The following is a 72,089-nucleotide window of genomic DNA, read 5'->3' as shown; positions in this document are numbered from 1 at the left end:
TAAAAGGAAAATAGAAGTGAATAATAACCCTAGGAAGCTTTCTTTTCCTGATTGAATTCGTGCCGTCACTATTCACACGTCTTCTCCCTCATGTGGGTTGCTAACCGCCGATCACTAGCGTTGATCCACCCCTCTCCAGTCACAAGTGAGAAGTTGCCCTTGTCCCAGCCTCCTCACGCTGTCGTTCGATGCTCGCGACCTAATTCCAACTAACTCTCTTCCTCTTCTGATCTCGCTAACACTGTCACCTCTTTCCCGATCGTTGGTCATTGGGTAACAACGTTAACAACCACGAGGGCCAGACTCCTTCGGCACAGCTCCCACGACCATCGGCGTGGGGCGCAGCAGTGACAGGAGCAATGACTAGCCCTTCCCGCGGCTTGTTTGCGCCACTGTTACTTCACCGCCTCACCAAGCTCTAGCACCACTTGACTGTCGTCGTCTCCTCGGCCCACCCACAGTGGACCACCGCCCTAACTCCAATCACGACTAGAGGTGGATAACATTCAGTGAGTGTTTTGGGTGGATATCTTGGTTCGACCACCCATCAATGTCGGTCATCCCTGATGCCAGCCACTCTCGACACTGGCGGCCGACTTTCCTATGATGGGGGTTCTCACACCGACTATAGTAGGAGGGTGTAGCTCCGTTGAAGGTTGATTAGAACTTGGTTTTCTTGTTTCCGACTAAAGGAGCTCTGACCACTACTGTTCGCCGGTAATTCAGAGCTCTAGCCATCTTCTCGTGCTGTGCATCTCTTTTAGCAGTGAGCCACCATTAACCACCATGGATTTGGTGAGTATGTGGAATAATTATGTTAATTCAATTAGTGAATTGTGGTAGATTGGTATGATTTGTATTGTATATTGTAGAGTTTTGATTCAATTTGAAGCAGACTCTTAGACATGAGGATACTTAGCATGACTTATGTTTAAGGTAAGTACATCTTCCTTGGCCTCTATAGTTCATTGAACTTAGCGCATAAATTATCTGATAGATTAGGTTGTTTTATCTTGACTCCACTTGTATTTTATCTATATTTGATACTTTCATGCTTGATCTTTGTGATGATCTCTTTATTGTCTATACAATTTCACTATTTGATATTCCTATTCTGTAGGGTACACATGTGTATAGTATACACAATAAAAATTTGCATTAAGATTGTTTATATGCAGTAGCTTACACATGTGTATGATATGTACTATAGGAATTATCATACTGATTATGCATATGTTCGTGTGCACATGTGTATAGATGTTGCTACATATTGTATATGTCATTGGTAAATATTTGTTGGATCTATTCATATATATAGATATATGTGATAGATGAATCATGTTTTCTGAATATACCTATATTGTGTATGCACATGTGTCTAGTGTGTATTATTAGAAGTATCATGTTGATTATACCTTTGTTGTATGTGCACACACCTCTGACATGCTTTATTGGAAGTATTATGCTTATTATACTCATGATGTATGTGCATACTGTTGGTGCGGTTAGCACTAACGATTTAACCCAGGTTTTGATGAATGACAAATCAGGTTAAATTAGTCTGTTGTTGTCTAACACTCTGATCGAGTGTGCAGGAGAAGTCCAGACAGGTCGACGGGCTGACCGGATGTCTGGCACGAAGCCCAGCTAGGTCGATGGGCTGACCGGATAGCTGGCGAGAAGTCCAAGCGGGTCGACGGGCTGACCGGACGCTTGGCGAGAAGTCCAGCTAGGTCGATGGGCTGACCGGATAGCTGGCGAGAAGTCCAGATGGGTCGAAGGGCTGACCGGACGTCTGGCCGGTGAGTAAAGGTAAGTCACTGGAAGGGAGTGACTGTGAGGACGCGTTCCCGGGAAGGGAACATTAGGCGTCGATCCGGCTTAGATCCATTTCGGATATCTAAGTCGAGATCGTGACTAGATTCCGGTCTCGGAAAGACGGAATCTAAGTCATACTTTTTCATGTCAAACTCATGAACTGTGCTAACACTTTGTTTTGCAGGAAATTTATTATACTTGCCTCGGACTAACCTTGTCTTGCAGGAGAAGGACCTGTTCTGGAGAAAGGTGGTCCGGGCGCCCGGAGGTCCGGGCGCCCGGAAGGGATCCGGGCGCCCGGGAGGCAAGTTTTATCCCGATTGCGCGTCGCCACGTGGAGCTCACTGGTTGGACCTGCCACGTCTCACCAGGGCGCCTGGAAGGGATCCGGGGCGCCCTGAGCTTCATATAAAAGAAGGGGCAAGGGTAGAGCTTCGATAAGAACTTAGAATCCAAGATCTGCTGCTCTGTGCTCTTGCGACGCCACGAAAAGCTCTCCGACTCAGTGCTGGTTTTGTTTTAATTCTATTGTCGGTATTTTCTTTATCTGTCAATTCTTGTACTTAACTCTGTAATATTCGAATTGATAGTGATTGCCCAACGAAAGTACTCAAGGAGTACGTGCCTTCGAGTAGGAGTCGTCACAGGCTCCGAACGAAGTAAAATCAATTGTGTTCATTTACTTTTCTGCTGCGTACTTTTATACTCGAGTTTTCGAATCGATATTCACCCCCCCCTCTATCGAACGATCACAGTCCTACAAGTGGTATCAGAGCAGGTACCACTCTGATTTGGTGCAACCACCAATCAACCACCTTTCGTTTTTTCCCTCCAAAACGGTTTTTGAAAAATACATCGCCATCTTTTCACCATTATTTAGTATTTAAAAAATATTACATTTTCAAAATTTTGAAATAATATTTTTTCAAATAGTTATTAATATTTTAATAATATTTTATTATTTTTTCCGAAAATAGTGAAATATTTTTTTTTTCAGCACTCCTAATCCAAGACCAAGTCTTGGGATTTTTTTCTGTTTCTCTGTGTGCAAGAATAATGACTCTTCAAGAAGGACGGAACCCCTGCGAACCACCACCATACGATCATGAAGACTTCAACTACTGGAAGCGCTTAATGGAATGCTTCTTAGGAAGCGTAGACATCGATTATATGCTAATTTTAAGGAAACCTTCTCAAAACTCGGAACTGAACAAAAAGGTAAGTAACATTATTTGTAATGTTTTACCTAACAATATTTTATGCAGATTAGAAAAGTACAAGAATGCATATGAGCTGTGGACCCAGTTGATCAAGCTTCACGAGACGCCGATGGAGCTAGAAGATCAAGTTAAAGTCACATATGGACTCGAGTCAAATCCAATGGAGAAGCCTACTGAATTAGGGGTTGTGCTCAAGGTTAGTAATATTTACCAAAATACCCCTGCTAATAATAGGTTAAATAATCAGCTTGATGATAAGTATGAAATTAGTCCAAGTATGGTGCATGATAATCTAGATTTAATTGATTTAAATTCAAAATCACAAAATAATCTAGACTCTGATCAAGTCAATCAAGACTCTGATCAATTTGGCCTCAACATTGTCTTGGTCAAACAGAACAATGACCAAATCAATTCAAATAATTTAATTAATTCAGAAAATTTGAAATTAGGTGAGCATTTAGACATAAATAAGTCAAACATTAAAATAAATTTGAATTTAAATGCTAAGAATGGGAAAATAGATAAAATCAATAAATACCTTGATAAAATATTTAATAATCAAGATAAAATCAGTTTAGAAAATGCTATCCAGAACCAAGATAATTTAATTAATAAAAAATTAAACTTTAAAGATAAAACTAATCTAATAAATTCAATTAACCATATCAATTTAAAAGGCAAAGAAAATATAAGGATAAAATCAAACACTTTGATAAAATCAAAACGGAATTTAACAAACTTAAAATTAAATGTTAAAGATAACATATTAAACAAAAATAATCTAGAAATTCCAAAATTAACAATTAATAAAAAGCTAAAAGATAAACCGTTAAGAAAATATAATTCAAACAGTTTAGTTAATTCAAATTTAAAAATAAATAAAAACTTAAACTTTAAAAATAAGCTATTAAAGAAAGATAATTCAATTAACCCAATAAAATTGAAATTGAAAGAAAATTCAAATATTAAATACACTCTCTTAAAGAAAGACAATTTGACCAATTTAATTAATTCAAAATTAAAAACTTAAATTTAAAATTAAACATTAAAACTTAACTAAAACCAACTCTAATTATACAAAAATCTTAAATTAAAGGCCAATACTTCAGGGGAGGCTACAGAATAGCTGGCACCTCCAAAATTAATCTACCCGACAAGGGTAAAATAAGAGTAGACTACCTGGCAAGGTAGTTAGGAATAGAATAAATAGAGACAAAACTTTAACTTGACAAGTAGTACTGGTGAAGTTTTGGATGATAGTATGTTGGGGAAGCTTGAGCATCACATGTCTAGAAAGATATGGCTTCGATCTGGTGCATTTGGCCAAGTGAAACTGACTGAAGCTACCCCTTACGGATCCTAACTAGGTAGACCAAGGTTTAGTATTAAGCTCCATGGATAGGACTATTCGGAAAACCTCGAAGGGTTGGTTACTTCTAATGATGTCCAGGTGACTCACCAAGCTTAGAAGTTTATTCGAAGAATGCCTATTTGTTGAGACCAAAGCAAAACATGAACCTAACACAAGTTAAACCAAACTCTGTAATTAAATCTAATTCATCTCACAAAATTATAGGATTCTCTGATTGATAATCTAGATTGGGTGAGATGAATAAGAGTTAAATTAATTAATTTTCAAATTAAAATTAAATTTCGAATTTCAAATTAAAATTAAATTTCAAATTTCAAATTAAAATTAAATTTCAAATTTCAAATTAAAATTAAATTTTGAATTTCAAATTTAAATTAAATTTCAAATTTCAAATTTCAAATTTCAAATTAAAATTAAATTTCGAATTAAAACAAAATTATTTTAAAATTAAATTAACATTAAAAATTATTTTAAAAATTAAATTAACTTTTAAAAAAATTTATTTTAAAAATTAAATTAACTTTAAAAAAAAATTATTTTAAAACTAAATTAAATTTAAAAATTATTTTAAAATTTTAACTTTAAAAATTATTTTAAACTTAAAAATTTTATATTTAACTTAAAAATTTTAACTTTTCATATTTAACTTAAAAATTTAACTTTAAAAATTTTATTCTAAACTTAAAAATTATTTTAAAATTCTTTAAAAACTATTTTAAAATTCTTTAAAAATTATTTTAAAATTCTTTAAAAACTATTTTAAAAATTCTTTAAAAACTATTTTAAAATTCTTTAAAAATTATTTTAAAATTCTTTAAAAACTATTTTAAAAATTCTTTAAAAACTATTTTAAAATTTTTTAAAAACTATCTTAAAAATTCTTTAAAAATTATTTAAAAAATTCTTTAAAAACTATTTTAAAAATTCATTAAAAACTATTTAAAAATTCGTTAAAAACTATTTTAAAAATTCTTTAAAAGATATTTTAAAAATTCTTTAAAAAAAAAAACTATGTGAAAAATATTTTAAAAAATTATTTTAAAAAAAACTTTAAAAAATCATTTTAAAAATTCTTTTATAAATTCTTTTAAAAATTATTTTAAAAACATTTTTTTAAAAAAAAATCATTTTAAAAATTCTTTTAAAAATTCTTTTAAAAACTTTTAAAAATCATTTTAAAAATTATTTTAAAAATTAGTTTAAAAACTTTGAAAAAATTATTTTAAAATTTATTTTAAAATTTTTTTAAAAAAATCCTTTTAAAATTTTTAAAAATCATTTAAAAAAATTTATTTTAAATATTATTTTTCACTTTAATATAATTTTGTTAACTTTTAAAAATAATAATAATAATAATAAATTATAGATTATTTTCACTTTAAAAATTAGTATTTAGACTTTAAACTTATTTTTAATCTTAAACATTATTTTAATCTTAAAATTATTTTTAAACTTAATTTAACTTAATTGAAAATTAAAACTTAATATTGAAATTACAATTAAAAATTTTAACTTAAACTTTAAATTAATCCTAAACATAAATTAATCACTGATATTAACTTAAATCTAACCTTATTTGAGAACTAAGCTTGATTTGATTAGAACCTAAGTTTAACCTTAATAAAAATATTAAAATTACTCTAAGTCATTTTTTTATATATTAATTATTTTTTAAAACATAATTAAAGTTTGACTTAAATTGAACCTTACTTAACCTTTTTTAATAACGAGTTTAACTTCAAATTACCACCAACTTTAAACTAAGTTAATCTAACTTAAAAGGAAGTAAATGAAAAGTTAAATTATAACTAACACCTTCATCAATTAATACAAAATTTAGATTATAGCAAAATTTAATCAGTAAATTATTAATATTAATCAATTATTGAATTAATAACAACTTATCTTACTTAACATTACACTAAAGGTTAATTTATTTCAACTGAATCTAACATTAATTACGGTTAGTCAAATTTAATTGAACAATTTTATAAAGATAATTATACAATCGCCTAAAACACTTAGGTACGAAAATATGTTACGGTTGTAAAATTTTATATTAAGGGGGAGTAATAAATAAGGAGGATTAATAAATTAAAGGAGTATCAAATTCAGGGGGAGGTTTATTTTTTAATTATCTCCTTAAGTGTTATTTTTTAATCTTCTCTTTAAAATCTCTCTAGAAAATTCTACCTCATTTTAAAAAAAATAAAAAATAAAAAATTCTAGTTTGAATATTTTTAGCAAATATTTTCAACATTTTATGTTAGGGGGAGGAATTAATTAAAATTTTCCCTTTATTTTAAAATTTGTGTTTAAAAAATATTTTCTTAAAATTTTTTTTAAACCTATTTTTGAAAACTAACTCTTATAAAACTAAGTTGTTTTTAAAAAATTGGGTTTTACCTTTTATTGAAAATTGATTTTGAAAATTAGATTTAACTTAGTTTTGAAAATTGAATTTAAAAATCTAGTTCTTAAAATTTGATTTTACTTAATTTTGACAATTTGATTTGAAAGTTAAATTTTACAAAAATTAGTTTTAAAAATTGCTTTGTTATTGAAAATTGTGGAAATTAGATTTTTAAACTTTGACTTTAAAAACTATACTTGAAAAATTAGCTATCTTTCAAAATTACAAAGTTATAAATCAGCTATCTTTCAAGACTTATTTTTTTAAAAGATTTAAAGAAAAATAATCTATGTTTTAAACTCCCCCAGATTAACTTGACATTATTTCAAAGACTCTTAACATTCCTAGCAGACTCTGTATTTATGCTTACTTAATCGATGCTTACTTTTGATGAATGTCAAAGGGGGAGGGTTAGGTGGTTAAGTTAGATAAACCAAACTGAAAATACAAACTAACTTTAAAACCACATAAATGCATATGTTTTGCATATGTTTTCACTAACTTAACCAGGTTGTCATTCCATCAAAAAGGGGGAGATTGTTGGTGCGGTTAGCACTAACGATTTAACCCAGGTTTTGATGAATGACAAATCAGGTTAAGTTAGTCTGTTGTTGTCTAACACTCTGATCGAGTGTGCAGGAGAAGTCCAGACAGGTCGACGGGCTGACCGGATGTCTGGCACGAAGCCCAGCTAGGTCGACGGGCTGACCGGATAGCAGACGAGAAGTCCAAGCGGGTCGACGGGCTGACCGGACGCTTGGCGAGAAGTCCAGCTAGGTCGATGGGCTGACCGGATAGCTGGCGAGAAGTCCAGATGGGTCGAAGGGCTGACCGGACGTCTGGCAGGTGAGTAAAGGTAAGTCACTGGAAGGGAGTGACTGTGAGGACGCGTTCCCGGGAAGGGAACATTAGGCGTCGATCCGGCTTAGATCCATTTCGGATATCTAAGTCGAGATCGTGACTAGATTCCGGTCTCAGAAAGACGGAATCTATGTCATACTTTTTCATGTCAAACTCATGAACTGTGCTAACACTTTGTTTTGCAGGAAATTTATTATACTTATCTCGGACTAACCTTGTCTTGCAGGAGAAGGACCTGTTCTGGAGAAAGGTGGTCTGGGCGCCCGGATGAGGTCCGGGCGCCCGAAAGGGATCCGGGCGCCCGGGAGGCAAGTTTTATCCCGATTGCACGTCGCCACTTGGAGCTCACTGGTTGGACCTGCCACGTCTCACCAGGGCGCCTGGAAGGGATCCGGGGCGCCTTGAGCTTCATATAAAAGAAGGGGCAAGGGTAGAGCTTCGATATGAACTAAGAATCCAAGATCTGCTGCTCTGTGCTCTTGCGACGCCACGAAAAGCTCTCCGACTCAGTGCTGGTTTTGTTTTAATTCTATTGTCGGTATTTTTTTTATCTGTCAATTCTTGTACTTAACTCTGTAATATTCGAATTGATAGTGATTGCCCAACGAAAGTACTCACGGAGTACGGGCCTTCGAGTAGGAGTCGTCACAGGCTCCGAACGAAGTAAAATCAATTGTGTTCATTTACTTTTCCGCTGCGTACTTTTATACTCGAGTTTTCGAATCGATATTCACCCCCCCTCTATCGAACGATCACGGTCCTACACATACATGTTGAGTGAATATTATTGGAGGTGTTATGTTGATTATACCTATGTTGAGTGTCCACATGTATTTGGTATGTATTATTGGATATCTTGTTGATTATATCTTTGTTATGTGTGCACATGAGTCTAGTGTGTATTATTAGAGATATCTTTTCAATTATACTTTTGTTGTGTGTGTACATGTGTCTAGTATATTTAGTTAGAAGTATCATAATGATTATACCTATGTTGTGAGTGTACATATGTTTGTCGTATGTGTTAGGGTCGATTTGTAGCTAGAGGGGAGGTGAATAGCTCATCGTGCTTGTCGTTGCTTGCTTCTTGGTGATGATATGCAGCAGAATGTACAAGAAACAAAAATACAACGCTAACACAAAGATTTACTTGGTATCCACATCAAGAAGAGGTAACTAATCCAAGGTGTTGGAGCAATCCCAATGGTCCGTCGGACCATGTGTTTTAGTATTTGGGCAAATGATTTAAGTTAGGTTCACTGTTACACTTACGCAAGTGCACGAATTCGTCGTCAGTAATAAAAATATCGATCCCATAGGGACTGGTTATATAAGCACTAGCAATCGCTCACTTATGGTTAGCTAGACTACCAACGGTCTTGATCAGGCTAAGGGAAAAGAAAGGTCGAGGGCGAGAGTCAAGAGTCGCAAGGTCGAAATATTACTTGGTGATGAGGAGTTCTAGGGAGTTGGTTTCATCGTGGTAGTATTGATGTGTCTCGATTTATCTTATTCTCGTTGTCCTTATTCTTGCTATTGTCGGAAGCTAAGTGGGTATTCTCAAGAGCCAGAATAGGGGAATGTCTTAAGAAGTCCTGTCACGGTTTACCCCTGTCCCTAGGGCACCTCGGCAAATCTTGATGACATAACTCTAACTGGTAAATTAAGAATGATGAGTAGAACTAAGCCTGGTCTCTCGCTCCCTTGGGGAGAATTTGCCTTCCTCTCAAGGAGCTATCCTATATGTCCATGAACGGGTCACCCCTGTTACTAGAGCTCAAGACACATTTTCTATATAGTTCAACCAAAAAAATATGTAAACGATTACTTTTCTGAGAAGGATGGAGGCAGCTGGAATCCTTCTAGGTCGCGAGAGCGAGGGAATTCGAGGTCGCTAAAAGCCGCTGGAGGTGCCGGAGGTTGATCGCCAGTGAATCACAGGACTGTGAATATGGCATCAGGATGGCATCACAAGCTGGAGAGAGGCCAAAAGGAGATCAAACGCATTTGGAATGGAAAAGGAAAAGTGGGGACAGAATGGCAGAAGAGGAGGAGGCGCTGGATGTTGAGAGAGAGGCTAAGACTTGTGTGGAGGCGGCGCTGGAGGGAGGCGGCGCTGGTTGTCAAGAGGGCCGGGCCTTTTTGCGGAGGTGGTGCTGGAGGGAGGTCGCGGGAGGGGCCCGGCTTCGGAGGGATGTCACAGGCGAGGGAGACAACTGCGGAAGCGGTGCTGGAGAAGGAAACATGAGGCTAGGGTTTTTTTCGGCTTCGGCCTGAGCGACGCTGAAGTTCGAGAGAGGTTTTTGGGGTTGGGCACGTGCATGTGCTTTGCACATGAGGGAGTTTTATACTTTTAGTGTGGTCCGGGTCTCTAATGGGAGTAAGATACATCGGTTTCACACCAGCCATTTACCACTCAGGGAGGTTTACCATTCAAAACTGCAACTCTTTCTCCAAGATGTCGGCGCAGGCTGCGAAAGTTACGGTCCTTGAAAGATCTGAAGTCGCTCCTCCGCCGGGGTCGGTGCCGGAATCCTCTCTCCCTTTCACCATCTTTGACATTGTATTACTCTACGCTGAACCACCAGTTCAGCGCCTTTTCTTCTACCCTTTCCCCCACTCCCTTGGCCACTTCCTCGACTCCCTCCTCCCCACTCTCAAATCCGCCCTCTCCCTCACTCTTCGGGACTTTTACCCACTGTCCGGCAAGATCCGCCTCCACCCGGGTAGCCACGACAAGTACGAGCTACACTACGTCGAGGGCGACTCTGTTACCTTCACCGTCGTCGAGCACGATGGGGACTTCGATGACCTCTCCGGACGCCCCGGTTGCGAGTACGCCAGGTTACTTCACTTGATCCCCCAACTAGCTGACCTAGACGATGGCCGGAGGCCGGTGACGGCCGTGCAGGTGACTTTGTTTCCCAACAGAGGCGTGGCTGTGGCCGTGTCCGTCCACCACTCGGCGTGCGACGGCTCCAGCTCCACCAGATTCATCTCCTCCTGGGCTTCTAGAACCGCGGCAGGGTCAGGCAAGGCGGCGCTGGCTCCGGCGCCGGCGCTGCCCTTCTTCGACCGGACCATGATTCCGAATCCGAGCGATTTGTACTCCAGGTTCTGCAGCAACTTTGCCGTCGATGCGAAGTCGACCGAGTCAATAATGATGAATGTGGCTCCGACTGGCTCGATCCTCGGCAACTTTACCATTAACGCAGACCAGCTCCGGAGACTAAAAGGAGATGGCCTCCTCCAAGTCCAATTTCTCCTTCCACTGCTCCACCACCGCGGTGACCTACGCGTACGCATGGGTTTGCCTCGTTAGATTGCGAGGATACCCCGAGGAAAAGCATCTCTACTTGGCGTTCCCCGGAGACTGCCGGCATCGGTTGCAGCCGCCTCTCCCGGCGGAATACTTCGGCAACTGTATCGCCTGCTACTTCGTCGAGGCGAAGGCTGGCGACCTTGCGGGGGAAGACGGGTTTACGATGGCAGCACGACTCGTCGGTGAAACCATCGAAAGGCTCAAACATGATCCGCTAGAGGGCATGGATAACTGGCCGGAAAAGTACCGGGAAATGTGGATGCAACAGCCTTTTAGCGTCGCGGGGTCGCCGTCGTTCAAAGTTTACGACGTTGACTTCGGGTGGGGAAGGCCGGTGAAGGTGGACGTCCCGTCGATCGCATGGTTAGGAGCCATGTCTGTGTCAGAGAGCAGGTATGCGGACGGTGGAGTAGAGATTGGTTTGGCGTTACCGAAGCAAGAGTTGGATGAGTTTGAGGCTCAATTCTCACTCGGGCTTACACTTTGACTATAAAGTCAACGATCCATGGTGTCGGCCGTTACTCTTCGCCCCTAAACTTCGATATTTGCTAGTGTTTTGTCATATATCAGTTTGGAGTTGTATTTCGTTAAATATTTCCCTACGATTTGGTTAGCTTTTCTGTCCGTCGTTTCCTAAGCAGGATAGTTTTTCATTGGTATTTTCCATGGCGCTAACATCTTGTTTAGCTCAGCTAGTCGTTTAATATGCTGTCGTGTTTATCATGCCGTCTAAATATTATAGCTATTGATAAAAAAAAAAGTGATTTAACTTTCAGCAATTTTCCAAACAGTTGTTTTTGCATTTTTCTCAAATAGTATAGGCACTTTGGTATTGTCCAAATCGCGTTTGATTTTCATTTTACTCTTTTAAAGGAAATTTTTTTTTTCCAAACCTCGTGTTTATTGTAATAAAGAAGGGTTCAAGAGGGGTTATTAGGCGCCATAAGCAACTATAACGCGAGGTTAAAAAAAATACATTAAATTCTGTCAACTAGGCTTCTATATATTCTGTAAATGCGTAGGCGACGATAACATTTCAGATTGTCCTTACCAATATTATAGCTCGGGAAATCTTCATTATATTTGTCTAATATTATTTTTTTAGAAAAATCGATGATAATAACAGTGTGTTAGTGCAGGGAGTACTTGTTGGATATTAGAATCGTAATGGACTAATATCGATTTTGTGAAAAAATCGAAATGCCATCAATAGATAGAAGTTATAATTGACTTCAAAATTGAAATTTACGTTTCGCGTAGATATATTTAGACTATTAATTTACTCAAAATCGATTAAAGATGAATGAGAAATTAATTGTTTAAAATCGGTCCAAATAAACATTAATTACTCATTAATGATATATAAGGAAATGAATGGGAGAATAGTCTCACATCGGAAATTTTCGATGTGCATTCTTTGCTTATTAATGATGCTGTGTTAATGGAGTTAACTCAGAAAAAGACTAGGTGCTCTCTTCTCAGGGGCGAGCAGGTGCTCGCACCTGTGAGCCCGCCACCCACCACGTGCGCAATGGGCGCTTTGTAGGCGCATCGTCGCGAGGAGCATTGAGGAGCTTAAATTTATACTCCAGATGACATTGCAGTGCCTACGTGACACTCGGGTGACGTATCAGACTCGTATCTGACATGGCAATGCCTATGTGGCATCCACGTGGGCAAGAAGAGATGACTGGAATGTTGATTGGGGCAAACGGATGGCTACCGTTGATCAAAGAGGTGTGATGGATCGCCGGTGATGCGATCTGGAGCGTTGGATCGCGAATAGTCACGATCTGATCACTTGGGATGAGACTTGATCTGAAGCGTTAGATCGAATGGATCAGTAGATTCAGATCCAATGGCTGATGACAATAGGCGAGATCTGAGGGTCACAACTCTTTAGATCTGATGGATGAGATTAAAGTGGGATATGTGAAGGGTTATAACTCTTCAGAATAGACGATCCAGATCGATCCAGCCCAAAGAACACATCCACTCACCCAAAAGGTATTCAACCTCTTCATTTGGTATAAATAGAACTCCAGATACTGGAAAATTTATTCGAATCATCGAATTCATTTATTCTACTCTATCTTGAGCATTCATCTCATCTTGTGCATAAAGAGTCCAAACAGCCTACGAGAAGGTTCGTTGGTCTCGGAATTCGGAGTGCCTACTCTCTCTTGAGCATTCATCTCATATTGTGCATAAAGAGTCCAAACATCCTACGAGAAGGTTCGCTGGTCTCGAAATTCGGAGTGCTACGATTCCGAGACGTTCGTCATTGTATCTTGGGAACGAATTGCTGCTATCCGTTAGCACCGTAGCGGAGCAATATCGTTTACGGAGATAGTGTCGAACACTAGCCTCGACGATCAATATCAGTTTGCGCACTCCAGGAGATACCAGACCCAACAGTCGTAAACGATATTCTGCAAACTGATATGGCTACTTCCAACGACGTTCCGATGGTCGTTCCGACCGCCATTCCGCCAACATCAATTCCGCACGAAGAAAAGCCGGAGAAATTCACCGGAGCCGACTTCAAAAGATGACAGCAGAAGATGCTGTTTTATCTAACGACGCTAAACCTTGTACGGTTTTTGCAGGAAAACCCGCCAGCCGCTTCGGAAGGTAGTAAGGCTGCCTGCGATGCATGGTCACATGGAGATTTCCTATGCCGCAACTATATTCTCAACGCCTTGGACAACACGCTGTATAACGTGTATTGTTCATTGGAGACGGCGAAATCTTTATGGGAATCACTTGAGAAGAAATACAAGACCAAAAATACCGGATTGAAGAAATTCATCGTCGGTCGGTTTCTAGATTTCAAGATGATGGACTCTAAAAGCGTCTCAGCTCAAGTCCAAGACATGCAATTAATACTGCATGATCTGGACGCCGAAGGCATGAAGCTGAATGAGTCATTCGCAGTAGCTGCAATAATTGAGAAGCTCCCTCCGTCATGGAAGAACTTCAAGAATTACCTCAAACACAAGCAAAAGGAGATGGGACTGGAAGACCTGATCTTGAGGCTACGAATAGAGGAGGATAATCGAAAATTATCCGACTCTAGAGGAACCAAGCGGATTATTGACGAAATGTCCAACCTGGTCGAGCCAAACGTCAAAAAGCTAAAGCAGTTCAAGAAGAAGGCTCAAGTAAAGAAGTTCAAGGGCTCTTGCTACAACTGTGGAAAGTCAGGACACATGTCCAAGGACTGCAGACGCCCGAAGAAGCCGACCAAGGGGCCAAAAGATGCTGCAAACCACGTCACAACCTCTCTTGAGGACTTGGATCTCACTGCGGTCGTGTTTGAATCCAATACAGTGGAGGATAACCCGAAGCAGTGGTGGATCGATACTGGAGCAACTCGTCATATCTGTTCAGATAAAGTGATGTTCTCCAAGTATACTCCGATAAATGGAAGGAAGCTCTATATGGGCAATTCCACGACATCTCCGATCGTCGGACTTGGAAAAGTTGTTCTGAAGATGACGTCTGGAAAGGAGCTAACTCTGATTGATGTGCTCCATGTTCCCGACATCAGAAAGAACCTAGTTTCTGGATCGACACTTGTTAAGGCCGGGTTTAGACTAGTGTTTCAGTCCAACAACTTTATCCTTACGAAGAATGGTGTCTTCGTAGGAAAGGGGTACTTAGAACAAAGTCTATTCAAAATGGTTGTAATGACTGTACTCCAAAAATTTGATGGTAATAAAGTAATTGCTTCTAGCTATGTGGTTGAGTGTTTTAATTTGTGGCATGATCGACTCGGACATGTGCATAATAATACTCTGAAATGTCTCATCAAACTAAATTTATTACCGAACGTCAATCTTGACGAAACACACAAATGTGAAGTGTGTGTGGAAGATAAAATGACAAAACTACCTTTCCATTCGGTGGAAAGGTCAACAACTCCTCTAGAATTAATACATAGTGATCTATGTGATTTGAAATTTGTGCAAACTAGAAGAGGTAAAAAGTATTTCATTACTTTTATTGATGACTGCACGAGGTTCTGTTATGTCTTTCTTTTAAGAAGTAAAGACGAAGCCTTAGAGGCGTTCAGAACCTATAAAACAGAAGTTGAAAATCAACTTGACAAACGAATTAAAATAATTCATAGCGATAGAGGTGGAGAATATGGTGCACCGTTTGATGAATTTTGTTCAGATTCTAGCATTATCCATCAAACAACGGCGCCTTACTCACCTCAATCGAATGGTGTTGCTGAACGTAAAAATCAGACACTAAAAGAGATGATGAATGCCTTGTTGATAAATTTAGGCTTACCTCAAAACTTGTGGGGGAAGCAATATTATCGGCAAATCACATTCTCAATAAGATCCCTCATAAGAAAAGTGATAAAACTCCATACGAACTATGGAAAGGCCGCGAGCCATCATACAAATACCTGAAAGTGTGGGGTGCTTGGCAAAGGTCGAAGTACCTAAACCAAAGCAAGTAAAGATCGAACCTAAAATGTTCGATGCGGTATTTGTCGGATATGCCCATAATAGTAGTGCATATTGTTTCCTAGTTCACAAATCAAACATTCCTGATATTCATGTGAGAACAACCATAGAATCTTGGAATGCGATATTCTTTGAAAACGAATTCCCAAATAAGAAGGGAAACGTTGAAAATGATAACAACGGAAGTTCAAACAAAAATAACGTTACCGAACTTAGCTGTTATAAAAGGACTATTGACGATCAAAGCGAAGGGCCACGTCGTAGCAAACGGGCTAGAGCTGAGAAATCTTTCGGGCCAGATTTCATGACTTTCATGTCGGAAATGGACCCAAGAATATTAAGTGAAGCTCTCTCTAGTCCCATGCTCCAATGTAGAAAGAAGCTGCCAATAGTGAAATCGAATCCATCATGAATAATCATACTTGGGAATTAGTAGACCTTCCTTCTGGTAATAAATCATTAGGTTGTAAGTGGATACTAAAACGCAAGTATAAAGCTGATGGATCAATTGACAAGTATAAGGCCAGACTTGTAGCCAAGGGGTACAAGCAAGAGGAAGGTCTTGATTATTTCGATACCTACTCACCGGTGACAAGGATTACGTCCATACGAGTGCTAATAGTCATTGCAACACTATATGACCTTGAAATACATCAAATGGATGTTAAGACTGCGTTCTTAAATGGTGAGTTGGAAGAAGAAATTTATATGGAGCAACCCGAGGGATTCGTGGCTTCAGGAAATGAGAAAAATGTGTGTCGACTTGTTAAGTCGTTGTACGGACTTAAGCAAGCGCCTAAACAATGGCACGAAAAATTTGACAAAGTAATGTTGTCAAACGAATTCAGAATAAATGAATGTGACAAATGCATTTATGTCAAAGACACACCTAAAGGTTATGTAATCATCTGTCTATACGTAGACGACACGCTGATAATGGGCAGTAATCATGATATAATCATGACTATAAAGAAAATGTTGACAAAAAATTTTGATATGAAAGATATGGGTCAAGTAGATGTTATATTGGGAATTAAAATTCTCAGGACATCAGAAGGGATAGTTCTGACACAATCCCATTATGTAGAGTCAGTATTGAAAAGATTCAATGCGTACGATCTCTCTACAGTAAAAACACCTATGGATCTAAGTCAACACTTAGTGAAAAACCATGGTGAGACCTTATCGCAGTTGGAATATTCTCGGATAATAGGCAGTTTGATGTATCTTACAAACTGCACACGCCCGGATATTGCCTGTGCGGTCAACAAGCTGAGTCATTTTACGAGGAATCCAAACGACACCCATTGGAAAGCATTGATGCGAGTTCTTAGATATTTGAAATATACTATAAACTATGGATTACATTATGAAAAATATCCCGCTGTGCTGGAGGGATATTGTGATGCTAATTGGATATCAGATACAAAAGACTCCAAATCCACTAGTGGATATGTTTTCACGATCGGTGGGGGAGAAGTATCTTGGAAATCCACTAAGTAGACATGCATTGCTCGGTCAACTATGGAATCCGAGTTTATAGCACTAGACAAAGCAGCTGAGGAAGCTGAATGGCTGAGGAATTTCTTGGAAGATATTCCGAGCTGGACGAAACCTGTGCCTGCCGTACTGATCTACTGTGATAGTCAATCGGCGATTGGAAGGGCACAGACTAATTTGTACAATGGGAAGTCACGACATATACGTCGTAGACGTAATACCATTATGCAGTTGATCTCGAATGGAGTGATTGCAGTCGACTATGTTAAGTCCAAAGATAATTTGGCAGATCCTCTTACGAAAGGGTTGAGTCGAGATCAAGTGTACTGCTCATGAGATTAAAAATCTACAACTAAAAATGACTGTAGCGGTAATCCAACCTTGTTGACTGGAGATCCCAAGATCTTGGTTCAAAGGGACAATGAAGTTACAGAAGTTGTGTTACAGCACATGAGATATTTTATCTCTATCCCAATCCTATGATGAATTTGTGCTGTCCTACCTCATGTAGTGAGGTTAAGCTTATGCTTTTAGTGACTTCTATACCTTATAAGGTAGAGTATGGTAGGATACTCCTGATAGAAGTGTCACCTATATGAGTGTGAAGATAGGTCGCTTCAATGAAACACTCATGAATCCAAGATGGTGTCCATGGCCGAAACGAAACCAACCATGAGAACCTAAAGTAGGTGAGATAGGTCTCTGTGTGGATGTTGTTGTCTTAGTATACACCAACAGCTGAGCAATTCAAGACATCACGTTCACTGCGTAGCCTAGTATACTCGATAGCATTCCACTACGGAAGGTTCAAAGCCACAAGCGACCTCTCCCGATGCAGTGACTTATCGATTGGACTCTTGTAAAGTGTTAGCATGCATACACGCATTGCATTAATTTCCATTCATGTGGGGGATTGTTGGATATTGGAGCCTTAATGGACCAATATCGATTTTATGGAAAAAGTGGAATGCCATCAATAGATAGAAGTCATAATTGACTTCAAAATTGAAATCTACGTTTCGCGTAGATAGATTTAGATTATTAATTTGCTCAAAACCGATTAAAAGTGAATGAGAAATTAATTGTTTAAAGTCGGCCCAAATAAACATTAATTACTCATTAATGATATATAAGGAAATGCATGGGAGAATAGTCCCACATCGAAAATTTTTGATGTGCATTCTTTGCTTATTAATGATGCTGTGTTAATGGAGTTAACTCAGAAAAAGACCAAGTACTCTCTTCTCAGGGGCGAGCAGGTGCTCGCACCTGTGAGCCCGCCACCCGCCACGTACGCAATCGGCGCTTTGTAGGCGCACTTTGCACTGTGCACGTACGCATTGAGGAGCTTAAATTTATGCTCCAGATGACATTGCAGTGCCTACGTGACACTCGGGTGATGTATCAGCAGGTGACGTATCAGACTCGTGTCTGACATGGTAATGCCTATGTGGCATCCACGTGGGCAAGAAGAGATGACTGGACTGTTGATTGGGGCAAATGGATGGCTACCGTTGATCAAAGAGGTGTGATGGATCGTCGGTGATGCGATCTGGAGCATTGGATCGCGAATAGTCACGATCTGACCACTTGGGATGAGACTTGATCTGAAGCGTTAGATCGAATGGATCAGTAGATTCAGATCCGATGGCTGATGACAATAGACGAGATCTGAGAGTCACAACTCTTAAGATCTGATGGATGAGATTAAAGTGGGATATATGAAGGGTTATAACTCTTCAGAATGGACGATCCAGATCGATCCAGCCCAAAGAACACATCCACTCACCCAAAAGGTATTCAACCTCTTCATTTGGTATAAATAGAACTCCAGATACTGGAAAATTTATTCGAATCATCGAATTCATCTATTCTACTCTCTCTTGAGCATTCATCTCATCTTGTGCATAAAGAGTCCAAACAGCCTACGAGAAGGTTCGCTGGTCTCGGAATTCGGATTGCTACGATTCCGAGACGTTCGTCGTTGTATCTTGAGAACAAATTGCTGCTATCCGTTAGCACCGTAGCGGAGCAATATCGTTTACAGAGATAGTGTCGAACACTAGCCTCGACGATCAATATCAGTTTGCGCACTCCGGGAGATACCGGACCCAACAGCACCAAGTAATAGCAATCAACCTTTAGGATTTTGATGTTTGACAATATAATAAGGTATAGTCAAATTGACCAAGGGTTAGTAACGCCCGACCTTCTATCCTTACCTCATATAGGACCGACGTTACCCTTTTATACTATATGTTAAATTTTTTCATTCTTACATAATATATACTGCTCAGTCCATAGGTCTACTCTAACTCGTTTCGACTGATAGAACATGACCTGAAGTCAAGCAGAGCTGCACGGTCGTGTGAATCCACATGAACGTGTCCCTTTGACCAAGAGAAAGGGGGTGCACGGTTGTGTGAATTGGCACGGCCGTGTCCCCTTGGCCGGAATGAAGAGGGGCACGACCGTGTAAATCCATTTTTCTTTGCCCCCTTCCTTCGGGAAGGGTTATCCGTGTTGATTAGTCCTAGGAAGATCGTATCGATTCCATTGTACAAAAATTTTGTACAAGTGTCGAACCTTTCCTAAATAACCTATTGTGTTCTTTAGAAGTTAAATTAGTAATCGCAAACGGAACTTAACATTATTGATTCCAAATTTAACTTATCTGTTCTTAATGGTTTAGACTTGGATCGTAAGTGGAACTTAACACTATTGATCCAAATCCACCTACGTTATAAATTCAATTAAATATTAATTTCTAAAATTAGCTTTCAGGTTAAACACGACGAGGCACAAGACCTTCTTGGATATGGGAGCAACCACCACTTCCTAGACAAAGCCTTTTAAGGAAAGTCAATATTTAATTTCCTTATATAACTCTAGGTTTAACCAAAAAGAAAAATCGAATCACAAATTCGAAAAACAAAAACACAAATTTGAATAGCAAATCTGAAAAACTAGAATCTAATGCCTCTTGTGTTTGGAATTCTAACAAAGAAAAATAACTAGCATGATGCGGAAAAAAATTACTAGTTATACCTTTTCTTTGCAAGCTAATGACCTCAAGATCTTCTGCCGTATTCCTTGTCTCGCCTTGGACGTCGTGTGGGCGACAATCCTCCAAGATGAACACCACCCAAAAGAGCTTCTCCTCCTTCTAGTATTCGGCCACCACCACCAAGGAGCAAAAGAGAGCAAAGGGAGAAGAGGGGAGAGAGGGTCGGCCACCAAAGAGATCACCAACAAGAGAATAAGAATTGTGTTATCTCATGAGGCCTCCTCTCCCCTTCTTTTATATTACTTACCCAAGCCAAATAAGGAAAGACTTTTTATAAAAATTAAAATCTTCCTCTTGTTTTTCCTTTTTCCTTTTTATTTTTCCTTTTGTTTCCTCTTGATTGAATCAATCACCAAATCAATGATTTGATTTAATCTTTGATTGGTCGGCCCCTTGCTTGGGCACCAAGCAAGGGTGACCGGCCACATCATCAAGGAGAGAAAAATAATTTTTTTATAAAATTTTATAAAAGAAGAAATCCTCTTATAAAATTTTACAAGCTCTTTTTCCTATTATGGATGTTAAAAAAGGAAAGTCTTTAAAAATTAAAATCATGTTTTAAAATTTAAAACTTCTCTTCTAAAAATTTCCTTTTTTAACATGGTTACAAAAATAGAAAATTTAATTTTAAAACTTCTCTTCCTTTTTTCTAAAACCATGAGGATGGTTTGAAAAGGAAAGTTTTAAAACTTTTAAAATTCTCTATTAAACCATGTGACCTAATTCAAATAAGGAAAGTTTTATAATTTAAAAACTCTCTTTTAAAACTTGTAGTTTTCTACAAAGAGAAGATTTTTAAAAATTCAAAACATCCCTCCTATTTGAATTAATCGTGGCCGACCCCTACTTGCTTGGTCACCAAGCAAAAGGGTCAGCCCCCATAGAGGAGGATGTGGTCGACCCTTGCTTGGTCACCAAGCATTGGACCGGCCCCCTTCTTGGACACCAAGATGAGCTTATATTTGGATGGACTTGAGGCTTTAATGAGGCTATGATAGGGACCTAGAGGAGAAATTGGTTTTGGCCTTCCGATGAGCTTGAGTATCCCGTGTTCGCCTCGAACATACAACTCAAGTTCATCAACAATAACTTATTCCACTAGAGAGTTATTGTTGCACTACCGCACCAATCCCAAATTACATTTATGAGCTCCTTCTTATCATGAGTGTGTTAGTCTCCCTGTGTCTAAAATAACAAATGTCCACTAATTAAGTAAGTTACTGACAGCTCACTTAATTAATATCTAGCTCCAAGAGTAGTACCACTCAACGTCATTGTCATGTCGGACTAAGTTCACCTGCAGGGTTTACATGACAATCCTTATGAGTTCCTCTTGGGGACATTCTCAACCTAGATAACTAGGACACAGACTCCTTCTATAATCAACAACACACATTATAAGTAATATCATTTCCCAACTTATCGGACCTATTGATTTATCGAGCTAAATCTCACCCTTTGATAAGTTAAAGAAATAAATATACTAAATATATATGCTTGTTATTATATTAGGATTAAGAGCACACACTTCCATAATAACTAAGGTCCAGTTCTTTTATTAAGTCAGTATAAAAAGAACTTACCTAAAATGGTCCTACTCAATACACTTAGTGTGTACTAGTGTAATTTATTAGTCAAGATAAACTAATACCTAATTACACTACGACTATATCAATGGTTTGTTCCTTTCCATCTTAGTCGTGAGTAACTGTTTATAATTTATAAAGAACTGATAACATAATCTTCTGTGAGTGACACCACACACCATGTTATCTACAATATAAATTAATTGAACACTACACTTAACAAATAAAATATAGACATTTGACCAATATGATTCTTTTATTTCAATAATAAATGTTTACAAAAGCTAGGCTTTTAGTAACACTCTAACAATCTACCACTTATACTAAAAAACTAAGCTGCTATATCTGCTGCCATATCTGCTGCCATACATCTAATTCTCATCCCCTCCACATGCCGATCAAAAGCTTTCGCCGGAAGGGCCTTAGTGAAAGGATCTGCCAAGTTATCTGCTGATGCAATCTTGGCGACGACAACTTCTCCTCGCTTGACGATGTCTCGTATCTAGTGGTACTTGCGCTCTATATGTTTACTCGCCTTATGGGCTCGTGGTTCCTTCGAGTTTGCAACTGCACCGCTATTATCACAATAAATTGTGATGATTTTGGGTAAATCAGGAATCACATCTAAGTCCATTAGAAAGTTTCTGAGCCATACAGCTTCTTTGGCTGTCTCAGAGCCTGTCACATACTCAGCTTCCATGGTTGAGTCTGAAACACATTTCTGCTTGACACTCCTTCATGCAATGGCTCCACCTCCTAAAGTAAACACATAGCTTGATGTAGACTTACTATTGTCCCTATCTGATTGGAAATCCGAATCCGTGTAACCCACAGGGAGCAATCGTCTGCTTGGTAAACTAGCATATAATCTCTAGTCCTTCTCAAGTACTTCAATATATGCTTTACAGCAATCCAATGTCCTTGTCCAGGGTTACTCTGATATCTGCTAACCATGCCTATGGCAAAACAGATATCAGGTCTCGTACACAGCATTGCATACATTAGGCTTCCCACAACCGAAGCATAAGGAACTGCCTTCATGTCATCTATCTTCTTTGATGTCTTCGGAGACATCTCTTTAGATAAGGCTACTCCAAGCCTAAAAGGTAAGAAACCCTTTTTGGAGTTCTGCATGCTAAAACGAGCAAGGATTGTATCTATATATGAATCTTGAGATAGACACAACATCCTTTTCTTGCGATCCCTTATGACTTTGATCCCAAGGATGTGTGCACATTCTCTTAATTCCTTCATATCGAATTATTTGGACAATCATACCCTTACGTCCGATAACGCTTTGACATTGTTGTCAAATAACAAAATATCATCTACGTATAATACAAGAAATACCACCACGTTTCTGTTACACTTCTTGTATACACAAGACTCATCCAGACACTGAATAAATCCATATGACTAGATTACCGGATATTCTAAGATCTTGAAGCTTTCTTTAGTCCATAAATGGACCGATTCAGCTTGCACACTAGATGCTCTTTGCCTTTTTCAATGAATCCCTCTGGTTGCTTCATATGGATGTTTTCTTCAAGACTTCCGTTAAGGAAAGCTGTCTTGACATCCATTTGCCAAATCTCTTAATCCATATGAGCAGCAATGGATAAGAGTATCTGGATAGACTTTAGCATAGCTACCGGCGAAAAAGTCTCTTCATAATCGACTCCCTCTTTCTGAGTATACCCTTTCACAACAAGCCTTGCTTTGAAGGTTTCTACCTTCCCGTCTATCCCTCTTTTCCTTTTATAGATCCACTTGCATCCAACGACTTTTACACCATCAGGTGGTTCTACAAGCTCCCAGACCTTATTAGAATACATAGACTCTATTTCAGAATTCATTGCCTTTTGCCAAGATACTGCATCTATATCTTGGAGTGCTTCGTCATATGTCCGGGGATCAGGTTCATGTTTATCCGGGATCAAGTCCGAAGACTCTCCCAAAAACATGAATCTCTCAGGTTGCCTCACAACCCTCCCACTTCAACGAGACACTGTTTGTGATTGTGTATCATGTGTAACACGTGTTGCAGTCTCTTGTGGTACTTCATCTTGTACTGTTGGTACTGTGCCCTCTCTCATTTCTTCTAGAACAATTTTACTTTTGGGCTTATGGTCCATTATATAGCCTTCTTCTAAAAATTGGGCATTGGTACTAACAATGACCTTCTGGTCTTTAGGACTACAAAATAAACAACCTTTCATTCCTCTAGGATAACCCACAAACACGCGAACTTCTGTACGAGATTCTAACTTATCATCATCTGCTTTCAGCACATGTGCTAGACTACCCCAAATCCAAATATGTTTTAGACTGACCTTTCGCCTATTCCACAATTCTGTGGGAGTAGAAGGTACTGATTTAGAAGGTATTAAGTTCAGAATGTGCGCTGCTGTTTCCAAAGCGTATCCCCAAAATGAATTTGGTAATTCTGAATAATTCATCATCGATCTAACTATCTCCATAAGAGTCATATTCCTTCGTTCTGTCACACCATTCTGTTGGGGTGTACCAGGTGCAGACAACTGGGATTGAATCCCGACCTCTTATAAGTAATTCATAAACTCTCCCAAGAGGTATTCGCCACCACGATCAGACCGTAGTGTTTTGATACTTTTACCAAGACGTTTCTCCACATCAGCCTTATACTCTTTGACCTTATCAAAGCACTCAGACTTGCGACTCATCAAGTAAATGTATCCGTATCTCGAATAATGGTTTATAAAAGAGACAAAGTATTCGAAACCACCTCTCTCCTGGATAGGCATAGGACCACACAAATCAGAATGAACCAGTTCTAACACATCTTTGGCTCTATACCCCTTGGCTTTCAAAGGTCTCTTGGTCATTTTACCTTCCAAGCAAGATTCACAGGTTGAAAAATTTTCCAACTCTAATGTACCTAAGAGTCCATCGGCTATAAGTCTTTGAATCCTACTTAAGTTAATATGACCAAACCTTATATGCTAAAGATATGTTTGGTTCATCTCCGAAGGTTCTTTTCTCTTATTAGAGTTAGAAGATGTGTTATTAATTTTCATTTGTTACTTTATGGGAGAAATTAGATTTAATGTATATAAATTACCAACCAATGCACCTGAACAGATAATAACTCTATTTCTCTTTATAACTACATTATTATTGAAAGAAACAGAATATCCATCCAAATACAGTTTAGAAATTGAAATTAAATTCTTTCTAAAACTGGGTACATAAAGACAATTTCTTAAAACCAAACTTGTATTCCTATCAAAAGATAAGTAGACGTCTCCCACTGCAACAGTCGCCACCTTAGTAGCATTGCTCATGTAGACAATTATCTCTCCTTCAAATAGTCATTGGGTTTCCTGGAACCCCTGCAAAGAGTTGCAGACATGATCAGTGGCTCCCGTATCTACACACCAGGTGCTGGTAGATAACACCGCTAAACATGTTTCAGCTACTAGAGAATGAGATATACCTTTATTATTCTGATTCCTACTAGGACAGTCTGCCTTCCAATGTCCTGACTGCTTGCAAATGAAGCACTTGCCCTTCGGCTTCTTCATTCCAACTTTTTGTCTTGTACCCTGAGGTTTATTCACTTTCTTTGTTGAAAAGACCTGTTTCTTCTTCTTCTTGCCTTTCAACTTAGAAGTAGAATCATTTTCAGCATAGTGAATCTGAGAATTGTGACAAAATATACCTTCTGCTGCCTATAGCTCTGTCAGAAGTTCCGCCAATGTATACTCCCTTTTATTCATGTTGTAGTTCAGGCGGAATTGCTAAAAACTTCTGGGTAGCATTTGGAGAATTATATCGACCTGAGTTTCCCCATTGATTTATCCTCCAAGAACTTGTATTTCGTTCAGATAAGCCATCATTTTGAGGATATGATCCCTTACGGGTATCCCCTCAGACATGGTGGCTGTCATTAACTTTCTCATTGCCTCTTGCCTAGCGGTCCGACTCTGGTGCCCAAAGAGTTCTTTAAGATTGTTCATTATATCATAAGCAGTTGGTAAATCTTGATACTGATGTTGCAATACATTTGACATTGAAGCCAAAATGTAACACCGCGCTATCTCATCTACTTTTACCCATTTCTTATGATATTCAATCTCCTCTGGGGTAGAATCACCATTAGGTGTATCTGGGCATACCTCTGACAGGACAAACTTATAGCTTTCAGCAATGAAGACAATATCCAGGTTTCTTTTCCAATCTATATAGTTTGGACCAATAAGTCTATTCTCTTTCAGAATAATGGCCAGTGGGTTGAAAGTCATCCTAAGAATCATAAAAATAAACTTTGGTCAAGACTCTAAATTTAGAATAATATTGATTCCTCAAACAATACTATTTTAAATTAACCAACATCTCAAATCACCGTGAATTTTGCATGCCACGATAGTGTGGACGTATACAAAATCAAACATTTGTAAGAGGAGGTTTTACCCATTAATTTTATTCTTGTCAACCTAACTTTATGACAAATAAAATTAATAGTTGGTTTTCCTTCGATCACACAAATAATAACAGTGACTCCGATTGAGAGGATACTATTAGACGTGCCTAAGTGTATACCATTACTTGACACTTAGTCCATTAATAAGATTGTGCCCCTTCCGATGGGGAAGATCACACGCTCTTAATTAATTTCCTATAGTCATCCAAAATGGAAGTTTGATCTAGTGATCCGCAAACAAACTCATCCGATATGGAGTAAGGCACTTAGAGCCAACGCATAAGTTTGTTTGCATCACTTGCAAACCAGTAATGGAGACCGTGAAATTTATTTTTAAAAATCCCTCTCCCACTTAGTTATTTAAGGTGAGGAATTTTAACATATGCTAGCATACATCACATGAACACATACATCACAGTAAATAAAAGCAATAAATATGGAAATTAATTTTCCAACTATTATGGTCTTTTCTGTCACTGTTCTCCGTATGCTCCAACCCTAGCTACTGCCATATTTAGCCACCGCCACCGGGTCCAGTCATCGCATCTATCTTGCTTCTTATTCCGCTGCGCCTCTGGTCCTCCAATAACACCACACCTTGCAAGATTACGATCAGCGACAAATATAGAATTTTACATATATCGATTCTATATTCCACAAAGGAATGTACATGTAATCTAGATCGAAAAATAAAATTCTAAAAATCTAGGGCTAATATAGCTCCTGCTATATTAGTTACATACAATCATGCGCACACAAAAATAATGCCCTTGACATGTCCAAGGGTCCAATCACACACAACATCTATAAGTCATAATAGTTAGAGCCTGCAACCAAAGAGTTAGCATATCCTACCATTATCCTGTCTAAATTATGTATGACATGTGCATAATTAATTTGAATTCTAAACACACAGAGGTAAACTCTAGATCTAATATCAATTGTTAGTTAGTCCTAGGAAGATCGTACTGATTCCACTGTATAAAAATTTTGTACAAGTGTCGAACCTTTCCTAAATAACATATTGTATTCTTTAGAAGTTAAATTAGGAATCGCAAACGGAACTTAACATTATTAATTCCAAATTTAACTTATCTGTTCTTAATAGTTTAGACTTGGATTGCAAGCGGAACTTAACACTATTGATCTAAATCCACCTACGTTATAAATTCAATTAAATATTAATTTCTAAAATTGGCTTCCAGGTTAAACATGACGAGGCACAAGGCCTTCTTGGATATGGGAGCAACCGCCACTTCCTAGACAAAGCCTTTTAAGGAAAGCCAATATTTAATTTCCTTATATAACTCTAGGTTTAATCAAAAATAACAATCGAATCACAAATTCGAAAAACAAAAACACAAATTCGAATAGCAAATCTGAAAAACTAGAATCTAATGTCTCTTGTATTTGGAATTCTAACAAAGAAAAATAATTAGCATGATGCGGAAGAAAATTACTAGTTATACATTTTCTTTGCAAACTAATGACCTCAAGATCTTCTGCCGTATTCCTCGCCTCGCCTTGGACGTCGTGTGGGCGACGATCCTCCAAAATGAACACCACCCAAAAGAGCTTCTCTTCCTTCTAGTATTCGGCCACCATCACCAAGGAGCAAAAGAGAGCAAAGGGAGAAGAGAGGGAGAGAGGGTCGGCCACCAAAGAGATCACCAACAAGAGAATAAGAATTGTGTTATCTCATGAGGCCTCCTCTCCCCTTCTTTTATATTATTTGCCTAAGGCAAATAAGGAAAGACTTTTTACAAAAATTAAAATCTTCCTCTTATTTTTTCCTTTTCCCTTTTTATTTTTCCGTTTCTTTCCTCTTGATTGAATCAATTACCAAATCAATAATTTGATTTAATCTTTGATTGGCCGACCCCTTGCTTGGGCACCAAGCAAGGGTGGCTGGCCACATCATCAAGGAAAGAAAAATATTTTTTTTTATAAAATTTTATAAAAGAAGAAATCCTCTTATAAAATTTTACAAGCTCTTTTTCCTATTATGGATGTTAAAAAAGGAAAGTTTTTAAAAATTAAAATCATGTTTTAAAATTTAAAACTTCTCTTCTAAAAATTTCCTTTTTTTAATATGGTTACAAAAATAGAAAATTTAATTTTAAAACTTCTCTTCCTTTTTTCTAAAACCATGAGGATGGTTAAAAAATGAAAGTTTTAAAACTTTTAAAACTCTCTATTAAACCATGTGACCTAATTCAAATAAGGAAAGTTTTATATTTTAAAAACTCTCTTTTAAAACTTGTAGTTTTCTACAAAGAGAAGATTTTTAAAAATTCAAAACATCCCTCCTATTTGAATTAATCATGGTCGGCCCCTACTTGCTTGGTCACCAAGCAAAAGGGCCGACCCCCATAGAGGAGGATGTGGCCGGCCCTTGCTTGGTCACCAAGCATTGGACCGACCCTCTTCTTGGATACCAAGATGAGCTTATATTTGGATGGACTTGAGGCTTTAATGCGGCTATGACAGGGACCTAGAGGAGAAATTGGTTTTGGCCTTCTGATGAGCTTGAGTATCCCGTGTTCGCCCCGAACATACAACTCAAGTTCATCAACAATAACTCATTCCACTAGAGAATTATTGTTGCACTACCACACCAATCCCAAATTACATTTATGGGCTCCTTCTTATCATGAGTGTGTTAGTCTCCCTGTGTTTAAGATAACAAATGTCCACTAATTAAGTAAGTTACTGACAACTCACTTAATTAATATCTAGCTCCAAGAGTAGTACCACTCAACGTCATTGTCATGTCGTACTAAGTCCACCTGCAGGGTTTAACATGACAATCCTTATGAGCTCCTCTTGGGGGCATTCTCAACCTAGATAACTAGGACACAGATTCCTTCTATAATCAACAACATACATTATAAGTAATATCATTTCCCAACTTATCGGGCCTATTGGTTTATCTGAACTAAATCTCACCCTTTGATAAGTTAAAGAAATAAATACTAAATATATATGCTTGTTATTATATTAGGATTAAGAGCACACACTTCCATAATAACTAAGGTCCAGTTCTTTTATTAAGTCAGTATAAAAAGAACTTACCTAAAATGGTCCTACTCAATACACTTAGAGTGTACTAGTGTAATTTATTAGTCAAGATAAACTAATACCTAATTACACTACGACTGTACCAATGGTTTGTTCCTTTCCATCTTAGTCGTGAGCAACTGTTTATAATTTATAAAGAACTGATAACATGATGTTCTATGAGTGACACCACACATGATGTTATCTATAATATAAATTAATTGAACACTACACTTAACAAATAAAATGTAGACATTTGACCAATGTGATTCTTTTATTTCAATAATAAATGTTTACCTAAGCTAGGCTTTTAGTATATACTCTAACAATCCAATTTTTAGGATGTAAGTAGTTATGATATGTTATTGATGTATGAACTATGTATATGTCATTTCCTTGTTCAATGAAGTGTTTATGCTATGCTTCATGTGTGTTGTACCTTGTACATGTTTGACGAAATGTGTGATGTGTTTATGGAGTATGCATGTAGATTGTGGTGGATTGACCATCTTATAAAGAAGAAGCACTAGAATGTATGACAACGGAGCTCTGTGATAGGGAGTAACCCTTTAAACGGACTTTCTAGAATGATTCTCTTGTAGGAAGACCAGTTCAATACAAAGGAGTATCTAATTAGAGTTTAGAGGGGTTTTTTTTTTCCAAATTAAGGTTAAGAAGTGATTTGTGTAATCTAGAACGGTATAACCGGGGAGCTCTGTGACATGAGGCAACCCTTTAACCGAACTTTCTAGATTACTTCTTTTACTTAGTTGTATTAATTTATCGTTAGGAAGTAAATCATTAGGGTAACCCTTTGACTGAACTTTCTAGAGTTGCTTGTTTACTTAATGACATTAGAACTTGAGTAAACTCCTCGATGCAATCTTCGTGGGGTTGTGTGTAACCTTAGTCAGAAATCCTACAAAGTGTAGGCATGGAGGTGAGGAAATGAATAATATATAGAGACATTAATTAGCATCATAATGAAACTGAACTCCTAGAATTATTCCCCGAATCATTCTTTCTTTCCTAATCCCTCTCTCTTTCTCTCTCTCTCTTTCTAGCTCTCAACCAACTTTTAAATTTTTAGAAAATTCACCGTGCGAAATCAACTAGTGTTTAATCAACAATTTTTATGGGATCGATATTTTTATTACTTGATGATAAAATCGTGCACTTGCAGTTTCACATCACTAATCTGCGACAAATCTGTGGATTCATCACCAATTTATGATGAATCCAAGGTTTCGTCGTAGCGTTGGCTACATCATGTCTCAAGCTTTTACGACGAACTTTGTTTTCATCATAAAGTTTATAAATTTTGCAATGAATTTCAAATTTCGACCGTTGATTGACAACTAAATTCATGACAAAATATTATTTGTTGTTATTTTGTGATAATTTTATTTCGTTATCAATTTTGTTACGAATTAGCAAGGAATTCTATTTTTATCGCTAACTATGTTACAGATTTGGGATGAATATTTTTCATCCTAAAATTTCGTCCCTAAATTAAAATTCTTTTGTCGTGCTCATCAAACCTCTTTGAAATGGATCGAGTTGATGATGGTGGATTCGTCATACGATGGTGGGAGGAGCTAGAGGAGGAGCTCGGTCTATGTGGAACGACCGAGAGGAATGATAAAGATGACAAGATGAGAGATGGAGTCGAATAAAGGGACGCTTGATTTGCGGAAGGGAATGAGAATAGGAATGTGATTCATTGAAGTAAAGAATGGGAATGAGGAGTTTTGAATCTGTGGGACCCACCATTCCCATTCCTCCCATTTTACTTGGTAATGGCCCATTGGGGGTTTGAATCCGTGGGACCCATCATCAATACCCCCAACCAAACACTAACTTTCAATCCTATTCTCATTCCTCACTTCCATTTCTTCCAACCAAACACTCCCTAAAAATTTTGGGATGATCCATTCATTACCGGAAAAAAGTGGGATTATTGGCTAATAATATAAGTTACCGGTTAAAAAAATTTCGCCACTCTTGGCTAGTAGTTCTTGGATTGTAAAATTATTCGCCGGCCAATATCTAAGTGGATGCATAAAAAATTTTAAAAGTAAGAGTAAAATAATAATAATAATAATAATAATAATAATAATAATAATAATAATAATAATAACCGTCGGTTCGACGGTTTCTGAACCCTAAAACCCTCCACTCGTGGAGCAACTCGATTTCCATCGGGCAGAAGATAGAAGACGGACCAAGTGCGAAGGTAGTCGAGGATGGGAAAGGGGCACGAGCTTTGGAACGACTCTGCTCTCATCAATGCTTTCGATCGCGCCATGGCCACCTACAAGGTCCACTTTCCTCTCCCTCTCCGTGCCTTCTTTTTCTTTGATCATTGGTGTTCTCCACGTTGAACTTGGGCTCTCAAATTTTTATGTTTTCTGAAGCCTCTGCATTGATGTGCGCACCTCTTGAGTTTTGAGTATGGGAAAACGATCAGAAAACGATAGGTGTTCTTTCTAGTAGTATATGTGGTTTTCCTTGTTAGCGTAGAAGAAGATCTCGTCAGATGAACTAAGTTAGCGAGATGAAGCTATCTTATCAGGAGAAGTTAGGTCTTTGATTCCCGTTCTAATGCTTTTTGTCATAAACATCGCCATCTATTGTTTTGTAATTTCCTTATTGCGTTGCTGGATGCTAATAATTAAATTGGCCGAGACATCTGTTTCATATATCTCCTACCTGTGGCAAGATTACGTCTTTGTTGCCTAATCTTGTTATGTTTTGGAACTTTCATTTGTCACACTTTTTTTCTTATTTCCTTCTTTTATGAACTTATGATATTGAACAACACGTGTACAATAAAATCTGTTTTTTTTTCTTCTTCTCGTATTTCAAGTGCCTTTGCTTCTGAATTCCATTTAGGAAATGCACAAGGAAAGCTGTCCTGGCCATTCTTTTGCCGATGAAAAACATGCGAGTGAGAGCAATCTTGGTGAGAATTTACACTCTGTGAGCTCAACTAGGTAAAAGTTGTTTATTTTAATTTTCTTTGGTACATTAAGAAAGCTCGTAAAATATTTTCTTCCATATGAAAATTAATATCTCTGCTGTTATTGTACACTGATACTTATTAACAGAACTCAATCCTATTAGTGGATTTATGTGTTGGATTTTGTTATTGACTTTTCTTTCCTATTTTTTATTGAGAAATTCCATGTCCTCACATTGACCACAAATTCTTGTTGTAGGAAGTCTGGTAATCATAGTGGTAAAAAGCGGTCGTTTCGATCGCTTAAGTGCGAGGCGCAGCGAGGCGCAGGCGTCACGCTTCTGTGAACTCGGAAGTGCAAGCCTTCCAAGAAGCGTGCGCTTCGCTGCGCGTCGCGGCGCTTCTCTACGCGTCGCGAAGCTTTCGCTACTTTCCTTTTTTTGTTTTTTTTATTTGTTTTATTTATAAGTTTTTAAAGCCCTAAAGAACCTCATTAATGTTCATCTACTTCAAATCGCTGTTGCCTCTTCGTCTTCCTCACGTCGCGATCGTCCCTGGATTCCTGGTAAGCTTCGTCTTTTCCTTGCTTCGCCTCTTCCTGTGAAATTTTCCAACTTTGTCGGTGAAATCTTGCTGTCGCACATTCACGGGAAGCTTCTCCGGCGTCCGGCGCCATCGGAGCATCCGGCGAAGCTTCCAGCACCGCGGGACAATTCCAGCGACACCAGCGACAGCGACAGCGACCCGCGATGCCTCCGGCGGCTCTGGACGCCTCCGATGGCGCCGGAAGCATCGCCGGACTCCTCCGACGACTCCTACATCGTCGTCGGACGCCTCCGGCGTCGCCGGCAGTGTCCTGCGACGGTTTTGGTGCCGCCACGGCGGTGTTGCGGTCGGGCGTGAGCCCTGTAGCAGCGTCAACTTTTTTTTTTTTTTTTACATTTAATTAAATTAAAGAACTCCTCAGTTAAATGGGGTATTTCGAATAGGTTTTATAAAGCCTAATTAAATTACTCCAATAAAATATATAAAATTATATTTAAATTAAAAAAATCTAATAATTTTTATTACTTAATATAAATCAGATTTAAAAATTATAAAAAATATATTTAAAATATAAAAATCTAATAAAGTTTATTAATTAATATAAATCAGATTTAAAATTTATAAAAAATATATTTAAAATATAAAAAAAATAATTAATTTATATAAATCAGATTTAAATATATAAAAAATATATTAAAAAATTTATTAATTCAAATAAATCAGTAAATCAGTTTTAAAATTTAAATACATAAAAAATATTTAAAAAATTAAAATATAAAAATCTGATAAATTTTATTAATTAGATTTAAATATATAAAAAATATATTTTAAATATAAAAATCTAATTAATTTATATAAATCGGATTTAAATATATACAAAATTTATTTAAAATAAAAAAATTATTAATTCAAATTTCAAATAAATCAGTAAATCAGAATTAAAATTTAAATACATAAAAAATATATTTAAAATAAAAAAAATTGATAAATTGTATTAATTAGATTTAAAATTTTAAATATATAAAAAAAAATTTAAAATTTAAAAATCTAATAAAATTTTTTAATTATATGATAAATCAGATTTATATTCTATAATTAATTGTTTCCCCTGTTTTTTATTTTATCGATTGATTGATTATTATTGATTTCATTTTCAGCAGTATTGATTCTTAATCATGTCAAATACAAGTACAACAACTCCATCAACTCGAAAGGATATTGCTTGGAATTATGCAACATGTTCAGATCCTAAAAATTCAAATGTTGTCGGTTGTATTTTCTGTGATAAAGTAACAAATGGTGGAATTTATCGACACAAGCTACATTTAGTTGGGGGCAATAGAAATGTAAAAGCTTGTTCGAAATGTCCCGAGCATGTTAAAGAAGAAATTAGAGAGTTCATGCAAAAAAAGAGTAATTTGAAGAATCAAATGGATGAAATTCCGCATTCTGATGATGTTGATAATTTGGATGATTTGGAAGAACATGAAGAAGATGATCATCAAACTAAAGTGAAAGGAAAACAACCAATATCTGATTCAAGCAACCATCCTACGGTCCAAGGTAAAAAGTGTAAACAAACTGGACTTATTAACCTTTATTTTATGAAAGATGTCGATGAAATTATCAAGCAAAGACGTGCAAAAAATAAAGGACAATTTGATGAAAATAAAAAGAAGTTAAGAGATATTACAGTTGAGAAATTTGCAAGATGGATGTATGATGCTGGAATTCCCTTCAACGCTGTAAAATATGATTCTTTTAAGCCTTGTATTGAAGCTATTGGACAATTTGGATCGGGGATGAAACCTCCATCATATCATGAAGTGAGGGTTAAGTATTTGAAGAAGGAGTTGGCAAATACGAACTCGCTTCTCAAATCCCATGAAGAAGATCATGCTAAGTTTGGGTGCACAATCATGGCAGATGGATGGACCGATAAAAAGGGTAGGACTCTTATAAATTTTTTGGTGAATGGTCCCAAAGGAAGTGTATTTGTCGAATCAGTTGATGCTTCAGACTATTCTCACACAGCGGACAAGATGTTTGAGTTACTTTCTAAATTTGTGTATCTCATTGGAGAAAAAAATGTGGTTCAGATTGTAATAGATAATGCAAGCTGCAATGTCAGTGCAGGTAATATTTTAAATTTTTGTTACTTTCAATTATAATTGAATTATATTTTTAATATTTTTTTACTAAATTTATTTGTTTTTTCAGGTCGTCTTTTGGAAAATCGATTTCCACACTTGTACTGGACTCCTTGTGCAGCTCATTGTTTAGATTTGTTGCTCGAGGATATATTCAAAATTCCTCATCTCAGAAAATTGCATGAACGAGCGTTGACGGTTAATGATTATATTTACAACAGGCCACAAGTATTGAGCATGATGAGAGAGTTTACTGGACAGAGAGACATGGTAAGAACTGCAAAGACACGTTTCGTAATAGCTTTTTTGACTTTAAAGCGGTTTCATGTACAACAAGCAAATCTGAGAAAGATGTTTACATCTGAAAAGTGGACAAATAGTCGATTTTCTAAGGAGACTGCAGGAAAACGTGTAGCAGAAGTGATATTGATGCATTCTTTTTGGAAAAATATGATTTTTGCATTAAAGGTTGGTGGTCTATTGGTGAAAGTATTACGACTGGTAGACGGTGAAAAAAGGTCTCCTATGGGTTATATCTATGAGTCAATGGACAAGGCCAAAGAAGCTATCGCTGCATCATTTAACAATAATGAAGAGAAATATCGTAACATTTTTGAACTCATTGACAAAAGATGGAACATTCAACTCCATCGACCTTTGCACGCAGCTGGATATTTCTTGAATCCAGAGTGTTTTTACTCAAACTCTGACATAGAAAATGATACAGAAGTGATGGAGGGTTTGTACAAGTGCATATCCAGATTAGTGAGAGGTGAGGATTTACAAGATAAGATCACGAATCAATTGGAAAAATACAAGAAAGCAGAAGGACTTTTTGGTTTGCCAATGGCTATCCGACAAAGAACTTTAAAATCACCAAGTAAATTTATAAATAATAGATTTTGCAATATTAATATTGGATGGTAATAAAGTTAATCTTATAATTTATATATTTTTGTATTTTAAGCTGATTGGTGGTCTTCTTATGGTGCATCAACGCCTGAATTAAAAACATTTGCAATGAAGATTTTAAACCTCACATGCTCTTCTTCAGGCTGTGAACGTAATTGGAGTGTTTTTGAACATGTAAGTTGGAGTTTTTTTAATACATATTAAAATTTATATTATGAACTTAACCTTTTACTTTTTAATTTTGTTTTGTAGATACATTCTAAGAAAAGAAATAGGTTGTCTCAACAACGATTGAATGATTTGGTATATATCAAGTACAATAGAGCTTTGAGGAAAAAATATGACATGCGAGAAAAAATTGATCCTATTACTTTGTCAGAGATAGATGATAGTAATGAATGGTTGTTGGGTAAATTGGATGACAGTGATAAAGACAATGATAATGATTTTGTCTACGAAGGTGAAGATTTGTGTTGGAGTTATGTAGCACGAGCATCTAGGGTTGGTGAAAGTGCATATGGCTTTCGATCTCGAAATGCATCTTCTTCAAAAGGGGCATCGTTATTTGCATCAGCAAAAAGAAAATAATCTTCAGCTCAAACTAGTCTTGTTAATGAAGAAGAAATTAATCTGGATGATAAAACTGAAGAAGAGGATACTGATGGATACAAATCAAGCGATGGAGCTGATGACGTAGATTTGGACAATGAAGATGAAGAAGATGATTATTTTGATATTTGATATTTCCTCTATTATATTTTCAAAGACTTATGATTTTCAATTATCTACAACTTCATCAAAGAATATTTGTTTATGGTTATTTGGATTTCAAAGACATTTTGAAAGATTTTTAATAAATATAATAGTCCTATTGTTTATTACGCTTTTATTCCGTAAAGCCCGCGCTTCGCCTTGCGCTTTGCGCTTTAAGCCCCAAGACCCTTGAGCGCTTTTTTGCGCCTCGCGCTTTTGATAACTATGCTGGTAATACTATCAAGGATCATACTTGTCCCAATTACTTATAATACCTTAATTAAGATCTTAGTTTAATGCAAGGTTTAAAATTTCGACCCGTGCCGCAGTTTCGGTACCGTATCATGCCATGTCGATATAGTTTCAGTATTTTTTAAATATAAAATATATTAATTAAAAAATAAAATATTTAACATAAATATTTAAAAAATAAACAAAATAAACAATATAAAAAATAATTTTTTAAAAAAGGAAAAGATATGAAAATAGATAAATAAATAAATAAATATTTTATTATAATTTTTAAATTAAAATAAATGTAATATAAAATTAATTAGATAATTTTATTAGAGTTTAATAAAGCCTCTTTATCTCCATCGAGTTATTTAAAATAATTAACCTAAGTTTAATTAAAAAAATCCAAAATTCGACACCACTTGCGCGCTGGCTCGACTTCGGCGCTGTCGTGGGGTTGCGCGATCCCTCAGCCATGGCCGTGAGGACACGTGACTCCTCCGGTGTGACTGCGGTGGTAGTGTGACCCCTATGCAGCGGCCTCAGAGTCGCGTGACGCCTCCGCAACGACATCAGAAGGGTTATGCGACCTCTCCGTTGCTGTTGCAGGGTCGAGCAACACCTCTGCTACGGCCACGAGGTCACGCAACATGTCGCAACTGTTGTGGGTTCGGTGCTTGGTCGTGCCGGTGCCGGTTGTCGGGCAGAACGAGATGTTTCACCCGTTTCGACCGTCTCGGCTCGGCACTTTAAACCATGGTTTAATGATTCTATTTGAAAGACTTTTAATTAAATTTTGAATATAGAAGGGAAAATTTAGGGCCTCATTTGGCTGAGCCTCTATGGATGATTGGCCCTTGCCCTTATACTATCAGGGAATTTGCCTTAGGTCTAGGATGGTAGTTGCAAAATCGAGTGATGGTATGTTGTTAACAAGTTTGATGAAATCCTACTTTGACACCTAAATCAAGTATTAAGAGATGGAAAAAAGAAACAATTTAATTGCTAAGTTTGTGACTATTATCTATTTATCTTCCTTGGGGGATATCTCCAATGCCATATATTTTTAGGGTTTTTCCCATTGCCTTCCCAAGTTGGAATTCTGCCCCCATCTCCTTCCCAATGAGGAGATAAACTAGATTCATAGGTTCCCTTTTGAATATGTGTTCCTTTGTTTGCTGGTAGCAAATGGTTATTTCCACAACTAGGGATTCAACCCATTTCTTGGGTTGGATGCCTATTACTCGCGAAGAAATATCAACCTTGGAGGAGTTGTTGACTGATGTTGTCCATTCTTGGGTCGGATGACTAGTCGGTCCAGTTGCTAGGATTGATCAGCTCTACTAAGCTTGTGTTGCTCGTCGCTAATGTTTCTCAGAAATCAATGTTGGTGCAATATTCCCTAGGTCAAGGTTGACCTGTTTGATTGAGCTTGAATTGGGTCGAGCTTGAGTCTTGATGTTTGGGTTTCGATATTTGACAATACATGTAGACAACACATGGAGATTGCAGGTGCGATTGTTCATGTGGGGAGATTGTGAAGGAGAGTCAAGTAGGTCAAGGTTGACTGGAAAATCCTGGTGAGTGAAGCCAGGTGAAAGACCTAGTGAGTGAAGCTAGGCAGTATGGAAACCCTGGTGAGTGAAGCCAGGTGAAAATCCTAGTGAGTGAAGCTAGGCAGAAGGAAAGTCCCGGTGAGTGAAGCCAGGTGAAAGACCTAGTGAGTGAAGCTAGGCAGTATGGGAAATCCTGGTGAGTGAAGCCAAGTGAAAGACCTAGTGAGTGAAGCTAGGGAGAAGAGAAGTCCTGGTGAGTGGAGCCAGGCACAGGAAATCCAGATGGATCAAGATTGATCGGACATCTGCTGGAAGGAAGTCCAAGTGGGTAACGGAGGACCGGACACTTGGCACAAAGAGAAAGTCCAGATGAGTCAAAAGTTGATTGAACTCTTAGCCGTCGTAAGTCCAATAGGGAGTTGGCATGGAACTAGGAAGTTCGGACGTAGTAAACTTCCGAAAACCATAACTTTTGACTCGGATATCAGAATGAGGTGATCTCGGATGCGAAACGAAGCTAATTTCAAGCTCTACATAGATTTCTGCTTCCCAATCGATTGGCCAATCGATTGGGGGGTTCAATCGATTGGAGGGTTCAATCGATTGGGCGACGCGATTTTGTGGAGAAAAGCTATGGATCGATTGAGTAATCGATCAAAACTTCCCCAATCGATCGGTCAATCGATTGGGAGAGTTTTTGAGCGAACAATACGCTTTTGAATCGATCAGTTGATCGATTGAAACCTCCAATCGATCGGCCGATCGATTGGAGCGCTGGAAATCGCTCGAGAAGCCTTGAATCGATCGGGCAATCGATTCAGGGCGATTCCAGAGAGCACAGAGGCACTCTGGATCGATCGGTCGATCGATCCAAAGCCTCCCCAATCAATTGGGAGCAATCCAATCGATTAGGATTCGACCGTTGGTGCAAATATAGACGTTGGCGAGCGTTTTCTTCTACATCTCTTCCATTCTTCTCCACAGGCGATCACAGAAAGCCTCCACAGCGATTCTTTCATCCTCACCGCCAGTTCTTGAAGGTTCTTGGAGGCACGTCCAAGTCAAGAGGCGAGTTACAAGAAGAAGAAGAAGAAACTAGGGTTTCATTGTATAAAATCTTGTAAGATTTATTCATATTTTGCTTCCTTCTTTCTTATTGTTGTATTGTGAGCTTGTAAGGCTTCTCCGCCTTCGGTAGTTACCGTAAACGAGTATTTTCATAGTGGAGGATGCGTGAGTGTGTGGATCTTTGGACTAGTCACCTCTTCTTGAGGTGGATACCAAGTAAATTCCTAGAGTTAGCATTGTTTGTGTTTGGTTCTTGTATTTTCCGCTGCACATCATCACAAGAAGCAAGCAACGACGAGCACGAGATCACGACGAGCTATTCACCCCCCCTCCCCTCTAGCTACTTTTCGACCCTAACAAGTGGTATCAGAGCAAGGTTGCTCTTCACCGGAATCATCGCCGGAAGGGGCAAAAAGCTATAGGGTGAAGAAGTTGGAGCAATTCTACAAGTCGAAGACTTCATCAAAAGGCTCAACCTCAAGATGGAATTCCGAGATGGACTCGGATTTGATACAAGGGTGCCTCCACCATATGTATCCACGAGTTTCGATTCTTGGAAATCAAGAATTGAAAATTTTCTTATGATGGAGATAGAGCAATGGTTTGCTCTAATGGAAGACTTCAAAGTTCCAACAAGTTCAAAGGGCAAGATCCTCAAGAAGAGCAAATGGAGTCAAGAGCAAATTCAAAGGAACGAGGCAAATGATAAAGTGACCAAGTTTTTGGTCAATTTGTTGCCAAGCAATATATTGGCTCAAATTGGAGAATTTGAGGATTCCAAAGAGCTATGGAGCAAGTTGGCCAAGCTTCATGAAAAACCCTCCACTGTACCAATCCAAGAAAAATCCAAAGAAGGCGACTCAATGGAGCAAGATCAAAAGGAAGAGGATTCCGAAATTGAGAGATGCTCAACTTCCGAAGAAGAGGTCCAAGAAGCTTCATCTTCAAAGGAATACAATGAAAAGGACAAAGAGGGAGCATACTGTTTGTTCCATGTACAAGAGGAAGATGAAGAAGTCTCCACCTCTAGAATTGAGGGGGAGCGACCCTTGTTGACATCGGATCAAGAAGGAGAAGCTTCTACATCCGGGTCAAATGGAGAAGAAGACAATGCATCCTCCAAAAATCAAGAAACATCAAAAGGAGGAGCAAGTGTCATCCCTACATGTGAAGGTATAAGTATTTCAATTAAAAATAAAAATCATATCATATGTTTTGAGTGTAGGGAACACGGGCACTACAAAAGTGCCCTAACTTGGTAAAGAAGAAGGGCCAAGTGACACTAAAGGGCAAGGAGAAGTCTAAGGAGATCGCCCCCACAACAAAGAAGAACAAGGAACACATTGTGTGCTTTTTGTGTAATCAAAAGGGACACTATCGGAGTCAATGTCCCAAAGGGAAGAAGGCGGTCAAGCCTAAGGGAGGAAGCATGAGTCAAGGGGGAGCGCCCAAGGTAAAACGAAAGGTATCATTTATTGAGTCTACCCCTTTAAATAATGGTAAAAAGCATGCTAGTTCTAATTTATATCATTTTAATGTTATTTATCATAAAAATAAGAAGCATGATAAAATTAATGAAAATCATGTGACTCTTCATGCTAAAACTACCAAACCTAAGGCTAAGAAGGTAGATAACCAATTAGAAAATAACCCTAAGGATTTTAGATATTTACCTAAGAAAAGGAAAAATCAAAGTGTAAATGAAAAATCTAAGGTTGAGGAGTTATGGAGAGAAAATCAAGTCTTAAAGTCAAGACTTGATAAATTGGAAAGGACTATTAGAAAAATCACAAATGATACACAAGGGTCAAGGAGTCAAAACCTAGATTTAGGACAACAAAGGTCATCCAAGGGTCATAGAGGTTTGAGATACAAACCAAAAATCTTCTTATCATAGGGTTCCATATAACTATGGAACTAATTCTAGGCCTAGTGGTCAAGTCAAAGATACTAGGGAAGTTATCCCTAGAATTATTTTTGCAACAAAAAATGTGACTAAGACTTCTAAGAAGTCTAAGAAAGTCACAAAGAAGGTCACAAGGGAAGAAATCCCTAGAGTTGACTTAGAAAAGATGACCAAGGACTCTAAGAAGCCTAAAAAGGTCACTAGGAAGGTATCTAGGGAAGTTATCCCTAGTGAGTACCTAGAGCATCCAAGGAGCTCCAATAGGTTTTGGGTTTCTAGGAGCATTTTCTCTACCCCTTAGAAGGGTTAGAGAGTGTCAACTCCGATTAGAAGGGTACTTAACCCAACTTTGATGAAGTTGACACTCTAAGAGCATTTTCAAGGTTATTATTAACCTTTGAAAATGAAATGGATTTGAAATGTACTCTTAATTGGAGTAATATGTGCCATGAGTTGAGAAGTTTGATGTATCTTCAATGGCACAACAAAATATGAGTCAAAAAAATGCCAAGTTGGGATTTTAACATTTTATTGGGAAGTTAAAGGAAAATTTAACCCTTAACCTAAAGTGGTTACTCTTGGAAGAGTAAATTGTGCCAAAATTTGAGAATTATGCTTAATTTAAATTGGCACAAATTAGGATAAGCAAAAGAAATGTCAAAATTGGAAAATAGTGGGCAATCTAGAGTTTAAATTTTTAAGTTAGTTAAGGTTAAGGATACTTAGATAGATAATCTAGGTATTTTATTTATGTTAATTTGTCATGCTTTGTTTGCCCATCATATGTCATGACATCATATTTATTTTTGCATTCATGCCTTATTATGAAAAATACAAAAATACCATGTCATATCATACATACATCATGTAGTTATAGGAAATTTTCTTTTGAAAATTATTTCTTTTTGATGTATGCCATAACATATCATGCATTATGTTTAATTCCTTAAAATTAAGGACAAATGACATTACTAACAAGTAACATCCTTGGTGGATGGTCATAATCTCAAAATGCCTAGGTAGATATGCATGATCCCTAGATTAGGGCAAAACCAAAATTTTACATCTCACTAAAGAACTATAAGGTGACTTGTATGTGGTTTCGTACACATTAAATACAAGTGAGATGTTAGGATGATGAACAAAACTCAAGATGTTGATTTAATGCATTCCTTTGAGTTTTAGGTTCGTCAAAACACATAGTTATGTGTTTTCCAATCATTGGGAAAGCTAATGTACAAGTCATGTGCATTGAGCCCAAAAAACATGGTTGGATATTGATTTTGAAAATTATTTTAAAATACTTTTGGAAAACCTTAATGAAGACTATCTTTTGATAGTAATCATCATTGAAAAGTTAGGCACAAACTTGAAGAAAACACTAAAGTTTTTATAAGTTTTCAAGTTTGTGTCAATCTTGGAAAATAGAAAGTATTTTCATAGAAAACTATTTTTCCTTGATACTATATACCCTAAACAATGTCTACAATGATTTTCATGATTTTTGGAATTTTGTAAAATTTTCTAAGGGTTTCTGAAGTTGACTGAAATGAAATTTTAGCAACTTCAGACCTTCAATCGATCACCCGATCGATTGAAGGGTCTCAATCGATCGGGCGATCGATTGAGAGTGAGCTTCTCGCGAACAGAAGCTCACTGGATCGATCCACCGATCGATCCACACTAGCTGAATCGATCAGTGGATCGATTCAAGCAGGTTTAATCGATTGGGACCCAACTCAAATCGATTGGGAATGCTGATTTTGGCTGGGAAAGCTTGATTTCAGTATTTTGAACCACCTTTAGTCTATAAAATAATTCCTAACCTCTCAAAACACATTTGTATACATTTAGGGGGAGTTTTCATGATGAAAACAAGGATGGATTGGTCAAGGAAGACTAAGTAGAGGTTTAGGTTGAAGTTTGGTTTCAATATTGAATTTTTGAACCTCAAAACTTCTAAATTTGGGTTTCCTAAAGATTTAGAGATTCCAAGTCATTGTTGGTGCAATGACAGAAGTTACGTGCTTGTCTTTAGGGGGAGTTACTCTTTAAGGACATGAAAATCTATCTTTCATACACTTTGGAAGGTGGTTAACCTTCTTTAGCAAAATGCTTAAGGTTGGGCATTTGAATATAATGGAGAGTGGATATCTTCATTATTCAAGTGGTGTATGCTCATGGATGAGCATTTGATGACAATGAAGGGTATGGAACCTTCATTTGAATCGTGTGTGAATATACCAGGTGGTATATGCTCAAGGTTGAGCGTTAAGAATAATGAATTATTGTGTTGTGAACAACGAGTGAAATTGTAAACAACGTTGGGTAACTCTTCAGGGGGAGAGTTTTTGATGTATGCCAATAGGGGGAGAATGTAGGGTTTAAGTTAGACCTTCATTATCTAAGAGGGAGTTTGCCCTCTAGAAAAGGAGGAGAATGAAGGGAATCTTCATTCATATTGGCATGAAGGAAGTTGAAGCTATGAGATTAGTCTAACTTAAAAGAGGTATTGTCAAACATCAAAAAGGGGAAGATTGTTGGTGCAATATTCCCTAGGTCAAGGTTGACCTGTTTGACTGAGCTTGAATTGGGTCGAGCTTGAATTGGGTCAAGCTTGAGTCTTGATGTTTGGGTTTCGATGTTTGACAATACATGTAGACAACACATGGAGATTGCAGGTGCGATTGTTCATGTGGGGAGATTGTGAAGGAGAGTCAAGTAGGGCAAGGTTGACTGGATACTTGATTGGAAAATCCTGGTGAGTAAAGCCAGGTGAAAGACCTAGTGAGTGAAGCTAGGCAGTATGGAAACCCTGGTGAGTGAAGCCAGGTGAAAGTCCTAGTGGGTGAAGCTAGGCAGAAGGAAAGTCCCAGTGAGTGAAACCGGGCAGTTGAAAATCCTGGTGAGTGAAGCCAGGTGAAAGACCTAGTGAGTGAAGCTAGACAGTATGGGAAATCCTGATGAGTGAAGCCAGGTGAAAGACCTAGTGAGTGAAGCTAGGCAGAAGGGAAGTCCTGGTGAGTGGAGCCAGGCACAGGAAATCCAGATGGATCAAGGTTGATCGAACATCTGGTGGAAGGAAGTCCAAGTGGGTAACGGAGGACCGGACACTTGACACAAAGAGAAAGTCCAGATGAGTCAAAAGTTGACCGAACTCTTAGCGGTCGTAAGTCCAATAGGGCTTTGGCATGGAACTAGGAAGTTCGGACGTAGTAAACTTCCGAAGACCATAACTTTTGACTCGGATATCAGAATGAGGTGATCTTGGATGCGAAACGAAGCTAATTTCAAGCTCTACACAAATTTCTGCTTCCCAATCGATTGGGCGACGCGATTTTATGCAGAAAAGCTGTGGATTGATTGAGTAATCGATCGAAACTTTCCCAATCGATCGGTCAATCGATTGGGAGAGTTTTTGAGCGAACAATACGCTTCTGAATCGATCAGTTGATCGATTGAAACCTCCAATCGATCGGCCGATCGATTGGAGCGCTGGAAATCACTCGAGAAGCCTTGAATCGATCGGGCAATCGATTCAGGGCGATTCCAGATAGCACAGAGGCACTCTGGATCGATCGGTCGATCGATCCAAAGCCTCCCCAATCAATTGGGAGCAATCCAATCGATTAGGATTCGACCGTTGGTGCAAATATAGACGTTGGCGAGCGTTTTCTTCGACATCTCTTCCATTCTTCTCCACAGGCGATCACAGAAAACCTCCACATCGATTCTTTCATCCTCACCGCCAGTTCTTGAAGGTTCTTGGAGGCACGTCCAAGTCAAGAGGCGAGTTACAAGAAGAAGAAGAAGAAACTAGGGTTTCATTGTATAAAATCTTGTAAGATTTATTCATATTTTGCTTCTTTCTTTCTTATTGTTGTATTGTGAGTTTGTAAGGCTTCTCCGCCTTCGGTAGTTATCGTAAACGAGTGTTTTCATAGTGGAGGGTGCGTGAGTGTGTAGATCCTTGGACTAGTCACCTCTTCTCGAGGGGGATTCCAAGTAAATTCCTAGAGTTAGCGTTGTTTGTGTTTGGTTCTTGTATTTTCCGCTGCACATCATCACAAGAAGCAAGCAACAACGAGCACGAGATTGCGACGAGCTATTCACCCACCCCCTCTAGCTACTTTTCGACCCTAACAATCATGTCTCTCAGGAAACAAGTTTTTCAGTGGCATCACTTCCTCACCTTAAAAGGCCTCTTTTTGTAGCACCCAAGATTGAACATAGGCCTCAATCTACAATCTAATGAAGTTTCATGCCTCCAATATGCTATCTTGTGAGAGAGAAGAGAAAATCTCCGAGTAGAAAATTGTTTCATCGATTTAATGATGAAAACAGTGAGAGATTACCTCTTTTGTAGGCCTTACAATAGCCTGTTCAAGTAAAGACTTGTCAAAAGTAGGCTAAAGTTTGTTTCAGATAGTTAAAGTAGGAATAGAAATAAGATGCCTCAACCAGTTTTTTGGGTATACTGTCTTATTTAAAAGAACCTATTTCTATTGCACCACTAGTGGACTAGGTATGATTCCTGAGGACATCAAGCCATGCAAAGACTATTTAGAACCCATGGTTGCTGAAGTGGTCTTCAAGGTTGATGGAGTCAATCATGCAAGTTGGAGGTTGTAAACGAAACTTTACTTGGATAGGCTGTCCCTCAATCTTTATGGTAAACATGTTTTATACACCAAAATTTGCTCCTTGTCATGAATAGTGCTATATTGGGTCCCATGATTACTCAAAAGACAAAAGTTTACTTTGAATGATCTCATTGCCTACATCATTTCTCAGCATAGTTTACTGTGATAAAAGTCTTCAACATCTTGGTGTTCTATCTGTTTCTCTATATGATAGTAGATATTGGGTTCTATCTGTTTTCTGGATGATAGTCCTTTGATTTCTCATCCTTAGCAAGCATGCCTTCTAAATCACTTAGAATCTACCTTTTTTTAGAGGGGACAGGGAGACTGGGGTATTGGTGGGTTGGTCAAGATAGGCTTTTCCTACGTTACTCGGACTTAGGTACAAGTATCTGACATAGGTGTAATTCTAGTGTTTGATATGATTAGTTTTGAAAATGTTTACATGTTTATTAATAGAGATATTGTGTGTCAGTGTTCAAGTGTCAATATCCAGCATTGGTACAAAGGAGGTAGATGAATGGTGTGGATATTGGAGGGCTTCACAGCTGGTGAGTTCCCAAGATGCATTGATAGTACCAATGTAGGTCTGCGTTATCCATCTGAATGACTCTACCTCATTCACTCGGCTTGCAAGATCTATGAAGGCATTAGGGTGATCTTCGACTCGCTAATATCTTTCAGGTTTCTGCCCAGGAATCTGTTGGAGTTGTCATTGTTATTATGAGACAGCAACTATAGTCTTGAGCCTGCTGTGGGCTATTGACAATGCCAGACTTCAATGCACCTGGTGGGCTTGAGGTGTCCCATTAAAGAACTGGGACTTGTCCCACTAAAGGCCCTCTTCCTCTTTGACCGCCCTTATGGTAAATAGCTCCTAGCCTATATTTTTCAAATTACATATTAATCTTGCTGTGAGAGCCCTGAAGCTGGTACCAAATGTTGTAGATGATTTCTTTTAGCAGTTTTATGTGTTGCATAAAGTAATGTAACAAAATTTATTCCTGTTACTAAGTTTATGTAATACCATTTGCTTGTATTACATAGAAGTTGTATGATGAGGACTTTTCTTGTTGGAAAAAATGTTAGTTGAATATCACCTTTTATGTGCGTGCAAACAGCCACATAGATGTTTTTCTTCTTATAAAGAGATCTTTGTAGGTCTTTCTAACTGTGCTTTCATTTTGTTCTCCGTTTGAAGGGAAGGAGAGCATAATGATGATCAAGAGAATTTGATCAATGATGTAGCAAATACATGTATGCCTTACCACCAGGATGTAGCTACCAATGAAGTTCTTCAATCTCAAAAAGAAAGTTTATGTGCTAATATATGCACCCCAGAACTGAACCCGCATTGCTCCAAGATCCCTGTTGCTGACACACAAACTAGTTATGGGACTTATGGCAATGATCAGAGAAATATTGAGTATAATAATCTCCTTAATCAGTATTATGAGCTTGAGGAGAAGAGACTACAAGTTCTCCAGCAGCTCCAGCATGCAAATTATTGGAATCCACAAAATCCAGCTCAATCTGGTGAATATCAAACAGAGAAAGTTCTATCAAACCATGCAACTGAAAATTACTCACAGCATCCATGTTCCTGGCGCTCTTGCCATGGTGTCACTGTTCCAGTAATTCCCACAGCTTGTGTCACATGTTGCCCTTCACCAGGACTCTCTGATTCTTGTTCCCAAGGCTGCCTTGCTCTGGCACCACATCATTTTTCAGGTGATAAGTTGTTCTTTGTTTGCAGATTCTTGTCTTGTCAAATCCATTTCTGTTTCCTTGTGTTATTATTCCTGCCTATGACCAGATGGACAGGGCTATGGTCAAAGTGGTTTGTGTTCTAGTTGCCCATCATGCACTGTAGATGCGTCCAAGAAAATCAATGTCACAGATGACAACTTGACCAAAATAGGAATGAAGGCCGCTGAAAAAGTATTAAGTTCAGTGAAATCCAAAAGTTCACTTGTTTCTGCTGTGTGTGAAGGTAAGTAGACAGATATTTGGTCCTTCCTTTATGCTAAAATAAATTGTTCTGTTTCTACACTTCTCAAGTTGTGAAATTTTAAGAAAGTAAATTATAGTTATTTGATCTTACTTTGTAGTAGTTGCTCTTGTTGTGAATATAAAATTAATGGAAAATTTGACTCTACTTGATATTCATCCTATTCATCTGCACTTAATATGCTTTGTAACATAGTTGCAAACCTATATGGTTGGAACAATTTTGCAGGTGTCTATAAAACTAAAATTCTGTACATTATCTTTCCCTTTAACAACAAATGGTCAGCATATATACTGTTGTTTCTCTTGAAATCTAATTCATTCATTGACATTTTTGGCATATGGATGGGATTACTTGATACATTGACTTGTCATGCTTTCTATAAATTGTTTTATGTTGAGGTTAGAGAATTCATATGAAAATTGGGAAACAACTTCGATACATAAAATTGGATAATTGTTAGTGGTCTTTAGAACAAGTAACTTGTTGATTTTTCAGTTTGCATAACAAAAATTCCTAAGTTCATCTGCAATGACGAAATATTTGAGATCAACTCAGAACAAATTTTGGCATTTCACCGTTTGTTTTACTAGACAGTGCATTAAAGCAATGTGTCTTATTTGTGATTTCAACTTTTTCCTTTGGTTGACATGCTCTTTTTGATCTGGTTTCCTTGAAACTGTAGAAAATGAGGGGAAGGAGGAAGCAGCTGGTGAACATGAACCAAAAACATCAAGCGGCACTCAGAATGAAAGTGATCTTGTGACTGTCCTCAGTCTTTTGCCTTATCGCCATCGGTTCTCGTGCTACTAGTATCTGAACTCTATTGCTTTGGTGCAGATACCTCAGCGAGCAGTCCAGGAGCAAAGCTTTTTGACAGAACTTTCAACTTAAATACATTTTTGGGCAAGCAACAATAAAGTGAAGGTAACTACTATCACAATCTGCAGTATGGAGAAGTTTGCGTTAGCTTGTTCTCCAGTCGGAAAGAAGTCGAACAGCTTGTCATGGTTAGCTGTTATTCCCCTTTATAACTAGTAGTTCATTAGCAACCTTCCTCATATTATCTTCTCCTTGACAATTTGCTTTCAATCAGTTCCAAAAAATGAAATGAAATCTTTTCTTGCTAGAAATGTTTCTTCACGGAGTTTGACTATCACTAAATTGGTGTCATTAATGAGAGTAATATAAGAAGGGGGAGTCTTGGCGTTGGTGCAATGATAACATTGTTATCATGTGACTTGCTTTTAATGAGAATAATAATATAAGAATCTCATATTTGTTGTGTAGTAATATAGAATTTTGTATGATTTGGCCTGCACAATCTTATTACTATCCAAAAATATTTATATTTGTTTAATTTTACTTTTTTAATCATCTCCATCTTACTTCTTTTTTATTATTATTATTATTATTATTATTATTGAACAAGCAAATGGATAATTTATGTTCTATTTTAAAATATTAAATGAGTATTTTTCTTTAATATATATATATATATATATATTATTTAGTCGGATATTTGGATTCAAATTTTCTATCAAATTAGGATAAAATTATCATTCCTAATTAATTTGTATGAAATGATGTAAAATTAATATAAATTTAAAATAGGATAATTTAAAATTAGAGTATATATATATATATATATATATATATATATATATATATATATATATATATATATTAAATTTAGTATAATTTTTATTTTTTAAAATCTGCCATAAAACTCATAAATTATAATTAAATATAGCATTCGTTAAAAAGTTGATATATATATTTATTAAAAATTAATTTTTTATATAATAAAATGTCCATCTTTATATTATATAGGATGAAAAATAGTGATTCGATTCATTCTTAAATTATTTGTATTATATAGAATGATATAAAATTTTATCATCATTAATAGAGATAAAAACTGACTATATAACAGGATTTAGTATTATAATAATAGATCCTTCCCCAACGCCGAAGGCTTTATCCTCCACCGCCCACAAACGATACGTTTATCCCTTATCCTTTGATCCGACGGTTCTAATCTCGCCACGCCTTGCGTTGACTTCTTCTTGTCAAATTAGAACCTTACTGGCACATCAGACCGCGGGTTCGAGATGGGGCTAAAGTGGCGGCGAAGTTGAAAAAATCTCAAAATCGCCGGCGCAATCGCAAAAGAGTTGGATTGTGGACGGATCGTAGAAGAAGTAGGAGAAATCGCCCTTGTGCTTTCGTTCTCCAACTCAAAGGTACGAATTTCTGTATTCTTTTTCCGTTTACACCCTAAATCTCTAGGTTTTTAGATCGTAGACGACGCGAAGTTAATCCATTTCTTCCTAGAGAAGCTCTGATTCTATTTCTATCTGATTGGTTTTTGCTTCTTCTTCACGCTAGGGATCATCTGCGCTTTGTTTCCTTCGGAATCGAGAGTTTTCTGTTTGTTTTTTTTTTTAGCAAAAGCTGATTTTTTTTTCCCCCGCCACTCAGTACCCCCCAATTTTGCATTTTGAGGTTTTCGCGTTTATTTTTATATCCATTGATTTCAGTTGTTGGTAATAGTGAGAATTTGAAGTCGACAAGTCCTTTTGTTATTGTCAAATACTTTGAGATCAATTTAAAACTTTGGCCTGCTTACTTAGAAGTCATGATTGATTTATAGATGTGTTCCTCACTGAAATTTTAGTTGATGATTGTATTGATTATTGTCATAGTATCACCATTGTTTTTGTGATCCATTGTTATTCTTCTTCTTTATGCTGTGGTCTAGAATTCTAAATAGCTGATGCTGGTCCCAAGTGTGAGTAAGGTTAGGTCAAAACAATCAGCCTTCATTTTATCTAAATGTATAAACATAAAGTTTAACCTCATAATTTGTAAGACCAATGTTGCAAAAGGACTTCACCACCAATGCACCTCAATATGATGCAATGGATGGGCTATGAGGTTATGCTGAAGTGACCCATCACTTTGGTACCCCAATGTGATGACAACTAAGTAAGAGTTCTCACATTATTATTGGCCACTGAAGCAAAACAAGTTAATCCATGATCATAGGCTTAAGCTAGTAATTTGAAATACAGGAAAACTTTCAAGGAAAGTGCTATTATTAGTGCATACCAAGTTTTAAACAAAATTAACGTATTATGTGTAAAAAAATATGTAAAATGGGATGAAGAAAAGGTTAAAGAAATAGACAATGCCAATTTGAAAATTTTGGTATATTAAATAAAAATGGAATAAGTATTGTGTTAGATAAGGATTATAAGAATGAGACTGTTGAGGTTAAGAGATTTGGGGATAGCATTATCATGCTAAAGTTGATTTTAAGAAATGAGATATATGTTCTTATTCCCTTGAAGTAGGAGGAAATTTTGGGAAAATTTGGATAAAATTGTTCATGGTATTCCCGTTATTGAAAAACTTTTACTTGGAGATTTCAGGATGAATATGGAAATTTTTGATTTAGTGCAAGTTATAAAGAGGGTGATATAACTTTGGATTTCATTACATCTATGATCTTATATTTGTTACTACTTACTTTGAGAACAGAGATGGACATTTGATTACTTTAAGAGTGATAATGATCATAGTCAAATATATTGTTTCCATAATAGGAAGATAGTTAGAAAAGTTGTAAAGCAATACTTGGCCACAGATAGAACAAACACATTCTTGATGATGATCAACATGTCAATGATAATGATTTTGTGGTCTAGATATCTTCTTATTATTTGAACTGAGTTGTCAAATAATGTTTTTTTTTAGACTTGAGCTATTAGTTATTTGAAATGCTACCTTTGGGGGTTTCCTTTTTATTTGGTCTTGACTTACAGATCTTATTTTCTTGTATAGAATTTTCATTTGATATTCAAGGATGGGGGAAAATCTTAAGGATAGAGTTAATGCCCTTGGTGAGCGTCTAAAGAGCAGTGGATCTGGGGTTGGCCGCAAGATGACTGCTAGTGTGAGCTCCATGAGTTCTAGGATGAAGGAGTTGTTTCAAGTCCAAAATGAAGCTGAAAAAATAGTTGAGGCAGCAACCTCGGAGACCCTGAATGCCCCGAACTGGCCTGCCAACCTTGAAATCTGTGACATGATCAACAGTGGAAGATTCAACAGCGTTGATTTCATCCGTGGCATTAAGAAGCGGATCATGCTGAAGAATACTAGTGTTCAATATCTTGCATTAGTTCTTCTTGAGACCTGTGTAAAGAACTGTGAGAAGGCATTTTCAGAGGTTGCCTCAGAGAGGATACTTGATGAGATGGTCAGGTTGATTGATGATCCACAGACTGTAGTGAATAATAGGAATAAGGCTCTTGTCTTGATTGAGGCATGGGGAGAAGCTGGAGAGGAGCTTAAATACTTGCCAGTCTTTGAGGAAACCTACAAGGTTTGATTATCTAACTATGGTATCAAAGTTTTATTACACTGTTTTCTGTTGTAGCAGAATCTTTTTGTTTAGCAGTTTGAAACCATCTATTAATTCTTTCTTTTCTTAACAATCACATGCAATATATGTTCAAGCTGAAGAGTATTTATGGATAGCATTGAAAAGGGGGCAATTGTTGATAAAAGAGATAAAATATTTTATGAAGTTTTGCCAACAATTATGCTTCAGTTTTCCTTTACACGTTTTAATTTTTAGGCTTATCTCTCTAAGCTATCCTGATAGAGAAATAATCAGGACTATTATATTTTAATAGCTCCATATCTAGATATCATGATGTCATTCTAGTTTGAACCCACCTTCTGTAGTTATGTGGAAATACTTGGCAACTGTAGTACCAACTTGTATATTTAGCTCTACCATGTAGTTTACTTGTCTTGGGGTCATCATACAGACATATACATTCATATTTCTATTTTTATGGATTAATTTAGTAGAAAAACCAATATGCGAGATTAGGCAATTCTAGTAATTGTAGAGAACACCATATATATCATCCAACTTAAAACACAAATTGCTAAGCGAAAAGAGAAAGTGACACAATTTCAGTATGATGGCAACACAAATTTAGTTAACTAATTTTAAACTACTTTCATAGTTGTTTCTTAAATGCCTACTTAAGTATATCACTAATTTATCAAACATGGATTAAATGATAAAGTATGATTGATGCTACACGAACAATCGCACTACACAAAATGCATTCATATTTCTATTTTGGTGGATTAATTTAGGTGAATAGTGTGTTTCACTTTTTCACGGTTTTTCGAAAACTAAAGAGATAGCAAAGGAAGTTGTTGTCGGAGTAGCATTTTAGCGTGATAGCTAAGTTTCAGAGCAGCATGAACGTTGTTTGAGCGTAGAAGATATGGGTCCTTAGCTCCTGGTCGAAGGCTCCTTTTATAGGTTATTCCCGACGCCTCCACCAAGGCCTATCCACTCCACCTTCATCGCTGAGTTATCCAACTCTGGGCGCCTAGGTCCCTTCCGGACATCTGGATTACATACATGGTTGCACCTTGTCGAAGCTCTATCTGAGTCACCTCTATCCCTTCCCTGGTGCCTAGATCCCTTCAGGCGCCTGGAAGCTAACGTGTGCCAGCTAACTATAGCATGCCAACTCAGCTACTCGCTTGGCTAGGTTCGAGATATCCAGTCGCCCGAATCCTATCCAATCGCTCGAACGTCCAGGTGCTTGGATCCCTTTTGGGCGTCCGAAGTACTCATAACTCCGATGAGCTTTGATTTTCTGCACCATTAGTACAACAGCATAATATAAAATCAAAAATAAAGAGATTTGATAGTCTCGGGATTGTTCGATTTGACTTTGGATTTCGTTGCACCTCTAGACTTGTTTGGACTTTTGCTCAGCATCCGATGTTGACCTTTGAGACTTTCACTAGACGTCTAGTCCTCGACCTATCTAGACTTCTACGAGGATACTAAGGTTTTCCGCTTAGTGTCCTCGACCCCTAGGACTTCTATCTGACGTCCTCGATCTACTAAGCCTTCTGCCAAGTTCACTCGACTAGAACTTCTTTACCCAGTCCTACACTAGGATTTCTTTGCCTAGTTATAACTAGGACTTTCCCTTTGTCTAGTATCCACTAGGACTTTTGCCTTGCCTAGTATCTAGTCAACTTGACTTACTAGGACTTTTTGATTAGTTACAATGAAATTTAACTTTGAACCTTTTGCCAACATCAAAACCTAGGTTGGACTATCTGGTGCTCCCTGCACCGACAAACTCAACTCATGCGGGAAATATTCTTAAGCAAATGATCTGCCACATGAGATCCTAACTACTTTATGACTTGAATTAAGACTAAGGCGTCTAAGAAAAAGTTTATTTTATTTCTAAAATTATAACTTTTAAAAGGTTTAATTTCTTTATAAAATTGCAACAAATTTTTAACAACTTCTAGAAATTAAAGAAGGAATTTTCAAAACTGATCACCAATTTCAAACTGCCATAAGAGAACTTAACTCACACAGTCACCACACAGAGATGGAGGTACCAATGTCTACTGCTAATTTGAACTACTGATAAGTTGGTAAATTAAATACGTATGCATTAATTTTAAATTTTTCTCACAATAAGAATGAATATTAATGCTTTTTGTTGTGCTATTTATTGGATTTCTAGATCTAATGAATGCATAGGTATACTCTATCTAACTGTTTGAGTTAATGTGGCGCATCAACATATTTTTATGATAAATTATTACTTAATCCTTATTCTAGTAGTGACATGACATGTGTCTTTCTCATATTCATGGAAGCAAAGGAACCAAATGAATTTATCAACGAGCTTTAAACTTGAAAGTTTTTATGAATAAATACATATTCATGGATTAGAGACCCCAAGCTAAATGTTGTCTGCAAAAAGTTTAGACAGCATGAATGATTGCTAACTTTGTGTCCATCCTCAATAGGAATGTGGTCATCTATTCACAGAGTCGCAATATGATTTTCATTATTTCATATTTTCATTTATGAATATAGAAAGGTATAGATCATGGATGGCTGTGATTTTGGTATGAAACATCTTAGGTGATGTATGTGCTTGTCTAGCTAACTCTTCTTGAAACCACAATTTTATCAAACTTTTTAACCAAATCTATTTTTTTATTTCTATTTATGGAATGTTTTATCTTGATTTTCTGTGATCACGATAAAGCGAATGATTGTTATAACTTTGATTATGACGAATTTTATGTGCCACAAAAAAGCATGTACCTTGTTGACTATAACTTGAGACTACATGCTCTTGTTTAAGTGACATTTAAATTCACTTCACCGAGTTTTCTTTTTCTTTTGCTCAATAGAGTTTGAAATCTAGAGGCATTCGATTCCCCGGTCGAGATAATGAAAGCTTAGCCCCATTATTTACTCCTCCACGCTCAGTTTCAGAGACAGAAGCATATAACAATGCTAATCGGCAGACATTCAATGATTTCCATGCACACAATTTAACTGCTGAGCAAATAAAGGAAGCTTTTGACGTGGCTCGCAACAGCATTGAACTTCTGTCTACTGTTTTATCATCCTCGCCACATCAAGAAGCTTTACAGGTTTATAAAAACCATATATTAAATATCCAGTGTTTCTTCTTTTATTGTTAAATAGCCGGAAAGTTAGTATCTGAATGCCTGTTCTTTTGTGCTATGTCGACAGGATGACTTGACAAGTACCCTCTTTCTGCAATGCGAACAAAGCCAATACACAGTTCAAAGAATCATCGAGACAGCAGGTGACAATGAAGCTCTACTTTTTGAGGCGTTGAATGTAAATGACGAACTCCAAAAGGTTCTCTCCAAGTACGAGCAACTGAAGAAGCCACCAGCTATGAATTCCGCACCACAGCCTGCAGTGATTCCAGTCGCGGTCGAGCCTGAGGACTCTCCTCGAGTGAGCAGTGACAATGCCCTCATCAGAAAACCAGCTGGTGCAAGAGGAAGATCGAGCACAGACGACAACTTAGATGATCTCGACGAGATGATATTCAGCAGAAAGGGAAGGAGTACATCCGAGGATCAAGACCCTAAAAAATAGCAGAAGTAACAGAAAGATGACCTAATCAGCTTCTGAGCCCTCTCCTGATAAAAAGTTTCATGTTTCTCATAGAATTGTTATCATGCTTGAGAGGGTAGAATGTGATGCTTAAATGGATTTAATTCACCATCTCTGTGACTGGACAAGTAAAACTTTTTCTCAATCGTTTGTATAGTATTTCCGAGTGCTACATTAGGGTTTTTATGTCAGACTGTTCCATATGTTATTAAATTTATATAATGTGATTAGAATAATGATGTCACCAATCAACTTTCTCGACTTGATTTGTGTTTCGAGGTTTTTGTTGTGCTAGTGACAACCAATTAGTTGCAATTGAGATGTATTATTATATCGGATTGGACTAACTAGACTGTGAGAGGGAAATAAGAAGTCCATATAAGAGACTAGATTGTGGTTTCTTTGAGCATTTAAAAACATGCGTGCATGGTTAGAGAATATTGAAAGCTAGGGGTGAGAGATGTTAAACTTTTGTTATGATCTTGTCCTTCGCTCTCGATATGCTTTAATAAAAAGTAGATCTGTTATCTTAGCGGTCCTTTTATTGTTGACCCCACGGATATAGAGGATATAGAGGGAGGTTCATTACCTTAACGGTCCTTTTATTGTTGACCCCACAGATATAGAGGATATAGAGGGAGGTTCATTACCTTAGCGGTCCTTTTATTGTTGACCCCACGGATATAGAGGATATAGAGGGAGGTTCATGCAGGTACATAGGTCATAGACGTATGGTGGGATAAACCTCAAATCATCAGTTCTTGAGAATCGACCCTTGACCATTACACAAGAGATGTCATGCGCCCACCGTCTGCGCTACGCCCTGGGGACTGAGCTAACTGACTCCTCATGAGCTTGCAACCAAGTGGCTGCGAGTTTATTGTTCAGCTCGCAACAAGCAACAGAGGGGAAGTCTAAGAAGAGAGGAATGAATTGTGAATTTATCGTGACACTAACTTATATTTAGAAACGAAGAAAGTGTCTATACTCCTACACTTTCTTTAGTGATTCATCCCAAGGGCTCTTCGTAACCAAAATAGATGACAGAAAGCAAAATTCATTACTAATAAGCACTGAAATATCAGGTTTAACAAGCAATAACATAAAACCCCAAACCTTAATCCATAATACGAACGCAAATTGGCTTCAACTGAATCCACTGAAACAGCATTCTCAGACAATTAGATAGCTAAATCAATAATCTGGTCCATCTATTGGGCATTATTCACTCAATCGAAAGCTTTTAAAACCGAAAGTCTGATGCTACTAACATGCAGTTCTTGAGAAAAACACAGGCAGATTATGCGTGTGTTCAGATCTTGGACTGCTTCGCGATCTTGAACCACTCAGTATGGAAAGACCCAGGAATGTCGGTCCTCTCGTATGTGTGAGCTCCAAAGTAATCTCTCTGGGCTTGAACCAAATTGGCAGGAACACTTTCCCTCCTGTAAGTGTCGAAGTAAGCTAAACTAGCCGACATCCCAGGAGTGCTGATGCCAGAGTTGATAGCAAGACAAACGACTCGGCGCCAAGCAGATTGGCGATCCAGTATCTCTTTGGCAAACTCAGGATCCACTAGCAGGTTGTATAGCTCGGGGTTCCTATCGTATGCCTTCTTGATCCGGTCCAAGAAGATTGCACGGATAATGCACCCGCCTTTCCATATTCTAGCTAGCTCGCCCAACTTGAGATCCCAGCCTTTCTCGATGCTCTTTGCCCTTATCAGGTTCATGCCTTGTGCATAGCTACAGATTTTTGAGGCATAAAGCGCTTGCCTCACATCATCGATTAACTTCTTCTTGTCAACTGGCTCACTGTCGAAGACACCATCGAATCCACCAGAATGGAAAACTTTAGCAGCTGCAACTCTTTCTTCTTTCAGTCCACTTAGGAACCTGGAATCGAGAGATGCCGCAATAGTTGGGGCGGCCACTGATAGTTCTGCTGCTTGTTGCACAGTCCACTTGCCAGTACCTTTCATTCCGGTCTTGTCTAAGACCTTGTCCACGAGATAACCATCACCCTTATCATCCTTCACCCCAAAAATATCAGCTGTGATCTCAATCAAGAAACTGAGGAGCTCACCCTTGTTCCATTCTGAGAAAACCTGATGCAACTCTTCATTTGTAAGCTTCCCCACGGATTTCAATACATCGTAAGCTTCAGCAATCAGTTGCATGTCCCCATACTCGATCCCATTGTGGATCATCTTTACAAAATTACCAGAACCACCTTTGCCAATGTATGTAACACAGGGACCACTGTCAGGCACCTGAGCAGCTACCTTAAGAAGAATATCTTCTATGTTCTTGTAAGCTTCATACGATCCTCCAGGCATCAATGAAGGACCATTACGAGCACCCTCCTCGCCACCTGAGACTCCCATTCCAAGATAGAGGAAACCAATTTCGGCCATTGCCTTTTCGCGTCTCTCAGTATTTTCATACCACTCGTTCCCTCCATCAATTATGCAGTCACCCACTTCCATGTGAGCTGAAAGTGTGGCTATGGTTTGATCCACTGGTGCACCAGCTTTCACAAGCATGATGACAACGCGGGGCTTCTGGATTGAGTTGATAAAGATTGCAGGATCATGGAAACCATAAACAGGGAGGTTTCCCTCGAGTTTAGCACGTTCGACAGTCTCATCAACTTTGGAGGAGGTCCGATTGTATACAGAAATAGGAAATCCTTTTTCAGCAATGTTCAAGGCTAGGTTTTGGCCCATGACAGCAAGACCGGCAAGGCCTATTCTCGAGAGAGCCATGTTTAACCTGTTTAAAGATTATGCAAGGAGACTTAATTTTCAAAGAATTCAAAAGATCCAGAATCAAATAAAAAATAGAAAGCTACATATCTCAGTAGTACTCCATTGAATGAACCATGGTGAAAAATAATATAAATTCACATTCATGCCTTATTACATCTCTTAGAAGCTCAAAGCAAGCAGTATGATTGGCTATAAGCAAGTATTGTAACATACTAGAAAACTGAGGTAGAACATTCACAAAAATCATATGAACAGCCATGATAACAGCCATGAAGGGGAACCTTGGTGCAACGGTAAAGTTGTTCTTTTGTGACCAAAAGATCATGGTTCGGATCCTGAAAACAGGCTCTTGCAAAAAACAAGGCTGCGTACAATGGATCCTTCCCCGGGACCCGCATAGCGGGAGCTTTGTGCACCGGGCTGTCCTTTTTTTTTTTTTAATCAAGAAGCCACTTTGCGGTGCTAGCAAAAGACAAAATGGCCATGTTCAGAGGTGAGTAATTAATAATTATCAACAATGATGGATTAGTACAAATGCACATTAACCAAGAAGGGTGAGACAATCAATTGAGAGAAAATGTGAAGCGGAATATATAAATTCTTTCAAAAAAATCTTAATATACTTTCTGTTATCATGAGAAATATAGTTGAAGTCGATTAACTTAGGAATAGTAGACTAGTGATACACAGGAAATATAGAATGGAAGTCAGTGCAACAGCCTCTGTGATTATATCAGAACAGACTGCTGAATAATAACAAGCCCATACAATGTTTTAGGCATACAAAAGCGACAACTTGAAGAATGAGGATAATTTCTGATCTCAGGTTAATTGAAGATTAGGTTTATGAACACAAGGATAACATAATACAGCAGAAATGTACATAACTTGAAGCGTGAGAAATGACATTTCAGTTCCGTCAACAATAAAATAATACAGCATAGTTAGATTTATAGAGGTCCTTCCAATAGAAGTTGAGAACCTTTAGACACACAGTCACTTTAGGAAGCAACTTTTTCTCTTGAAGAAGCAAAACCCATCAAACAAAGTTTCTTAACAAAATGTAACAAAAAAATCATCTAATTTCCAACCGAGATGTTCAGTGTATTTCTGCTCACCAAGATGAAGCATAATGTTAATAAGAATAGAAAATTAAGAACAGGCAATCATTTAGCATACAACTAAGTGCAATCTTCAATCATTTTATGTTAACCAAGGAAAAACTTCTAATTGTTATTTGAAGAAAAAAGAGTATCACATAAGAAAAACGAGAAGAAGAAAAAAACAATAGAAAAAACAAGAGATCTGAAATGGCTTATTCATTTCAAGACTATCTGATATAGAAGTGAAAACATACTATTGCAGACATTTTTTAACAGCATTTGTCCTAGTTTTCTTTTCAACCAAACACTTCTGTTCTAAGTGGATATGTTGACTCCAACCTACTCAGTAAAAAGTATATAACATACAATACTTGATCCAACAAATGGCTTGTGCATTTTAAGACAATCTAACAGAGAAGTCAAAATAAGCAATTACAGAAATTTCTTTTTGTTGTTGCATCTGTTCTAGTTTCTTTTCAAGAAAGTCTTCTGCTACAATTTGAAATCAGATCTAAAACTTAGGCATCTTGTCACTACCAACAACAGTAAGAGGGGTGGCAGACTTGTTACAATGGAATAAAGGATCAATTCTCAGCGGGCGCATGCCCTCTAGGAAAAAAAACTCCTCTCATCCCCTAGCCAACTTGACGATCAGCTATAAGCTGACCTCGTAATTTACCTCCTTTCACATAAACTGGGGATAGGTTGTGAGGGGTCTGGGTGAACACAATCACCTTTTGCTACAACAACTGTAAGAAAGCACCTAGAGGATATGATCCAACTAATGTCTAATATAGAAATCAATAAGGATCTAGAGAGAAGCCATAAACTTTTCATGCAACAAAAGATCAACCAAAGTGAGGTAAAAAACACCATCAAGGAACAAATCGACAATATCTGAAGACGCTGCCTAACATCTAAAGTAATGGATCTTCAATTGTAATAGCAAAATTAACACGATAAAAAACTAGTACTCTTTCTCCATCGATGAAAACTACATAAATTTAATCCCTTCTCTACTAGCCAATCATGCAAACGCTATTTAGTCATACAAAAGCAAAGGGTAAAACTACAAAAAAAATTCAGTCTAAGACAATACGACTTCCCAACTTCTATCTTCCGAACCACAAGAAATTGAAACCAAAATAAAGTATCTAGATCGAGTCCAATAATTGCAAGAGAAGACCCGGCAACAGATCTATGAGCATTCAAATAACACCTAGCAGATCTAAAGCTGAACGAGAAGAAGGATCGGAGGATGATAGGAAGATAGAGAGAGCGCAAACCTTCAGATCGATCGATCGCCCTCCTCGGAAGCAGATCCAACGGGTGGGTAGGTGAGAAGAGGGGGGAGATATTTCTTCCATGGCTATCGAAGACTATAAATAGCAACATGTGAAAATCCCCAAGATAAATAATTATTTTAAAATGATTTTTTTAACCTTTTTTTTTTGAAAAGATAATTAAAAAAACAGTTTTAGAGTTTTATTATTGTCAAAATGCCCCCATAAAATTCAAAATTTTAATAGTTTTATTATTTTACCCCATACAATATGATATTTTTAACTCAGTAATATTTTACATCACTAATATTTTAAGTCGTTAAAGAATATAATTAATTTATAAAATATTAATTGAGAATTTAAAGAGAACAAATTAGGAAAAAGAGTGTCAATATGTTTTTTAAAAAATAATATGTTTTTTAAAAAATAATAGATTTTTTACGAGTCAAAGAAAATTTGACTTGAATCATTTGAATGCCGTGTTGAATCTTCATCTAACATCCCTCACAGCACGCTGCCAGTTGGAAAATATAAATAATCCTAAATAACTAAATTCCATCCATTAAAAAGAAAAGAAAAGAAATTTAAAGGTGTGAAATTAAATATAAATTTTAAAATCAAATAATAATAATAATAAAATAAAAAGTGAAGAGGTTGGTGGCGGCTAAAAGAAGAGGTTGGCGAGGCAAATTTAGAATGCGTGGTTGACCAACCATTCAATCAAACGAAAATACCACGTGGAAATTATGCGACCATTGATACTTGTCAAATATACAGTTAGTTTGATATAAAATTTTAAACTAAAAAATATTTTAAATTACAAATCAAATATAAAAATTATTTATATCAGTTTAATATATACAAAATTAATTAAATAAATAAATTTAAATAATTCATTAAATTAAATATATAAACTTAGACATATATGAGTTGCGAATAGAGACGGCAAAACAGACACCTAATTATGTTTTTTTAAAAAAAAACATAGAGATGGTGAAACAATATTCACAAATAAAATTTATAAAAAATATTTATCAATAATCTATCACTAAACTTGTAAATAAATAAAAAAAAATCCAACAAACTTAAAAATATAAAAAATTTAAACAATCAATATGAATTAAAAACTCAAATATTTAAATAAACTAAACTCAAAAAAAAAAAAACAAACTTGATCGATCGTTTCAACGATTGCCCATTTTAAATACCTTATCAAATAAAGTTTGATCAACACAAAGTTTGACTCGGTTTAATTGTGATCTAATTGTGACCAAATACATTTTATAGAATCTTTTTAAACCCTTTTAACTACACTATTTTGGTAGAACCCATCGACAAGTCTAAGCGCACTTTTTGACCTATCAAAAGCAATTTACAATGACGAATATAAGTGTGTGTTTTGTATGGAATGCAAATTGATCTCGACTAACAAGTGTATAATTGAATATTTCTAAGCGAGCAATGATATATTCAAGGAAAAAAATTCAAATAAAAGTTTAATGATTGATACATAATTTTTTGTAGGTTCCATCATTTTATGTGTTTATTCTTGAACTTTTCTTTGAATTTTTTTCTTTGAACATATCATTTTTCTTTCCAAGCTAAGATGTTCAACAGCCTATGAAACCACTCAAGGGTATCCAAGATACCTGAAACATTGGGGCCTGGGATTTTTTGTTATAGCCCATGAGCACCAAATCTTACGAGAATTGAATCCTTAGCTGACAGTCTTAGTAAAGTGGTGGATGTCAAGTTTAGTCATGGCTGATTAGATCAGGGCGTCTCCACTTCGACAGTTGACAAAGCTGTCCGCACCTTCCCTACCCAGGAACCCAATCAATGTAACAAGGATTCAATCTGTGGAATCCCCAAAACTCTTAGTTGCGCCCATGAGACACGTACTGTGCCCTCAACTTGATATATTATGCCTTCAATGAGATGAACCTGTGGAAAAGATTCAATATAGCAGGAAAAAAAAAACAGGAAATAGTTGAGCACAGCTTGCAATGCTAGTACCTTTATCGAGGATTCAATGGATAACAAAGCAACAAATAAGTCTATAGATAAACCAATGGTTTTGTAACGATTTTGTGCATATAATACTCAGGAATGCATTCCTGTCTCACAAAGCCAACACTCGCAGGACGAAGACAGTGAGTGCAAAGTGAACTACCAAACAATACATGCAACTGAGATATTATCGAATTATCTCCAACTGAAAGTCTAGTTCTCTGCGCTATAATACTTAATGGAATAGTCAATCTTCGGAAGGCCGACTGCAAAAGGCAATGCCAATTTAGGAATGATCCAAAGAGAGAAAGATCTTTAAACACACTAACATATATCTAGAAGTAATTGACCCTTTCTCTCAGGATCTTACCTAAATATTATTTCCATCAAACACAGAATGTTCATTTTTTCGAGTAGCTTCCTTTCTATTGGTGCAGGTTGAGCATTCACAGCATTATGGATCCGACATAGCTCTTGATAGCGAATCAGATTTCCAGAGTTGAAAGCCTGAAGAATATGGTAGAGCCACTCCATTTTTGTCCCAATAAGACTATTGATCTGTAGAGCAATCAAGAGCTCAATAATATGAGTAGACACGGTGTGATCCAAAGGAGATCTATACAAATTATGGAGTATAACCATTCATAGACACATAGTTAATAAAATAAAGAGATACTAATATTGATAAAATAGCAACAATTAAAAGGAAATGCAAGTCGGTAGGGCTCCCACTTACAATAGGACGGGCAAGCAATTCCCCAAAGTTGTATATGTTATCTCCCAACAAACATGAAAGAGAATGATCAAAATCCAAATTCAGGAAATAGAAACAAGGTTAGATTTAGCGAATGATCGCGAGCATCGGTGGGCACACTGTTGCTTATTAAACGTCCAAAGTACAAAACTGAAATTCTCATAGGAAAAACTTTTGAAGGATTAAGGGTAGGGTTATACAATGGAGCTAGATTTGACCTAAAAAAATTAAGTATTGGGGTTATACAATGGAGCTAGATTTGACCTAAAAAAATAATTATTGTAAATGTTGATGATAAACTGGCTGTAGATAAAAGCTTGTGTAAATATCTTGTCATTCTTCTAAAAACCAAAGCTCATGGGTCAAAAATGTATTTGCTACATACTTAAAGTGATTGTTGTAGAAGCAAATATCAATGTATTAGAAAACATGCACGAATGGCATTTCATGTTTATGCCATAGTTTGAGATGTAATATTTAAACATAAACTTCTATAATGAGTTAAACCCCATATTGCAATAGCAGCAGCGACAACAACGACAACAAAATTTTATCCCATTAAGTAGGATCGTCTATATGGATCAACTCTATCCTCTACTTATATCCATAGTTGTCAAAAGCATGAAACATAAAAAAACGCTCAAAGGTCTTAGGGCTTAAAGCCCAAAGCGCAATGCGAAGCACACGTTTTACGGAAAAAAATCTAATAAACAAAAGGACTAATATATCTATTAAAAGTCTTTTGAAAATGTCTTTGAAAATCCAAATAATCATAAATAAAATATTCTTTGATGAAACGATAGATTATTCAAAAAACCAAAAATAAGTCAAAAGTCTTTGAAAATGTGATAGATTAAACATCAAAATAATCATCTTTTTCATCTTCATTGTCCAAATCTACGTCATCAGCTTCATCGCTTGATTTGCATCCATCAGTATCTTTTTCTTCGATTTCATTGTCAAGGTTTATCTCTTGTTCATTTACAAGACTAGTTTAAGCTGAAGATTACTTTTTTTTGCTGATGCAGATGATGATGCCCCTTTTGAAGAAGACGCATTTCGAGATCAAAAGTCATATGCACTTTCACCAACCTCAGATGCTCATGCTACATCACTCCAATACAAATTTTCACCTTCATAGACAAAATCATTATCATTGTCTTTATCACTATCCCAACAACAATTCATTACTATCATCTATCTCTGACAAAATAATAGGATCGATTTTATCTCGCATGTCATATCTTCTCCTCAAAGCTCTATTGTATTTGATATATACCAAATCATTCAATTATTATTGAGACAGTCAATTTCTTTTCTTAGAATGTATAAGAAAATTAAAAAGTAAAAAATTTAAATCCATAATATAAATTTTAATATATATTAAAAAATGTTGGACCGATGCGGCCGGCTAGAAGGGGGGGTTGAATAGCCCTGAAAAAATCAAACACAACCCTTTCTCGTACGATTAAGCTAACACATAAAAAATAGATTAAACGGAAAATAAAGCATAAAAACGAGGCACCGAATTTGACTTGGTTACAACCGGGGAGGTTGTTAATCCAAGGATGAAGATCGCACTAAGAGCTCCTTCAGGCGGAGAAGCCTCGTTTACAGCAGTGTAAGCACAGAAAGACAGAAGCTAATCTAAACAGTGGAAGCACACAAGTGTTGTTTACAATTTCTGAACTGATGAAGAGCTTCTGGACCAAGGCTATATTTATAGCCTTGGTCGGGGCGCCTGGAAGGGTTCCGGGCGCCCTGGGGGGGATAAAGTTTTATCCCCCAACGTTCAGATCGCGTAAATCGCGATCTTGGTCAAAATCAGGGTCCGGGCGCCCGGATTGGTTCCGGGCGCCCCGGAGCAAAAAGTCAACTGCGGTTGACTTTTTGTCCGGGACCACTTCTCCGTTAAGTCCCCGTTTCGGTCCGGGTCTTCTGCTCCGGATCCGCTTGATTGGGTGATCTCTGACATCCGGAATAGGGCTCACCCGAACCCATCTTCTCTTCTCGGCGTGCTTCCCTCCGGCGTCCCTCGAAGTCGCGCGTGTCCTTCTCGTCCACCAGTGTACTCATCGCAGTTTTTGTCCCTCGATCGCACCCCGTGCCGACCTTCGCGCTAGCTGCGTCTCTTGCTCCCCGAGCAATCTTCCACTCCGGCTTTCGTACCTCGGAACCATCGCGCGCACTTCCTTCTCGTCCGCCGGTGTACTCTTCCGCAGCGCCTCGTCTCTCGGGTCCTTCTCGCTAGCTGCGTCTTCCGCTCGAGTACCTGTGCTACTAAGCTCCTGCACACTTAGACACAAGGTTAGAAAACAACAGAACCTAACTTAACTTGTTGATCACACCAAAACCAACCTTGGGGTTCCAACAATCTCCCCCTTTTTGGTGTGATCAACCCAAGTTAAGCTAGGGTCAACTAGACAAAAAATAAACTAACTAAATTTACAATTTAGTGCACAAAGATAGAAAAATAGTTTTAGGCTACCTCCCCCTAGACTTATACTTATCTTTCTCCCCCTTTGATCACAAAAAAAATGGGGTTCCAAAAAAAATCTAAGGGTTAAAGACTTAGAAAATTTTGAAAAGCTAAAAAAAATTTCTAAGTCAAAAGATTCTAAGTTAGAAAAAGAATTTTGCAATCAATAAAAGCAGAAAAAACTCTAAGTAAAAATTATTTTTGAAAATAGAATTTTTTTTAAAATAAAAAATAAAAAATTAATTAGTTAAAAAAAAATTATGTCAAAATTTTGAAACATGTTTGAATAACTTTTTAAAGCATTAAATAATTCTAGTATTAATGCTTTATTAATTAAACATTTATTTCAATATTTGGCTTCCAAGCAGTGGCGAGGCACTAGGCCTTCTTGGTTATTGGAGCAACAACCACTTTCTAGTCAAAGCCCATAAAGAAATTTTTGTTTAATTTTCTCACTTAAAGCACTAACTTTGATTTTAAAATTTACACTAAGCAAGATTTAGGAACCCAATAAAGGTTCCAACCTACTGGATTAACTAAAAATTTCTTAGGGACATATTTTCTAGAGATATTTTTAATTTGTCCCTGGTGATATCTATAATACCAATTCAAATTATTGAACCTTCTAAAATTGGTTTTAGATGAGCAAGCAGAGTTTTTCAAGTTTTCTACTTGAATTTTTAAATTTTGAATTTCTAATTTTAATTTTTCATTTTCTAAATTTGATTTATCTAGCATTTCTAATGGACAAGATGTAGCTAATATTGCTTTTAAATCTTTATTTTCATTTTCTAATTTGCAGCAATCTTTTGTTAAAATTTTAATGAATTTAAACATTTTATTAGGAGGAAGAGATCGTACCTCACTTACCTTGTCGATCTCGTTGTCGGTTTCTCCCCCTGAACTGCTGCTCTCTTCGGACGTGGCTCCCCCTTCATTGATGCTTTCGATGCTCATTTCAGAAGAGCTTGATTCGCAGTCGTCGTCTTGATGACTCGCCATTAACGCGAGCCCGGAGAACTCCTCGACTTCTGATTCCGACGACATATCGTCCCACGTCGCTTTTAGGGCCTTGCGCTTTTGGATAGGCTTCTTACCCTTGTCCTTCCCGTTGTTCTTCAGTTTAGGGCAATTGTCCTTGACGTGCCCTTCTTCATCGCAATGGTAGCAGCGGATGGTTCTTTTCTTTCTTCCCTGCGGATGGTTAGATTTCCTAGATTTACAAATATTTTAAAATCGTCTTACCATCATTACCATTTCCTCGTCGTCGAGAGAAGATTCTGACTTAGGTTCGTCTCTCGAAGCTTGAAGGGCGACATTATTCTTGGGCTCCTTCAGACCTGCACATCTTGACTCATGCACTTCAAAAGTTGAAAAGAATTCGTCTAATGAAATTTTTTCTAGATCTTTTGAAATGTAAAAGGCATCTACTAGTGATGCCCATTTTGAGTTTCTAGGAAAGAAATTTAGGGCATACCTTAGCGAATCTCGGTTACTTACCTCTTCTCCGAGATTCGTAAGTCTGGTGATGAGTTCCTGAATCCTCGAGTGTAGATGTGCAATTGTTTCACCTTCTTCAAATCGGAGGTTTGTAAGCTGGTTACGAAGTAAATCCCGTCTTGCAAGTTTGGCTTCGGATGTTCCTTCGTGTAACTCAAGGAATTTCTCCCAAAGCTCCTTTGCCGAGTTGTAGGTACCGACTCGATTGACTTCTTGTGTTGGAAGTACACTTAGCAGATGAAATTCTGCTTTCTTGTTTGCCACGTGGTCAGCCTGCTCCTTCTTTGACCATTGATTTCTTGCTTTGCCCTCTGGTGCTTCATAGCCAAATTCCATTGTTAGTAATAAATCATAATCTGTTTCAAGAAATACCTCCATTCGCTTTTTCCAGCTAGCGAAGTCCCCTTCGAATTTTGGTGCGTGGATGTTGGATCCGGCCATCTTGTTGCTTCGTTCGGCGGTTAGTCCTCCTGAAGCGCCTCGGCTCTGATACCACTTGTTGGACCGATGCGGCCGGGTAGAAGGGGGGGTTGAATAGCCCTGAAAAATCAAACACAACCCTTTCTCGTACGATTAAGCTAACACATAAAAAATAGATTAAACAGAAAATAAAGCATAAAAACGAGGCACCGAATTTGACTTGGTTACAACCGGGGAGGTTGTTAATCCAAGGATGAAGATCGCACTAAGAGCTCCTTCAGGCGGAGAAGCCTCGTTTACAGCACAGAAAGACAGAAGCTAATCTAAACAGTGGAAGCACACAAGTGTTGTTTACAATTTCTGAACTGATGAAGAGCTTCTGGACCAAGGCTATATTTATAGCCTTGGTCGGGGCGCCTGGAAGGGTTCCGGGCGCCCTGGGGGGGATAAAGTTTTATCCCCCAACGTTCAGATCGCGTAAATCGTGATCTTGGTCAAAATCAGGGTCCGGGCGCCCGGAAGCATTCCGGGCGCCCCGGAGCAAAAAGTCAACTGCGGTTGACTTTTTGTCCAGGACCACTTCTCCGTTAAATCCCCGTTTCGGTCTGGGTCTTCTGCTCCGGATCCGCTTGATTGGGTGATCTCTGACATCCAAAATAGGGCTCACCCGAACCCATCTTCCGGTCTTCTCGAGCGTGCTTCCCTCCGGCTTCTCGTCCCTCGGAATTGCCGCGTGTCCCTTCTCGTCCACCAGCGTACTCATCCGCAGACTTCGTCCCTCGATCGCACCCCGTGCCGACCTTCGCGCTAGCTGCGTCTCTTGCTCCCCGAGCAATCTTCCGCTCCGGCTTTCGTACCTTGGAACCATCGCGCGCACTTCCTTCTCGTCCGCCGATGTACTCTTCCGCAGCGCCTCGTCCCTCGGACGCACCGCGTGCCGTCCTTCTCGCTAGCTGCGTCTTCCGCTCGAGTACCTGTGCTACTAAGCTCCTGCACACTTAGACACAAGGTTAGAAAACAACAGAACATAACTTAACTTGTTGATCACACCAAAACCAACCTTGGGGTTCCAACAAAAAATTCTAACTTACATGTTCAAAAACACTTCAATTACATTCATAGCATGAAGAAGAGCATGTGAGGTTCAAAATCTTCATTGCAAATGTTTTTAATTCAGGTATTCATGCACCATAAGAAGACCATCAATCAACTTGAAACACAAAAACATATAAAAGTAACTTTATTACTAAAATATTGATAATGCATAATATATATTTATGAATTTACCTGATGATTTTGAAGTTCTTTGTTTGATAGCCATTGGCAAACCAAAAAGTCCTCCTGCTTTCTTGTATTTTTTCAATTGATATAAATCATCACCTCTCACCAATCTAGATATGCACTTGTACAAACCATCCATCACTTCTGTATCATTTTCTATGTTAAGATTTGAGTAAAAACACTCTGAATTCAAGAAATATCCAGCTACGTGCAAAGGTCGGTGGAGTTGAACATTCTATCTTTTGTCAATGAATTCAAAAATGCTATGATATTTTTCGCAATGATAGCTTCTTTGGCTCTGTCCATTGACTCATAAATATAACTCATAAGAGACTTTTTTCCACCGTCTACTAGTCGCAATACTTTCACCAATTGCCCATCAACTTTTAATGCAAAAATCATATTTTTCCAAAAAGAAGGCATTAATATCACTTCTGCTACACGCTTTCCTGCAACCTCTTTAGAAAATTGACTATTTGCCCACTTTTCATATGTAAACATTTTTCTCAGATTTGCTTGTTGTATGTGAAACTACTTTAAAGTGAAAAAGTGGTTGTGAAATATGTCTTTGTAGTTCTTACCACGTCTCTCTGTCCAGTAAACTCTCTGCTCAATATTTGTGGTATGTTATAAATATAATCATTCACTACTAACGCCCGTTATGTAATTTTTTGAGATGAATTTTGAATATATCTTTGAGCAACAAATCTAAACAATGAGCTGCACAGGGAGTACAATACAAGTGTGGAAATCAGTTTTTGAAAAGATAACCTAAAAAGCAAAGTAAATTTTGTCAAAAAAAATTAAAAATATGATCCAATTCTTAATTGAAAGTAACATAAATTTAAAATATTACCTGCAATAACATTGCAACTTGTATTATCTGTTAAAACCTTAACCATATTTTTTTCTCCAACGCGATGCACAAATTTAGAAAGTAACTCAAACATCTTGTTAGCTTTGAGCATCAACTGATTCAACAAATACGCATTATTTAGGACCATTTACCAAAAAATTTATAAGAGTCTTACCCTTTTTATCCGTCCACCCATCTGTTATGATTGTGCACCGAAACTTAGCATGATCTTCTTCGTGGGATTTGAGAAGCGAGTTTGTATTTGCCAACTCCTTCAAATACTTAACCCTAACTTCATGATACGATGAAGGCTTTATCCCCGATCAAATTACCCAATAGCTTCAATACAAGACTCAAAAGAATCATATTTAATGACATTAAAAGGAATTCTGACATTGTATATCCATCTAGCAAATTTCTCAACCGCAATATCCCTTAATTTATTTTTATTTTCATCAAATTGTCCTTTGTTTTTTACACATCTTTGTTTGACAATTTTATCGACATCTTTCATAAAATAAAGATTAATAGGTCCAATTTATTTACACTTTTTGCCTTAAACTACAGGATGAATGCTTGGATTAGATATTGGTCGTTTTCCTTTCACTTTAGTTTGAAGATCATCTTCATGTTCTTCCAAATCTTCTAAATCATCAATATTACCAAAATGAGGAATATCATCCATTTAATTCTTCAATTTTTTTTTTTTTGCATGAACACTCTAATTTCTTCTTTGACATGCTCAAGACATTTTGGACAAGCTTTCACATTTCTATTGCCTCCAAATTAAATGTAGCTTGTGTCGATAAATTCCACCATTTGTTACTTTATCACAAAAAATGCAACCAACTATATTTGGATTTTTAGGATCTGAATATGTTTCATAATTCCAATCAATATCCTTCGAGTTGATGAAATTGTTGTATTTAACATGATTAAGATTTAAGACTGTTGGTGCCGGTGGGTAGGCAAGAGGGGAGTGAATTGTCTGTTAAAAAAAATGAACATTTCCCGACTTTCAACTCAGATTAGTAGCAATAGTATAATTATAACAAGTAAATTAAACAACTACAAAATGAAAAAAGGCAAAGAAATATACTTGGTTACAACTTAGGTGGTTGTTAATCCAAGATGATCCCGTCCGGAAGCTGAGTCAGACAGAGGTCGGTCGCGCTGTCGATGATGCTGACGGAAAGTCGTTGAGATGCGTTGGTGGCCTGGTACCTCCTGAAAAGGTTCCCACAGGTGGATGACGGAGGATGATGATGGGGACGACGACATGAAGGTTCTCTGCACACACTCAGATGAGTCATCTTCACGTTAGAGACCAAGAATCAGGGAAAAAGTCCCCGGGTCAGGCCCTCTGACACTCAAGTCAGGTACTTTTTCCCCAGAAGCACAGTAAAAGGACGAAAAGTAAAAGACGAGTGCGAAATAACGAGTGAGCGTACCTACGTAGAGACAAAGCCTCCATTTTTATATGGCAGTGGATGCTTCTGGAGTCTGATGAGTGTCAGGGAATGTCGGGGGTCAGGATTTGTCTGGCGGTGAATGGCACGTGGCATCTTTCTATAAGTCTGAGGAGGGATCAAGAGGCAACGAACCACAGACCATTAGCATATTCCCTAACAGGTGGTGATTATTCTCTGACGGCTTATTACGATTCTCGAGCTTGATTGTCGTGTAGTGCCTGTTCGCTCTGGT

General features: G+C 37.5%; 4 protein-coding genes and 2 pseudogenes across 8 annotated transcripts; 4 read left to right on the top strand and 2 right to left on the bottom strand.

Annotated features, from left to right (window-relative positions):
- The first annotated feature begins 9,734 nt into the window (after positions 1-9,734).
- LOC121968419 lies at positions 9,735-11,646 on the top strand (annotated as a pseudogene).
- Positions 11,647-31,328: 19,682 nt separating this feature from the next.
- Positions 31,329-49,181, top strand: LOC122056722. 4 transcript variants are annotated; one of them, XR_006133362.1, is made up of 7 exons: positions 31,329-31,489; positions 32,064-32,164; positions 47,100-47,629; positions 47,715-47,891; positions 48,595-48,663; positions 48,750-48,919; positions 49,040-49,178. XR_006133362.1 is itself a non-coding variant. In XM_042618809.1 (6 exons), the coding sequence occupies exons 1-6, from the start codon at positions 31,415-31,417 to the stop codon at positions 48,801-48,803; spliced, it is 1,002 nt and encodes a 333-aa protein (XP_042474743.1). In that variant the 5' UTR covers positions 31,329-31,414; the 3' UTR covers positions 48,804-49,181. The 4 variants fall into 4 exon arrangements, 2 of the variants coding, with proteins under 2 accessions (XP_042474743.1, XP_042474742.1); XR_006133364.1 differs by having other exon boundaries at positions 48,595-48,659; positions 49,040-49,177; XM_042618809.1 differs by having other exon boundaries at positions 48,595-48,659; positions 48,750-49,181.
- Positions 34,923-36,683, top strand: LOC122056723. The gene is made up of 2 exons (XM_042618810.1): positions 34,923-35,912; positions 35,991-36,683. Exons 1-2 carry the CDS (start codon positions 35,847-35,849, stop codon positions 36,324-36,326), a joined length of 402 nt encoding a protein of 133 aa, XP_042474744.1. The 5' UTR covers positions 34,923-35,846; the 3' UTR covers positions 36,327-36,683.
- Positions 49,182-49,997: 816 nt separating the features above from the next.
- Positions 49,998-56,181, top strand: LOC122056721 (TOM1-like protein 1). Its single transcript, XM_042618807.1, has 4 exons — positions 49,998-50,155; positions 51,759-52,299; positions 55,185-55,430; positions 55,534-56,181. Exons 2-4 carry the CDS (start codon positions 51,781-51,783, stop codon positions 55,909-55,911), a joined length of 1,143 nt encoding a protein of 380 aa, XP_042474741.1. The 5' UTR covers positions 49,998-50,155; positions 51,759-51,780; the 3' UTR covers positions 55,912-56,181.
- A 789-nt stretch (positions 56,182-56,970) lies between these two features.
- Positions 56,971-61,185, bottom strand: LOC122056719 (6-phosphogluconate dehydrogenase, decarboxylating 2). 2 transcript variants are annotated; one of them, XM_042618806.1, is made up of 2 exons: positions 61,089-61,185; positions 56,971-58,703 (listed from the first exon to the last, which is right to left on the bottom strand). In XM_042618806.1, the coding sequence occupies exon 2, from the start codon at positions 58,694-58,696 to the stop codon at positions 57,242-57,244; it is 1,455 nt and encodes a 484-aa protein (XP_042474740.1). In that variant the 5' UTR covers positions 58,697-58,703; positions 61,089-61,185; the 3' UTR covers positions 56,971-57,241. The 2 variants fall into 2 exon arrangements, with proteins under 2 accessions (XP_042474740.1, XP_042474739.1); XM_042618805.1 differs by lacking the exon at positions 61,089-61,185 and adding an exon at positions 58,981-59,816.
- A 1,673-nt stretch (positions 61,186-62,858) lies between these two features.
- Positions 62,859-63,918, bottom strand: LOC122054994 (annotated as a pseudogene).
- Positions 63,919-72,089: the final 8,171 nt, after the last annotated feature.

The sequence above is a fragment of the Zingiber officinale genome, chromosome 3B, assembly GCF_018446385.1.
Source record: "Zingiber officinale cultivar Zhangliang chromosome 3B, Zo_v1.1, whole genome shotgun sequence".
NCBI classification, from domain to species: Eukaryota; Viridiplantae; Streptophyta; class Magnoliopsida; order Zingiberales; family Zingiberaceae; genus Zingiber; species Zingiber officinale.
The sequence above is the reverse complement of the archived record's forward strand: the minus strand, read 5'-3'. Positions and strand labels throughout refer to the sequence as shown.

Bases quoted from the DNA above. Each gene is read 5' to 3' on its own strand.
- LOC122056722 (XM_042618808.1), top strand. From the start codon at position 31,415: ATGGGAAAGGGGCACGAGCTTTGGAACGACTCTGCTCTCATCAATGCT. The intron at 31,490-32,063 runs GTCCACTTTCCT...AATTCCATTTAG, and splicing joins GCGCCATGGCCACCTACAAG to GAAATGCACAAGGAAAGCTG. The intron at 48,664-48,749 runs GTGATCTTGTGA...GCTTTGGTGCAG, and splicing joins AAGCGGCACTCAGAATGAAA to ATACCTCAGCGAGCAGTCCA.
- LOC122056723 (XM_042618810.1), top strand. From the start codon at position 35,847: ATGAAGATTTTAAACCTCACATGCTCTTCTTCAGGCTGTGAACGTAAT. The intron at 35,913-35,990 runs GTAAGTTGGAGT...TTTGTTTTGTAG, and splicing joins ATTGGAGTGTTTTTGAACAT to ATACATTCTAAGAAAAGAAA.
- LOC122056721 (XM_042618807.1), top strand. From the start codon at position 51,781: ATGGGGGAAAATCTTAAGGATAGAGTTAATGCCCTTGGTGAGCGTCTA. The intron at 52,300-55,184 runs GTTTGATTATCT...TTTGCTCAATAG, and splicing joins TCTTTGAGGAAACCTACAAG to AGTTTGAAATCTAGAGGCAT. The intron at 55,431-55,533 runs GTTTATAAAAAC...CTATGTCGACAG, and splicing joins CACATCAAGAAGCTTTACAG to GATGACTTGACAAGTACCCT.
- LOC122056719 (XM_042618805.1), bottom strand. From the start codon at position 59,024: ATGATCTTTTGGTCACAAAAGAACAACTTTACCGTTGCACCAAG. The intron at 58,704-58,980 runs GTTCCCCTTCAT...ATCTTTAAACAG, and splicing joins AACTTTACCGTTGCACCAAG to GTTAAACATGGCTCTCTCGA.